The sequence below is a fragment of the Daphnia pulex genome, chromosome 8 (genome assembly GCF_021134715.1).
Source record: "Daphnia pulex isolate KAP4 chromosome 8, ASM2113471v1".
Taxonomy (NCBI): Eukaryota; Metazoa; Arthropoda; class Branchiopoda; order Diplostraca; family Daphniidae; genus Daphnia; species Daphnia pulex.
In genome coordinates this window covers 8,601,985-8,672,487 of record NC_060024.1, presented here as the reverse complement: position 1 = coordinate 8,672,487, position 70,503 = coordinate 8,601,985, and the positions used below count along the sequence as shown (strand labels likewise).

The window sequence follows — 70,503 nt, the reverse complement described above, 5'->3', positions numbered from 1 at the left end:
AACTTACTAATGGTGGCACGAATTGCCTCTTAACTTCATTGAACATGAATTGAGTCTCGGTAGGTTAATTATTATACTATACTATTGTATTGTATTACATTATACCGTTTTTGTTTAGCTCATGGAACTCCCATTGATTGGGCTTATTTTTGCCGTGAAGTAGCGGAGGATATAGTAATTAACAATTCAGAGAAAATTGGAGGAGTTGGTGTAGTAGTAGAAATTGATGAATCTAAATTTGGAAAAAGTATAGTGTTATTTATATGTTGTTGTCATTTGTTTGATATAATTACATACATCTTTATATAGGGAAATATAATCGTGGAAAAAGAGTTGATGGTGTTTGGGTTTTTGGTGGAGTGGAAAGAGGAACAGGAAGGTGTTTTCTAGTGGTTGTTCAAAATCGCACTGCAACCACTTTGCTAGCTGTCATTAAAGAGTGGATTAAGCCTGGAACCACCATAATTTCTGACTGTTGGAAGTCATATGACAACATCCAGTAATTTCTATTTATTTTATAATCGATTTTAATCATAATTAAAATTACATTGCTATACTATATACTATATTACTTACTAGGGATCATAATGATTACAAACACCTTACAGTAAATCACAGCGTTAATTTTAAGGATCCGATTACTGGTGCGCATACGAATCAAAGAGAAGGTATTATCCTTATTAATTTCTTAGTATCAAATAAATTAAGCAATTTTCTATTAGGACTATGGAATTTAGCAAAGAAAAATTTGCCAGAAACTAATCGAAACAAAAACATGTTTGCTGGTTATTTGGCCTCATTCATGTTGCACAGTAAGTGGAAAAAAGAGGATGGATATTCCATGTTTATGAATTACGCAGCACTGTGTTGACTTTTTATATTTTTAACTGTTATTTCACTTCATTGACTTGTTAAACTAAATATTTTAATTTTATATTTTTAATTGTTATTTACTGCCAGTCTCATATATATAGTCATCATTTCTTTTTATTTACGAAATTTGCCAAGGTTTTAAAGTTTGTGTGTGTTTGTGTTTCTCAGGTTCAAATTAGTGAATCATGCAACATCTAAAAAAATTTTGTAGCAGATGAAGGCTCATTGTCATTTCATCAGTTCGATTTTTGACCGAGATAGTGTAGCAACTCACACAAGTAAAATATGACTTAATTTTCAAAGAATTAACGTCTAAGTAGTGCATCACGGATTATTTGTTTAAAAGAAAATAAGTCAGTGCTCACTGCAGAAAATTGGATAATCTTTATATGCCAGTAAGAATTTTATAATCTGTTATCTGTAGTTCAGTTGCTTTGTTGATTGATCCAGAGCTAAGTAAGATATTCATGGGTTTAAATTTAGTAAAGTAATGTGTATTTGAGCAGATTTTGTATTAATTATACTGTAATTACACTTTGTATTGCGGTTATATATTATTGCGGTTATATATTTTATGGTATTTTTGCTTTACTTTATTATACTTTACCCGCCCAAAACCCCTATATTTCCTCGCTACGCTCGGGCTCATTCCCGTTAGGTTACTTAACTATATTTCATTAAGTAAAGTAAAAAGTGAATTGTTAAAATAGACTTTTACCTAATTTTCAAATTTTTCTGCGCGTTTGCGCTTATTAGAAAATAAACCAAACAAATGTATGACCAAGTTGTTCATAGCATCGCATAAGTAATCCAATCGCCTATAATACTGCAAAAAGTTATAGTTTTATGTCTTATGGTTGTGCCATTTTTTTTATGGAGTTACAGCACAACGCAGATTACTTTTAGACGTATACAAAATGAAGCTTTATACGTTAGCGTTACTTGGTAATATGGGCTTCCCTCCCATTTTTGGAGTACCTGCTGTATTCGAAACGTAAGTAGACAAAAAGTTCTCCACACACAGTGAACTCAAAATCGATTCTGAAAAATTTATTTTTGTTATTCTTTTTATTTTCAACAATAAAGCTATTTTTCTGGGATCCATGTGGTTATTTGACGCTTTCTAACTTGTGAAAACATTAATTTAAACTAACATTTATATTGTTTTTTGTAAATTTGGATGTAAGAATATAAAACTAAAAGATCCCATTTTGCGATTTTAAAAAATCTACAAAGCCGTTTGTAGATTAATATAATTTCTTTGTATCGATATAGAACGGAGTCCTTTATCGATAATTTTCTCATAAAGTTGTTGTGTTTGTGGTTGTTAAAGGGATTAGATCTAGAAAAGTAGGATTTTAAGATTATTGTAAAATATGGTATTTAGTCATAATAGTGATTTGCGTATTCAAACAAAATATTTTTCGAAACATTGGCAATTAAAGAAATGGTATGAAAGTACACAAACAAGTTATCACTTTCTTGATTTGATTTTCATCTTCGAGGCGACTTTCGAGCTTTGGAAAGTTGCAAGGGTTCCGCAGAGATAAAATTATTGTTACTTCTCGACTGTGGGTTGACGGTACTTTGCTGCAACGTTTGTTGACGGCGAGTGTGATTTTTTAACGACCTTTTTATTTAGTCGACTAGTCACACGTTCTGGCGGACCAATAGAAAAAGCCGATAAATCGGGCACACGGCATCATAGGCAATCATCATCTGTATCAAGAAAATTTTCCAACAATTGTCCCACCAACCCACACTACAGTGCGTAGGTATATATTTATACCTACTATTTTTTTTAATTATTTGTAAATATTTCTTATCAAAAGGCATTGTAAACCTGCAATTTTTTATGCATGGATGCAAAGTTAACCGAATAATAAGATTTTTTTCCCTTGTAGTATTTTGAAGAAATATTTTTGCTTAAGTCAAGAAATAGATCGATAGTGCAGAATAAACTTTATCAAAAAACATTTTGAAAAAATTTACGACAAAACTAATGACGTTCAACTCGCGTGTCAAGCATATTAGTCATGAGGAAATGAGCACTATTTGAACATGTTTTGTACTAAGTTTGTTCTTGGGAAATTTTAGCCAGTTGCTGCCAAACACCTGCCTGGATTCTACTGCAAATGGAGCAATTGTTAGAAACATTTGCGATGATTATTTCCGCTTAAAATATTTCTATGGACAAAAAACGAATCCAACGATAGGGTAGAACGGACCCATGTTGAACAGGGTTGCAGGGTGGATAAAAATATTAAAAATCAATCTAAAAATCTATATTTTTACTACAACATTTTCTTAGATGTGAAGCTACTTCGCACAAAGTTTCATTGATTTTGGACCAAAACATCCAAAGTCATTGCAGTTAAAAAAAGCTACAATAATTTTCAAATTTTTCTGCGCGTTCACGCTTATTAGAAGAAAACTAAACAAATGTATGACCAAGTTGTTCATAGCATCGCATAAGTAATCCAATCGCCTATAATACTGCAAAAAGTTATAGTTTTATGTCTTATGGTTGAGCCGCAATATTGACTTTAACGGAGGTTAGTGGTTGGAGACCACTTTGTACAACAACTGGGGGTCATATTGTACTGGTAAAGGGTATCAGTAAATGTTTGTCGATCTTTGTCTTGGACAAGCTCCACCCCTGTGGTATACAAAGCCTATCTTAAATTTAAATTTCTTTCCCTATAAGAAAATTTCCATTTTTCTACTGATATTTTCAAACTTTCTACATTACATTACCATGTACTGTACCTACCGGAAAAGTTGGTACACTGTACCAACCTTAGCCGCTTTTACATGTCGTCTTATTGCGCTAAGTGCCTCCAGTTTATATTTTTCAATTAGCAACCTAGTTGCAATAATCTTAAAATTTTTTGAGTAGAGGTTGGAAACAAAACTGGGGATGAATGAAAAAAAGAACATGAAATAATGCGCAAACCCTTTATTAACTTTTCCGTACCCCCTGGAATTGGAATCAACCTTCCCAACTTTATCGCCAGAAAGTTGGGCTGATGGCCGCATATTCCTTATGGCGCTTCCCAAAAAGAGCCCTGTTTGGAAAAAAATTATAAAAAAATTGCCAGTTAGACTTGCGACCTTCTAATTTTTAAGAAAAGACGAAGGAATAGTTTTCTACATTTTAGGTACTACGATTTGTTATTTTTTAATTTTATAAAGATTTGAAAAGAAAAAAAAAGACAGAGCCGTGTAAATTTTCCCTATGAACAAGTAGTTAGTTATTGTTACCACCACCAGAGAGACTGGTCATTCAGGGGAAATTTATTCTCCTACATAATTTTAGTCTTTTTACATCTTTAAACATTAAAAAAATCGTAATACTAAGGGATGAAATATTAGCTGAGAAGAAACGAGAAGAGAAAAAACAAAAATAATAATAAAGACGATAAAGCTTTTGTAATTCAATTTATTTATAGTTGGAAAGTTCATAACAAAACAAGATTTCTTCGGTAATGTCCATCGGGAATTTTTTTTAACGTTAAAGAGACAGAAAATCAAGATTAAATAGTAGAAAGTAAATAGTATACATACTATTATGTTTGGAAAATTATGTTTCCCTTTATTCTCTTAAATGATTTGATTCTTATTACTAATTGACTAATAATCTGTCAATATTATGAGTGGTGGCGCCACCCCACGTCGCACTTCATGTTTAGATTAAGTGAAAGTAACACTTATTACTACAGTAACAATACAATTATATCATGCGTTCACATGTTGCATTACATGAGTCTTGGCTAATAGATAGCAAGCTGCCATGATACCAATTTTTTCCCTTCCAATAATATAACAAAGATGGTCTAATGGTCATCAACCCCGGCAGCCATTCGCATGGTTCGGGGTTGGAATCTCGATCAAGTCGGAGAGGAAAACTAAGCTTGTAATTTTTGAAAAATTCCTCTTAATAAGCTTTCGGAGGTAAATGGAAGTGGAAGATCGGTGGTAACTCTTCACGACCGCAAGAAGATCTTGATGACCGAGGAGAGGACAGAGGAAGAAGAGAGAGATGACCCAGAGCTTCAAAATGGATATAATCTAACATTTTTAAAATGTTCCTCAACTTCTTGGTTGATGACTAACTGTTAAAAAAGGAGGCATAGAAATTTTACTTGGACAACCAAATTTATTAAAATCAAGATAAAAAAAGTAAACAAAAAGAGGTAATAATAAAACAAAAAGGGTTTAAAAAATAACAGTGGGAAAATACAAAGTAAAAAGAAGAATAAAGACGAAATCGAAATCAAACATAAAAACCAAATCAAATAATTAATACTCTCCATTCCCATAGCAGAAAACTTGTCTTGCTTGGGAAGATCCGAACTTTTTTTTTCTTTTTGTTTACACTGCTGAGCATGCACTGACAGTTGGAAGGTTACGCAAAAAAAGCGAATTCACTAACTAGGATTCGGCAACCAGCTAGATAACAAATACTCAAATTAAATTTCTAAAACGGTAATGAAAACCCCGTTACGCAATGTATCAAATTTTGACAGAATTATGTACAAAATTTGGTGAAGATTGGTCATTTAGGGAAGAAACGTATAAAGGATTACAAAATGGACATTAAACCCTCTGAATTTCACTACTAGCTACTACTACCCTACCCCTATACCCCACACCCTATATTGTGTGGGGTAAGGACCTTCGTATATAAATATACCTCAGGGATTAATTTTATTACCTAAATAGAGCTACGAAGCTAATTTTTCTAAGATCTTTCATGTCTTAATAGGTCAATTATATACAAAAATTAAGCCGTTGAAAAAAATTATCCTCTGTAGATTGAAATGTTTATTTTTTCAAAATAAGCAAGGATGAAATCATGAATTGAGAAAAGTTGCTTGAAGGGCCCTTTTTTAACCAGCCTAAAAGTATCTATTTAAAAGATCAAAAGAATCAAAACTTCATCATGTCTGAAAAGAAGTTGTGATGTGAGAGCGAGCGGAAGTTCTCAATATTTCTATCTGTCGCTCTGTTGCAAATATGAGCTGGCGCCGAACCTTTTCCCCCGTTCCAATTTTTATGTCCGCATGAAAGAAGTCCTTCAAAATTGTAGTAAAAAAAACAAGTGGGATAGTTGCAAAAATACAAGTTTCGTATTTTAAGAATTCATAACCTCATGAATAAGTGTTGGACATCGGAGAAAAGATTGGTTGGATTTGGTGGGCGAGGCGATTGTCGTACCCGATTCATTGACCGAACAATAAAATTTGGATCTGGATGAAGTACGTCCGTACCGTTCTTATCTAATTGGTCGATTAAAATTGGTTCCAAAATCTTCAGTGCTTAATCATAAATGATTCCTTGCGCCTTTTGTTTAGCTTCCGCTGTGATGGAAGCCTTGACCTCGATGTATTTTCTCACACCTCAAACATGACTGACCAATGGTGTGAAAGTGTTACCTTTCTGGGCAACCATTCCTTTGCACGGGATCCGTATTCGACAGCGCCAAATTACGGTTTCATTTTTTCACAGATTTTTTTGGTATATGAATACCCAAGCCCATCGACTAACGAGGGTTTAGGTCTACCCCTAAAATAAGAACGATTAACGATTTTTATGAAGTCACTTGAAAACTTGCTTAACGAAATTACTTTGTTGATCCTTTTGGAATTATGTTCCAGTCGGGACAAGTTTTTGGCGTTGCAGTGGATGGATGAGGCAGAATCAAGGAAGGTGCTATCACTGGAACTGGGACTAAGAAGGCACTTGTTTCATTCATTTGTTGAACAGGTGTTTACTTTCAGTGACATAGGCTTAGACCGGAGCAATCATAATATTGAGAACAGTTGGTCCGCCAATAAAAAAAGGCTTAATTGTGTTATACTTGTAATGACTTGAGACAGAAGGGGGGGGGGCTTGTGTGAGACTTGTGTATTAAGCACGGGTTGCACCGGCTTGTTACTAACTCGTTGGGTGTGTCCAGACTGATCTTCTTGAGATCACACTAGGGGAGAACTTGGGGCCATCCCGGAGGGGGGGGGGGGGGGGAGGGAATGTGGCAGGCCATCTGACGGAGAGGGAATATAACATGCCCTTTTTCCCTTCTTTTTTTTTTTGGGGGGGGGGGGGGTTGCATACAATAAAAGTTAAAACTGGAATACGGGGCGTAATATCATTTACACTTTTTCACACGTAAACTTGATCATATATTGAATCGGGTGCTGTGGGGGTTTCTTCATCGGGGTTTTCTCGAGTTTGTTTTCTTTGTTACGTTTGTTACGGGGTTGATATCGTTGGCGTCAATCCGTTTTGCGGCAGGACCGCTTGGGTTGCTGGCGGGTGGCCTGTGTGTTCTTGGGTCGTCTTTGGCGGATCCGACGGTCTGGTGGTTGTTAGGCCAATTCATCAGCTGGTGCTTGTGCTGGTGGTTCTGAAGGAGTCGGTGTGACATTTTGATTTTGAATTGGTGCGTCCTGTTGGCCTCGCGCTGCTTCTGCGCATGTCGTCGTTGGTCCGGGTGTTCCGGGCATTACGGGGACTCGGCAAAGGAGGTGGCGGCGGTTCCGACGGAATTCTTTTCCGTTTTCGGTACGAACCAAGTAGTCCCTTTTTGGTCCGACTTTGATTACCTTGCCCAGAATGCCCCATCGGGAAGTGTCTGGGTTTTGGATGAGGACGTGATAGTCGACTTTAAGGGCTGCGAGAGTGTTGGCAGTGGCGTCATGGAAGTCTCTGCTTTTCTCCCGGCTGGCAGTCATACGGTGTTCCAGCTCCTCTGGCTCTCTTTACCATTCGTTAATGAAGGAGCGGTGGTGCGACGGAAGACCGTCGCGAATCGGTCGGTTGAATACGCTTTCGGCTGGTGGTGGTCCACCGCCGCAGCGGGGGGCGTTCCGAAACAGCATCAGGGCTTGGGCCAGCTTGTCTGGATCTACTCTGCCATCGGTTTTGGGAGCCACAGACGAGTTTCTTGATCTATTTTATTTCTGCTTCTGCTCGGCCGTTGGATTTTGGGTAGTAGGGTGACGACGAGTGCCAGGAGACGTTGAATTTGGCGAGGAAATCCTGGAAAAAGGCTGCTTTAAATGGCTGATTGTCGGACCAGAATCCTTCTGGCGCTTCCATGGTTTCAAATAGCGGCCGGCAGCTGTTGACTAGGCGGTTGGCTGTCGTGTTCTTGTCCTCGTACAGCGTCACGTCTGGCAATCCAGAAAAATTGGTCGACGATCACAAGGAAATATCGGCCGCCATCTTCTCCAATATCGGCATTGATAAATTGGAAGGGCCTTGTTGCTGGTTCGTGTGGGCGGAACGGCTCTGCTGGTGGTGATGGCAGGTGGCTGGCGCAGCTATCGCAACTCTTGGCGGCGTTCGAGATTTCGACGTCCATATTGGGCCAGTAGACTGAAAGTCGAGTGCGCTGGCGCATTTTGGATACGCTTTGGTGCATCCCACCTAGTGTCTTCAATATATCCGGGACTTTGGCTCGTGGGATGACGACTCTTGCGCCACATACAATCATGTCGTCTTTGTCGTCGATTGTTAGGCTCTCTCGCTTGTTCCAGAAGGGACGGAGATTAACGGCCAAGTTGGTTTTTTCGTTTGGGAATCCATTCATGATAACTTCGCGTAGGTTTTGATGGTCCCGGTCTATTGCTGCTGCTGCTTTGATGCCCTCCAGGGTCATGTCCGTCGTTCCCTCTTTCGATCCGCTCCATTCGGCGATCATGTTGACGACTGCTGTACGGGCCGTGTAGGATGTTGGTCCTTCTCCCAACAGATCGGCTTCCGTTGGTTGGTCGACTGGTGAACGAGATAGAGCGTCGGCTTCAACATTCTCTTTACCCGGTTCCCAAAGGGCGTTGAAAGAGAATCGAGACATCTGCAGTCATAGGCGGAGGAGGCGTTGGTTATCTAGTTGATCCAGTGTGTAGTCATTGAGGATTGGGATTAATGGCCGGTGGTCCAGTACGACTTCAAATGATGGGAGGCATTCGAGAAAACTCTTGTATTTTTTCATGGTCCAAGCCACTGCGAGGCATTCTAGCTCGATCATTGCATATCGGGATTCGGCCGGGACGATGAGACGTGACCCAGCTTGGACCATCTTCCAATCTCCGTTTTTTTGTTGTTGTTTGAGGATAAATCCGAGACCACGTAGGCGGGAGGCATCGGTGTGGACTTTTTGTCCTGTGTGTTGGTCTCACTCGTGACGGCGGCGTGTTTGTGTGTGACTGGGCGTGAGTGTTGCCACCCTCTGCGTGAGCAGTGGAGAGCGAACACGTGTCGTTGTCTGAGTGGTGTCACCCTCTGCGTGAGCAGTGGTGGCGCTAAACACACTCGTGGTGGCGGCGTGTTTAGAGGGTTACCGGCGTGTGCACTGTGTCCGCCGTTGTCGGTGGCTGCTGGTGCTCTCTAAGTAGTGTGTGGGGTTCTCCACTACTAGGGAGCGGGTTGTGGGGAGGCCAGGGGCGGTAGCTGGTTGTGTCAGGCCGGTTGCCTCTTTGGTTGAATGGGAAACATAAAACTAATACTGACACCGGCAAAACTACATAAGCCGCCATGAAAAAACTGTTACTTGTTTACGCCCAATTTTTTTTTCATAATTTCAGCGAACTGGCAACTTCAGACGTTTGCTAACTCTATAAAGGCTTGTTTTTATGAGTTCTATCAACTGATAGAAAAATTTTAGCTTTGATTCTGGTGTTTGTCCATTGGCCGTCTATTTGTTGTACTAAAATGAACTTAAACAAACTTGACGTATGTTTGCATCTAATGGACGTCCAAACTACGTCCGTCTGTTTATCGTCCACTGTGGTCATCTAATGGACGTAATTTGTAGCCAGGAAAATTAGATCCAGTTTATGTTAAAATATTACTTCTATAAGACAGTTAAATTCATACAAAGTAGAAAATATCACAATATCGAAGAAAGACGTGAAAAGTACGTAGTATCGTCGTATTTTTTCGACGAAAGATAGACACGACGAAGAATGGATAAACATACGTCGAATAGACGGATATTAGACCAGCCGTGCTAGCATGTCAGTTAGACATTCAAAATGATATCGAATATTAGACATCATTTTGACACGTACTTCGTGAATCTCAAATAAATGTAATAATAAAGGATGTCAATTTCACGTTGTTTGGACGTGCGGAGTGTGATATCAATTTATTGACATAAAACCTCACATCATTAGGATATCAGAAATGTTATATCTCATAATGCAATATCAAAAATATTTCAAATACGTATCATATATAAGATGTCTAAAAAATCATGTCAATTTTATGTCGAAAGCATGACATGGATGTCAAAATGACATAAGAATATCAAATTGACATAAAAATGATATCAAATGCTACCTGGGGAGACATCATTTGAAATATTATATTTTTATTTTATTACCCAGTAAATAATTAAATCCATTTAAAAACGAAGAAATTCAAAGAAAAAGAAGGATAAGTTAATCAAATGTGTATCAAATTGTTATATTGTTGTTAGTAATTAAATGTGTATCCAATTATTATATTTTTGTTAGTTATGTTTTATATCCGAATATCCCACCATTTAAAAAAACCTTCCCTGCCAAGAAATGTATTTCTTACTGATAACCGCTCTAGTTCCATTTTAGTGAATTCATTTAACGAAAGAAAGCTAAATCTGTTATTGTAGTTGGCTCCTTCGAAGTTTTTGTGGGTTCTGCTGTGGTTGTCTTGGACCATTTCTAGTTGAGATAGGTTAAGCTATTGGGATTGTAGACACTTCAGTAGTTGTTTCCTCAAAAGTGTTGAGGTGGGTTCTGTTGTTATGGTTGTTGTGGTTTCAGCAGTAGTTGATGCTGGGTCTGCAGTAGTTGTGGTTATCTCTGCAGTAGTGGTTGGTTCAACAGTTGTAGTAGTAGGTTCAGCTGTTGTGGTAGTGGGTCCTTCAGAAGTTTTCTTGGTGGAAGTCGTTTCAGCTGTTGTGGTTGTGGGCTCTGCAGTAGTCGTTTCCTCAACAGTTGTCGAGGTTGGTCCAGCTGTTGTGGTTGTAAAATCAGCAGTTGTTGTCGTGTGCTCTTTTGTGCTCAAAGTGGGTTCCATTGTTGTGGTTGTGGCCTCAGTAGTCGTTGTAATAGATTCATCTGTGGTGGTAGTAGGCTCAACCGTGCTTGTTGTGGTTTCAGCAGTAGTTGTAGTTGGCTCAGCAGAAGTTGTCGTTGACTCTGCAGTAGTAGTTGTCTCAACAACTGTTGTCGTGGGTTCAGAAGTGGTAGTAGTTGATTCAGCTGTTGTAGTTGTTGACTCAGTTACAGTCGTTGTCTGTTCAGTGGTTGTTGTAGTGGGCTCTTCTTTAGTTGTAGTGGGCTCAGCTGTTGTAGTTGTTGGCTCAGCAGAAGTTGTCGTTGGCTCCGCAGTAGTAGTTGTTTCAACAGTTGTTGTAGTGGGCTCAGCTGTTGTGGTCGTTGGCTCAGCAGAAGTTGTCGTTGGCTCCGCAGTAGTAGTTGTTGCAACTGTTGTTGTAGTGGGCTCAGCTGTTGTGGTTGTTGGCTGTTCAGCAGTTGTTGTCGTGGGCTCTTCTGTAGTTGAAGTTGGCTCAGCAGAAGTTGTCGTTTGCTCTGCAGAAGTGGTTGTATAAACAGCTGTTGTCGTGGGTTCAGCCGTGGTAGTTGTTGGTTCAGCTGTTGTAGTTGTTGACTCAGTAACAGTCGTTGTCTGTTCAGTGGTTGTTGTAGTGGTCTCAGCTGTTGTAGTTGTTGACTCAGCTGTTGTGGATGTTGGCTTTTCAGTATTTGTGGTCGTGGGCTCTTCTGTAGTTGAAGTGGGCGCAGCTGTTGTGGTCGTGGGCTCAGCAGAAGTTGTCGTTGGCTCTGCAGTAGTAGTTGTTTCAACAGCTGTTGTAGTGGGCTCAGCTCTTGTGGTTGTTGGCTGTTCAGAAGTTGTTGTCGTGGGCTCTTCTGTTGTTGAAGTTGGCTCAGCAGAAGTTGTCGTTTGCTCTGCAGTAGTGGTTGTCTCAACAGCTGTTGTCGTTGGTTCAGCCGTTGTAGTTGTTGGATCAGCTCTTGTAGTTGTTGACTCAGTAACAGTCGTTGTCTGTTCAGTGGTTGTTGTAATGGGCTCAGCTGTTGTTGTTGTTGAATCAGCTGTTGTGGATGTTGGCTTTTCAGTATTTGTGGTCGTGGGCTCAGCTGTTGTGGTTGTTGGCTGTTCAGTAGTTGTTGTCGTGGGCTCTTCTGTTGTTGAAGTTGGCTCAGCGGAAGTTGTCGTTTGCTCTGCAGTAGTGGTTGTCTCAACAGCTGTTGTCGTTGGTTCAGCCGTTGTAGTTTTTGGTTCAGCTGTTGTAGTTGTTGACTCAGTAACAGTCGTTGTCTGTTCAGTGGTTGTTGTAGTGGGCTCAGCTGTTGTAGTTGTTGAATCAGCTGTTGTGGATGTTGGCTTTTCAGTAGTTGTGATCATGGGCTCTTCTGTAGTTGTAGTGGGCTCAGCTGTTGTGGTCGTTGGCTCCGCAGTAGTAGTTTCAACAGCTGTTGTAGTGGGCTCAGCTCTTGTGGTTGTTGGCTGTTCAGTAGTTGTTGTCGTGGGCTCTTCTGTTGTTGATGTTGGCTCAGCAGAAGTTGTTGTTTGCTCTGCAGTAGCGGTTGTCTCAAAAGCTGTTGTCGTTGGTTCAGCCGTTGTAGTTGTTGGTTCAGCTGTTTTAGTTTTTGACTCAGTAACAGTCGTTGTCTGTTCAGTGGTTGTTGTAGTGGGCTCAGCTGTTGTAGTTGTTGAATCAGCTGTTGTGGATGTTGGCTTTTCAGTAGTTGTGGTCGTGGGCTCTTCTGTAGTTGTAGAGGGCTCAGCTGTTGTGGTCGTTGACTCTGCAGTAGTAGTTTCAACAGCTGTTGTAGTGGGCTCAGCTCTTGTGGTTGTTGGCTGTTCAGTAGTTGTTGTCGTGGGCTCTTCTGTTGTTGAAGTTGGCTCAGCAGAAGTTGTCGTTTGCTCTGCAGTAGTGGTTGTCTCAACAGCTGTTGTCGTTGGTTCAGCCGTTGTAGTTGTTGGATCAGCTCTTGTAGTTGTTGACTCAGTAACAGTCGTTGTCTGTTCAGTGGTTGTTGTAATGGGCTCAGCTGTTGTTGTTGTTGAATCAGCTGTTGTGGATGTTGGCTTTTCAGTATTTGTGGTCGTGGGCTCAGCTGTTGTGGTTGTTGGCTGTTCAGTAGTTGTTGTCGTGGGCTCTTCTGTTGTTGAAGTTGGCTCAGCGGAAGTTGTCGTTTGCTCTGCAGTAGTGGTTGTCTCAACAGCTGTTGTCGTTGTTTCAGCCGTTGTAGTTGATGGTTCAGCTGTTGTAGTTGTTGACTCAGTAACAGTCGTTGTCTGTTCAGTGGTTGTTGTAGTGGGCTCAGCTGTTGTAGTTGTTGAATCAGCTGTTGTGGATGTTGGCTTTTCAGTAGTTGTGATCATGGGCTCTTCTGTAGTTGTAGTGGGCTCAGCTGTTGTGGTCGTTGGCTCCGCAGTAGTAGTTTCAACAGCTGTTGTAGTGGGCTCAGCTCTTGTGGTTGTTGGCTGTTCAGTAGTTGTTGTCGTGGGCTCTTCTGTTGTTGATGTTGGCTCAGCAGAAGTTGTTGTTTGCTCTGCAGTAGCGGTTGTCTCAAAAGCTGTTGTCGTTGGTTCAGCCGTTGTAGTTGTTGGTTCAGCTGTTTTAGTTTTTGACTCAGTAACAGTCGTTGTCTGTTCAGTGGTTGTTGTAGTGGGCTCAGCTGTTGTAGTTGTTGAATCAGCTGTTGTGGATGTTGGCTTTTCAGTAGTTGTGGTCGTGGGCTCTTCTGTAGTTGTAGAGGGCTCAGCTGTTGTGGTCGTTGACTCTGCAGTAGTAGTTTCAACAGCTGTTGTAGTGGGCTCAGCTCTTGTGGTTGTTGGCTGTTCAGTAGTTGTTGTCGTGGGCTCTTCTGTTGTTGAAGTTGGCTCAGCAGAAGTTGTCGTTTGCTCTGCAGTAGTGGTTGTCTCAACAGCTGTTGTCGTTGGTTCAGCCGTTGTAGTTGTTGGATCAGCTCTTGTAGTTGTTGACTCAGTAACAGTCGTTGTCTGTTCAGTGGTTGTTGTAATGGGCTCAGCTGTTGTTGTTGTTGAATCAGCTGTTGTGGATGTTGGCTTTTCAGTATTTGTGGTCGTGGGCTCAGCTGTTGTGGTTGTTGGCTGTTCAGTAGTTGTTGTCGTGGGCTCTTCTGTTGTTGAAGTTGGCTCAGCGGAAGTTGTCGTTTGCTCTGCAGTAGTGGTTGTCTCAACAGCTGTTGTCGTTGTTTCAGCCGTTGTAGTTGATGGTTCAGCTGTTGTAGTTGTTGACTCAGTAACAGTCGTTGTCTGTTCAGTGGTTGTTGTAGTGGGCTCAGCTGTTGTAGTTGTTGAATCAGCTGTTGTGGATGTTGGCTTTTCAGTAGTTGTGATCATGGGCTCTTCTGTAGTTGTAGTGGGCTCAGCTGTTGTGGTCGTTGGCTCCGCAGTAGTAGTTTCAACAGCTGTTGTAGTGGGCTCAGCTCTTGTGGTTGTTGGCTGTTCAGTAGTTGTTGTCGTGGGCTCTTCTGTTGTTGATGTTGGCTCAGCAGAAGTTGTTGTTTGCTCTGCAGTAGTGGTTGTCTCAAAAGCTGTTGTCGTTGGTTCAGCCGTTGTAGTTGTTGGTTCAGCTGTTTTAGTTTTTGACTCAGTAACAGTCGTTGTCTGTTCAGTGGTTGTTGTAGTGGGCTCAGCTGTTGTAGTTGTTGAATCAGCTGTTGTGGATGTTGGCTTTTCAGTAGTTGTGGTCGTGGGCTCTTCTGTAGTTGTAGAGGGCTCAGCTGTTGTGGTCGTTGACTCTGCAGTAGTAGTTTCAACAGCTGTTGTAGTGGGCTCAGCTCTTGTGGTTGTTGGCTGTTCAGTAGTTGTTGTCGTGGGCTCTTCTGTTGTTGAAGTTGGCTCAGCAGAAGTTGTCGTTTGCTCTGCAGTAGTGGTTGTCTCAACAGCTGTTGTCGTGGGTTCAGCCGTTGTAGTTGTTGGTTCACCTGTTGTAGTTGTTGACTCAGTAACAGTCGTCGTCTGTTCAGTGGTTGTTGTAGTGGGCTCAGCTGGTGTGGTTGCTGCCCGTACAGTAGTTGTTGTCGTGGGCTCTTCTGTAGTTGAAGTTGGCTCAGCAGAAGTTGTCGTTTCCTCTGCAGTAGTGGTTTTCTCAACAGCTGTTGTCGTGGGTTCAGCCGTAGTAGTTGTTGGTTCAGCTGTTGTAGTTGTTGACTCAGAAACAGTCGTTGTCTGTTCAGTGGTTGTTGTAGTGGGCTCAGCTGTTGTAGTTGTTGACTCAGCTGTTGTGGATGTTGCCTTTTGAGTAGTTGTAGTCGTGGGCTCAGCTGTTGTGGTCGTTGGCTCAGCAGAAGTTGTCGTTGGCTCTGCAGTACTAGTTGTTTCAACAGCTGTTGCAGTGGGCTCAGCTGTTGTGGTTGTTGGCTGTTCAGTAGTTGTTGTCGTGGGCTCTTCTGTTGTTGAAGTTGGCTCAGCAGAAGTTGTCGTTTGCTCTGCAGTAGTGGTTGTCTCAACAGCTGTTGTCGTTGATTCAGCCGTTGTAGTTGTTGGTTCAGCTGTTGTAGTTGTTGACTCAGAAATAGTCGTTGTCTGTTCAGTGGTTGTTGTAGTGGGCTCAGCTGGTGTGGTTGTTGCCTGTACAGTACTTGTTGTCGTGGGCTCTTCTGTTGTTGAAGTTGGCTCAGCAGAAGTTGTCATTTGCTCTGCAGTAGTGGTTGTCTCAACAGCTGTTGTCGTTGGTTCAGCCGTTGTAGTTGTTGGTTCAGCTGTTGTAGTTTTTGACTCAGTAACAGTCGTTGTCTGTTCAGTGGTTGTTGTAGTTGGCTCAGCTGTTGTAGTTGTTGAATCAGCTGTTGTGGATGTTGGCTTTTCAGTATTTGTGGTCGTGGGCTCTTCTGTAGTTGTAGTGGGCTCAGCTGTTGTGGTCGTTGGATCAGCAGAAGTTGTCTTTGGCTCTGCAGTAGTAGTTGTTTCAACAGCTGTTATAGTGGGCTCAGCCGTTGTGGTTGTTGGCTGTTCAGTAGTTGTTGTCGTGGGCTCTTCTGTTGTTGAAGTTGGCTCAGCAGAAGTTGTCGTTTGCTCTGCAGTAGTGGTTGTCTCAACAGCTGTTGTCGTGGGTTCAGCCGTGGTAGTTGTTGGTTCAGCTGTTGTAGTTGTTGAATCAGTAACAGTCGTTGTCTGTTCAGTGGTTGTTGTAGTGGGCTCAGCTGTTGTAGTTGTTGACTCGGCTGTTGTGGATGTTGGCTTTTCAGTAGTTGTGGTCGTGAGCTCTTCTGTAGTTGTAGTGGGCTCAGCTGTTGTGATCGTTGGCTCTGCAGTAGTAGTTTCAACAGCTGTTGTAGTGGGCTCAGCTCTTGTGGTTGTTGGCTGTTCAGTAGTTGTTTTCGTGGGCTCTTCTGTTGTTGAAGTTGGCTCAGTGGAAGTATTCGTTTTCTCTGCAGTAGTGGTTGTCTCAACAGCTCTTGTCGTTGGTTCAGCCGTTGTAGTTGTTGGTTCAGCTGTTGTAGTTGTTGACTCAGTAACATTCGTTGTCTGTTCAGTGGTTGTTGTAGTGGGCTCAGCTGTTGTAGTTGTTGAATCAGCTGTTGTGGATGTTGGCTTTTCAGTAGTTGTGGTCGTGGGCTCTTCTGTAGTTGTAGTGGGCTCAGCTGTTGTGGTCGTTGGCTCTGCAGTAGTAGTTTCAACAGCTGTTGTAGTGGGCTCAGCTGTTGTGGTTGTTGGCTGTTCAGTAGTTGTTGTCGTGGGCTCTTCTGTTGTTGAAGTTGGCTCAGCGGAAGTTGTCGTTTGCTCTGCAGTAGTGGTTGTCTCAACAGCTGTTGTCGTTGGTTCAGCCGTTGTAGTTGTTGGTTCAGCTGTTGTAGTAGTTGACTCAGTAACAGTCGTTGTCTGTTCAGTGGTTGTTGTAGTGGACGCAGCTGTTGTGGTTGTTGGCTGTTCAGTAGTTGTTGTCGTGGGCTCTTGTGTTGTTGAAGTTGGCTCAGCAGAAGTTGTCGTTTGCTCTGCAGTAGTGGTTGTCTCAACAGCTGTTGTCGTTGGTTCAACCGTTGTAGTTGTTGGTTCAGCTGTTGTAGTAGTTGACTCAGTAACAGTCGTTTTCTGTTCAGTGGTTGTTGTAGTGGGCTCAGCTGTTGTAGTTGTTGAATCAGCTGTTGTGGATGTTGGCTTTTCAGTAGTTGTGGTCGTTGGCTCTTCTGTAGTTGTAGTGGGCTCAGCTGTTGTGGTTGTTGGCTCTGCAGTAGTAGTTTCAACAGCTGTTGTAGTGGGCTCAGCTGTTGTGGTTGTTGGCTGTTCAGTAGTTGTTGTCGTGGGCTCTTCTGTTGTTGAAGTTGGCTCAGCAGAAGTTGTCGTTTGCTCTGCAGTAGTGGTTGTCTCAACAGCTGTTGTCGTGGGTTCAGCCGTGGTAGTTGTTGGTTCAGCTGTTGTAGTTGTTGAATCAGTAACAGTCGTTGTCTGTTCAGTGGTTGTTGTAGTGGGCTCAGCTGTTGTAGTTGTTGAATCAGCTGTTGTGGATGTTGGCTTTTCAGTAGTTGTGGTCGTTGGCTCTTCTGTAGTTGTAGTGGGCTCAGCTGTTGTGGTCGTTGGCTCTGCAGTAGTAGTTTCAACAGCTGTTGTAGTGGGCTCAGCTGTTGTGGTTGTTGGCTGTTCAGTAGTTGTTGTCGTGGGCTCTTCTGTTGTTGAAGTTGGCGCAGCAGAAGTTGTCGTTTGCTCTGCAGTAGTGGTTGTCTCAAGAGCTGTTGTCGTGGGTTCAGCCGTTGTAGTTGTTGGTTCAGCTGTCGTAGTTGTTGAATCAGTAACAGTCGTTGTCTGTTCAGTGGTTGTTGTAGTGGGCTCAGCTAGTGTGGTTGTTGCCTGTACAGTAGTTGTTGTCGTGGGCTCTTCTGTAGTTGTAGTGGGCTCAGCTGTTGTGGTCGTTGGCTCTGCAGTAGTAGTTTCAACAGCTGTTGTAGTGGGCTCAGCTCTTGTGGTTGTTGGCTGTTCAGTAGTTGTTGTCGTGGGCTCTTCTGTTGTTGAAGTTGGCTCAGTGGAAGTATTCGTTTTCTCTGCAGTAGTGGTTGTCTCAATAGCTCTTGTCGTTTGTTCAGCCGTTGTAGTTGTTGGTTCAGCTGTTGTAGTTGTTGACTCAGTAACAGTCGTTGTCTGTTCAGTGGTTGTTGTAGTGGGCTCAGCTGTTGTAGTTGTTGAATCAGCTGTTGTGGATGTTGGCTTTTCAGTAGTTGTGGTCGTGGGCTCTTCTGTAGTTGTAGTGGGCTCAGCTGTTGTGGTCGTTGGCTCTGCAGTAGTAGTTTCAAAAGCTGTTGTAGTGGGCTCAGCTGTTGTGGTTGTTGGCTGTTCAGTAGTTGTTGTCGTGGGCTCTTCTGTTGTTGAAGTTGGCTCAGCGGAAGTTGTCGTTTGCTCTGCAGTAGTGGTTGTCTCAACAGCTGTTGTCGTTGGTTCAGCCGTTGTAGTTGTTGGTTCAGCTGTTGTAGTAGTTGACTCAGTAACAGTCGTTGTCTGTTCAGTGGTTGTTGTAGTGGGCTCAGCTGTTGTAGTTGTTGAATCAGCTGTTGTGGATGTTGGCTTTTCAGTAGTTGTGGTCGTTGGCTCTTCTGTAGTTGTAGTGGGCTCAGCTGTTGTGGTCGTTGGCTCTGCAGTAGTAGTTTCAACAGCTGTTGTAGTGGGCTCAGCTGTTGTGGTTGTTGGCTGTTCAGTAGTTGTTGTCGTGGGCTCTTCTGTTGTTGAAGTTGGCGCAGCAGAAGTTGTCGTTTGCTCTGCAGTAGTGGTTGTCTCAAGAGCTGTTGTCGTGGGTTCAGCCGTTGTAGTTGTTGGTTCAGCTGTCGTAGTTGTTGAATCAGTAACAGTCGTTGTCTGTTCAGTGGTTGTTGTAGTGGGCTCAGCTAGTGTGGTTGTTGCCTGTACAGTAGTTGTTGTCGTGGGCTCTTCTGTAGTTGAAGTTGGCTCAGCAGAAGTTGTCGTTTCCTCTGCAGTAGTGGTTGTCTCAACAGCTGTTGTCGTGGGTTCAGCCGTGGTAGTTGTTGGTTCAGCTGTTGCAGTTGTTAACTCAGTAACAGTCGTTGTCTGTTCAGTGGTTGTTGTAGTGGGCTCAGCTGTTGTAGTTGTTGACTCAGCTGTTGTGGATGTTGCCTTTTGAGTAGTTGTAGTCGTGGGCTCAGCTGTTGTGGTCGTTGGCTCAGCAGAAGTTGTCGTTGGCTCTGCAGTACTAGTTGTTTCAACAGCTGTTGCAGTGGGCTCAGCTGTTGTGGTTGTTGGCTGTTCAGTAATTGTGGTCGTCGGCTCTTCTGTAGTTGAAGTTGGCTCAGCAGAAGTTGTCGTTTCCTCTGCAGTAGTGGTTGTCTCAACAGCTGTTGTAGTGGGCTCAGCTGTTGTGGATGTTGGCTTTTCAGTAGTTGTGGTCGTGGGCTCTTCTGTAGTTGTAGTGGGCTCAGCTGTTGTGGTCGTTGGCTCTGCAGTAGTAGTTTCAACAGCTGTTGTAGTGGGCTCAGCTGTTGTGGTTGTTGGCTGTTCAGTAGTTGTTGTCGTGGGCTCTTCTGTTGTTGAAGTTGGCTCAGCGGAAGTTGTCGTTTGCTCTGCAGTAGTGGTTGTCTCAACAGCTGTTGTCGTTGGTTCAGCCGTTGTAGTTGTTGGTTCAGCTGTTGTAGTTGTTGACTCAGTAACAGTCGTTGTCTGTTCAGTGGTTGTTGTAGTGGACGCAGCTGTTGTGGTTGTTGGCTGTTCAGTAGTTGTTGTCGTGGGCTCTTCTGTTGTTGAAGTTGGCTCAGCAGAAGTTGTCGTTTGCTCTGCAGTAGTGGTTGTCTCAACAGCTGTTGTCGTTGGTTCAGCCGTTGTAGTTGTTGGTTCAGGTGTTGTAGTAGTTGACTCAGTAACAGTCGTTGTCTGTTCAGTGGTTGTTGTAGTGGGCTCAGCTGTTGTAGTTGTTGAATCAGCTGTTGTGGATGTTGGCTGTTCAGTAGTTGTGGTCGTTGGCTCTTCTGTAGTTGTAGTGGGCTCAGCTGTTGTGGTCGTTGGCTCTGCAGTAGTAGTTTCAACAGCTGTTGTAGTGGGCTCAGCTGTTGTGGTTGTTGGCTGTTCAGTAGTTGTTGTCGTGGGCTCTTCTGTTGTTGAAGTTGGCGCAGCAGAAGTTGTCGTTTGCTCTGCAGTAGTGGTTGTCTCAACAGCTGTTGTCGTGGGTTCAGCCGTGGTAGTTGTTGGTTCAGCTGTTGTAGTTGTTGACTCAGTAACAGTCGTTTTCTGTTCAGTGGTTGTTGTAGTGGGCTCAGCTGTTGTAGTTGTTGACTCAGCTGTTGTGGATGTTGGTTTTTCAGTAGTTGTGGTCGTGGGCTCTTCTGTAGTTGTAGTGGGCTCAGCTGTTGTGGTCGTTGGCTCTGCAGTAGTAGTTTCAACAGCTGTTGTAGTGGGCTCAGCTGTTGTGGTTGTTGGCTGTTCAGTAGTTGTTGTCGTGGGCTCTTCTGTTGTTGAAGTTGGCTCAGCAGAAGTTGTCGTTTGTTCTGCAGTAGTGGTTGTCTCAACAGCTGTTGTCGTTGGTTCAGCCGTTGTAGTTGTTGGTTCAGCTGTTGTAGTTGTTGACTCAATAACAGTCGTTGTCTGTTCAGTGGTTGTTGTAGTGGGCTCAGCTGGTGTGGTTTTTGCCTGTACAGTAGTTGTGGTCGTGGGCTCTTCTGTAGTTGTAGTGGGCTCAGCTGTTGTGGTCGTTGGCTCTGCAGTAGTAGTTTCAACAGCTGTTGTAGTGGGCTCAGCTGTTGTGGTTGTTGGCTGTTCAGTAGTTGTTGTCGTGGGCTCTTCTGTTGTTGAAGTTGGCTCAGCAGAAGTTGTCGTTTGCTCTGCAGTAGTGGTTGTCTCAACAGCTGTTGTCGTTGGTTCAGCCGTTGTAGTTGTTGGTTCAGCTGTTGTAGTTGTTGACTCAATAACAGTCGTTGTCTGTTCAGTGGTTGTTGTAGTGGGCTCAGCTGGTGTGGTTTTTGCCTGTACAGTAGTTGTGGTCGTCGGCTCTTCTGTAGTTGAAGTTGGCTCAGCAGAAGTTGTCGTTTCCTCTGCAGTAGTGGTTGTCTCAACAGCTGTTGTAGTGGGCTCAGCTGTTGTGGTTGTTGGCTGTTCAGTAGTTGTTGTCGTGGGCTCTTCCGTAGTTGAAGTTGGCTCAGCAGAAGTAGTCGTTTTCTCTGCAGTAGTGGTTGTCTCAACAGCTGTTGTCGTGGGTTTAGCCGTGGTAGTTGTTGGTTCAGCTGCTGTTGTTCTTGACTCTGTAACAGTCGTTGTCTGTTCAGTGGTTGTTGTAGTGAGCTCTTCCGTAGTTGTAGTGGGCTTAGCTGTTGTGGATGTTGGCTGTTCAGTAGTTGTTGTCGTTGGTTCTTCCGTAGTTGTAGTGGGCTTAGTTGTTGTGGATGTTGGCTTTTCAGTAGTTGTAGTGGGTTCAACTGTAGTGGTTATTGGCTTAGCTGCTGGGGATGTTGGCTGTTCAGTAGTTGTAGTGGTCTCTGCTGTAGTGGTGGCTGGCTTAGCTGTTGTGGATGTTTGCTGTTCAGCAGTTGTTGTCTTTGGTTCTTCCGTAGTTTTAGTGGGCTTAGGTGTTGTGGATGTTGGCTGTTCAGTAGTGGTAGTGGTCTCAGCTGTAGTGGTTGTTGGCTTAGTTGTTATTGATGTTTGCTGTTCAGTAGTTGTTGTCGTCAATTGTTCCGTAGTTGTAGTGGGCTTAGCTGTTGTGGATGTTGGCTGTTCAGTAGTTGTTGTGGGCTTAGCTGTAGTGGTTGTTGGCTTAGCTGTTGTTGATGTTGGCTGTTCAGTAGTTGTTGTCGTCGGTTTTTCCGTAGTTATAGTGGACTTAACTGTTGTGGATGTTAGCTGTTCAGTAGTGGTAGTGGTCTCAGCTGTAGTGGTGGTTGGCTTAGCTGTTGTGGATGTTGGCTTTTCATTAGTTGTTGTCGTCGGATCCTCCCTAGTTGTTGTAGGCTTAGCTGTTGTGGATGTTGGCTGTTCAGTAGTTGTGGTTGGTGGTTTGGTTGTTTTTGGTTTAGTTGTAGTCGTTGAAGTCTTTGTTGTTGTCGTCAATTTAGTTGTGGTTGATGGTTTGGTTGTTTTTGGTTTAGTTGTAGTCGTTGAAGGCTTTGTGGTTGACGTCAATGTATTTGTGGTTGATTGTTTGGTTGTTTTTGGTTTAGTTGTAGTTGTTGAAGGCTTTGTGGTTGTCGTATCTTTAGTTGTGGTTGATGGTTTGGTTGTTTTTGGTTTAGTTGTAGTTGTTGAAGTCTTTGTTGTTGAAGTCTTTGTTGGTGTCGTCAATTTAGTTGTGGTTGATGGTTTGGTTGTTTTTGGTTTAGTTGTAGTCGTTGAAGGCTTCGTGGTTGACGTCAATTTATTTGTGGTTGATGGCTTGGTTGTTTTTGGTTTAGTTGTAGTTGTTGAAGGCTTTGTGGGTGTCGTAAATTTAGTTGTGGTTAATGGTTTGGTTGTCTTTGGTTTAGTTGTAGTTGTTGAAGGCTTTGTTGTTGTCGTTAATTTACTTGTGGTTGATTGCTTGGTTGTTTTTGGTTTAGTTGTAGTTGTTAAAGGCTTTGAGGTTGTCGTTAATTTAGTTGTGGTCCTTGTTTTCGTTGATGATGTAGGTTTAGATGTAGTTGGTGGTTTGGTTGATTTTGGTCTAGTAGTGGTTGTCGGCTTTATTGTTGTAGTTAATTTACTTGTGGCCGACGGTTTGGTTGATGACGTAGATTTAGTTGTAGTTGTTAAAGGCTTCGTAGTTGGTGTTAATTTAGTTGTGGTTTCTGGTTTGGTTGAAGTTGGTTTTGTTGTAGTTGTTGTAGGCTTTGTGGTTGTCAATTTAATTGCTGTGGTCGACGGTTTTGTCGTAGACTTTGATTTAGTTGTAGCTGTCGTTTTCGTTAATTTGGTTGTGGTGGAAGCTTTTGTTGACGTTGTTGGTTTAGTTGTAGTTGTTAAAGGCTTTTTGGTTGTCGTTAATTTTGTTGTGATTGGTTTGGTTGTGAACGTTGATCTCACTGCTGTTGTGGATTTGGCTGTTGTAGTTACTTTTGTTGACAAAGGCTTCAATGTTGTGGCTAATTTAGTTGTTGGTTTTGCTTTTGTTGTGGACTTGGATGTTGTTGTCGCCAATGATTTAGTGGTTGTTGTTTTTGCTGTTGTGGCAGCTAGCTTAATAGTACTAGACGTAATAATTGTCGATTTTGCGTTTGTAGTTTTTGAAGTAGTTTTTCTGTTTGTTGTTGTTAATTTTCCTGTTGTTGTAAATTGTTTTTGTGTTGAGGCCTCTATTTTTGGTTTTGTTGTTGTTTTTGAAGTTTTTGGTGTTGTTATGGATAACTTCGGCTTAGTAGTTGTTTTTGAAGTGGTTTTCATTGTCGTTGATGGTTTCTTAGTTGTTGTTTTAACAGTATTTTTATTATCTATAGCTTTTTTTGTTGTCGTGGTTACTGGCTTCACTGTCATCTGTCGGGTATCGGGTACCACCATATAATTACTGACGTTTGATGTTTTATCGAGTTCTTTTGTCAGCTTATCTTTCATAAAATCTAGTCGGTCGATTGGATTTGCCAAGACGACTGAAATGATTGCAAATGCCAACTACAAAAATAAATTTAATTCTATATTAATTTTATCATTGTAAAAGACGTCATCATTCATAATGTATATGTAAATTCTTTAAGGGTCCATCACTTGTAAACTAATTTAAACACTAGTCATCATTTTTCAAACAAAAATTACAAAATTCAAGTTCTATCCGATGCTGCACATAATAGTCTTATTTGCATCAATAAGGGATATGGTGGAAATCAAACAAATTCGACTCACATCATTCTTTCACGCTGATTCTCACAGTAGCTATTATTATTTTACTTTTCAAATAATAATTTCCCCACGTCATCTCTCTTCAAGGTTGAGATAAGCCCCTCCCAAATAAAAACAGATTCCCGCCATGTTTGGTGGGCGGTCCTTTAAACATGATCAATTTGCAGACGACCATCATCTAAATGACACTTTTCGTGCTGCCTACAACCCACTTATTCAGGTCTAAAAGCGACAAAAAAGGGTGATTTGGATGAAGGACGTCTGAAAATTGAGGAGTGGATATGGGGTGGCGAAAAAGGGAGAAGAAGTCGCTTCTTCTTTGTTCGACGTGACTTAATTCGACGAGATCTTTTTTGGGGGGGAGGGGGATTAAAACAGCAAAATTTGAGGGGTTGAGCAACCTGTGGGATGAATATATTGGCGGAAAGTATACCGGCGTGACCCTTTTTTCTTCATAAAAAATCCTTAAGAAAATTAGAAAGAAAAAAAGACCGAATGAGCACGCCGATATGCTGTCCAGCAATATGCAGTACCCACCAGCCAATTGAAAACACCTCCCTCGTTTGGCTTGTATTCTTATGGCGCTTTGTGTCTCATGCCAACTGCAATCATTTTTGAACGGCTAGAGTTAGAATTTTTTCTTTTTTCTCGAGGAGGAGGAAAGAAGATCTAAAAATCATGCACACTTGACATTTTCGTAGAGCTTACCCCCACGTCTCAATGAAAACCAGCTTTTTCTAAAATCGAGAAAAAAAATTTTGAAAATAGCTAGAAAGATTGTTTTGTTCCAAAAGATGCGAAAGAAAACTCTTTAAGGGAAAGGGTCCTTCTTGCGTTTATGGTCTGTTGGGGTGGCTTCCCTCATAACGTCAGCCTACACCAGCGAGAAGGGGTCGGGCGCATGGTGTCGGTGGTGCATGTAACACCCTAAAGGCAAAGAGGGGAAAATTTTTTTATCGACAGCGCTAGGTGGCTTATAGGATGAAGGCTGGCATGGCAAAAAAAGAAGAAATTTTCAGGATTTTTTCCAAAATTTTAATTGTTCATATCTCGGCTTCTATGCCGAGTTTTGAAAAAATATGAAATGGTCTGAAGAGGTGGGTATGCCATCATTTAAAACAATTAGATTATTTTTAGTTGTAGCAGTTTTCTCGTCAACTGCTACACAAAAACCGAAACAAGTCAAAATTTTGGCTACCCTCTGCAGTTTTTTTACATCTCCCAAACTACAATAGCTAAGCGATTGCGGTTTTCACAAATCGACTAAGCGAAAAATTTCGCATTGAACCCGTCTATTTGTTAATTTTTATTACCCCAAGCGATAATTTCCACAAAATAAAAAAAAAATAAAAAAAAAACGGGCTGTTTCAGTGGCGGATGGCGTTTTTAAACTGAGAAAGATTTCTGATAGAGAATGAAAATTGCAACTTCTTTGGATGTAGATGACAAAATAATCTCTCATCAAGATAGACCAATTTTCTTGTCCCAAATGACATTTTACTAAAATATGATTTACGTCTAACTATCAAACTTTTAACAAGCGATCCACGAATCAAGTAGACCAAAATCCCGGATCGGCTTTCCTGATCTAAATCCGGAAAAGGCATTAAAAATCATCGGCCAATAAGAAATCTGGGTTCACTATATATGAAGGCCTGTATAAATGCAATGGGTCTAATGTGAAGGCCGATATATAAGACCTTCTGCTGGCTTCCGCCAGGAGCGCAGCGGACCGTACGAAAAAATGGCTGCAAGCCAGGGAGGGAAACCAGCTAAATAATCCTTTCACTAAATTGGTAATATCTCAACCAATAAAATCCGGAAAGGAAATTCCTTTTGGATTTTGGTGGTTGAGATTGCAATAAACCTTTTCAAAAAATTAGTTTTTTCCCTAGCTCCCCCACTTTTTCGAAAATGGATGTCAAAGCCCCCCCCACTTTCTGACAAAATTCAAAAAAACCAAACTTTAGAGCTAAATAACTCCTAAACGGGGGGGAAAATCGTCATTCTGCAAACGCAGGTAAATCCGGCGTGCGAAGACGAACATGGCTATATTTTTTTTAGATTTTTAATGCCTTTTCCGGATTTAGATCAGGAAAGCCGCTCCGGGATTTTGGTCTACTTGATTCGTGGATCGCTTGTTAAAAAATAAATGTTTGTGGGAATAATTTGTGCGAATGAATGGCCTGAGTTTTGGTATGAGCAATTTTTTCACTCGTCACACTTGGGCACAACGGCACATTAATTGGGATAACTAGCTATATATTATATTTATCTCAAGAAATAACAACGGGATTTCGTGAAACATCATGCTACAGTTAATTTATCACTTCTGTAGAAAAATGAAATTTTTCAAACTATTCTTTCTATTTTCCCCGGCCTTGTTCAACTAGGAGCAGTGTTCAAGATGGGTCCGGTTTCACCCCACCAATCAGCCACTTGGCTTCTTTATACTGTCTTTTCTGAAAAGTGGATTTTAAGCCATAAAAAATAGACATTTTGCATGCATGATAACTTCTATGCAACTTTTTTTAATCGACTTATTTTTCTCGTTAAAAAATACAAAAGACTAATATACAAGTCCTAATTCACATTACGGTATAAAGGCTAATTAAGTAGGGAAAATAACTTTTACATACCAGATAATTCATATTTAATTCTGAATTTCTTGTAGAGGCTATATTATTTACTCTTTAACTGAGAAAGCACAACATGTAATAATTTTTATCCAGATAGATAACGGCTCTTATATATATTTTCTGGGGTTACAACGCAATGCAGACTACCTTTAAACGTAAACAGAAGGAGCTTCACAGGTTTTCAGTAATTGGTATTATGTACCCTCCCACTTTTGGAGTACCTGCCGCATTGAAAAAGTAAGTAGATAAAAAGTAGTTCAACAAAACTGGTGTGAAAGCCCATGTTGCTACTAAAAAATTGATTATTACATTCTGCTGTCGATGTCCAACAAAAAATATGAATTTGATTAAATAAATATCACATTTTTTGTTTGAAGGCCTATATTTTAGGCCTTCTTTAATTTTAGAGTAGCCTGAACCGTTTACCAGTAGAAGACGGGTAAAGTTTTCAAAAATTTGTGGGAGGAGCCTATTTTGAGGGGTAAGTGAGGACACTGAGAGTTGGAAGTTTGCTTTATAAGCCTTAAAATTTTTAAAAATTTTTCAAAAAAATTTAAATCGTGTTCCCCTACATCGATTCTATATGTCTGTAAAAAAGATTAATGAATTATCGTGTAAACTGAGATTTGCATTTTATGAAAAAATAGCTTAGCTCCGTCCTCAAATCTCCCTGCCAATCTCAACTGCAATTTAGTGTACCAAATTCCCCAAAACATCTCTATTTTTAAAATGTCTATATTTACTAAAATAATGGGTCTAAAATTCACATTTTTTTGTAAACGATAAAGAAATGAACAAAGTTTCTATCCATGTAAATATAGTATTAATTTTTTTGTATTTTTCCCGTTAAACCTTTTTTGGCGGTGAAAAATTTGACAAGCGAAAAGCAGTTTTTTTATTTTGTCAATAACTCCAACATTTATTGACAAAAACACACCAAACTTCAACCCCAATTAGATAACACGTTTTTACATGTTACACTAAAAAAATGTTTAATTAATTAATATTTTTTATTTGTCCCCTCACTTCCCTCTTGACCCGGTGTCCCGGCATACTCAAGTCTCTCCTACTGGGTAAGTTGGCACTTCTCGATTTACGACATGTAAACAACGAGTAGCATTCCTTAAAAATCTACCAGTTTTTTTAAGTTGAAATTCCGCATCGTTTAAAAAAAAATTTGAAATCGTCCAAACGGTTTAGTAATGAGAACAATAAGAATTTTTACGCTCCAAAAACGTATGACGTTGTCTGCTCTATTTTTTTCTAATATAGACTTAGATTTATATTTTAAAATTTAATAAAAATATGATAAAGAAAGGATATTCATTTCTCTTTTATGGGCAATTTTGTTAATTGTAATATTTGCATTAGTCATGTTTACCATAAGATTAGCATTGGCCATTATACTCATACACAGACTTGATTTTTTTGCGATTTTTCCAAAAACCCGTTTCCCATAAGCTTCTTTCAGCAGTGTGGAAAGTTTAAGTAGTTACGGTACGTAAATATTTATTTTGAAAAGACGTTATAGACATTTGTATAATTTTTTGTCTGTGGATGGAAGTAAATGATTAAATTCTGTTTTGAGAAATATTCATCGAAGAAATAAAAAAAAGTCTAGTTTAGACTTTCACTCTAAAAAAGTTGGAGCGAACTAGGGACGCTAGATTCGCGTGTCAAGCATATTATTCATGGGTTTATACGCACAGTTTGGACATGTTTTTTTACTAAGGTTGCGCTGTAAATTTATCCCCATTGCTGCAGAACGCCTGCCTGGGGAATGGTTAGCTTACCATACTGCTATAGTTCAATTCTACTGCAAAAGACCCATTTTTTAGAAACACTTGTGCCGATTATTTCCGCTACACATATTCCTATACACACACAACCGAAAACAACGACGTTGAAGTTTCCTAAACAGCACGATGAAAATATTTCTAACTGTTCTACGAAAGTAAATTGTACATGTTTATCAGAATATTATTATCCGTAAAGAAAAATAAGATTGTGTAACACTTCAGCAATTTATTTTATTAATTACAGATCTACCTACCTAAAGTTTGGGAACGCACGAGAAAACCTTATGGAAAAAGGCTTTTTTCTCGGCGTTCCCAAATATACAGTTTTCTTCGGAAAGCGACGATTTGTTTTTCAATGTACGTAAACATTAGGGGTAGGATTGAGCTGCAGAACACCTGCCTGGGGAATGGTTAGCTTACCATACTTGCTATAGTTCAATTCTACTGCAAAAGACCCATTTTTTAGAAACACTTGTGCCGATTATTTCCACTACACATATTCCTATACACACAACCGAAAACAACGACATTGAAGTGCCCTAAACAGCACGATGAAAATATTTCTAACTGTTCTACGAAAGTAAATTGTACATGTTTATCAGAATATTATTATCCGTAAAGAAAAATAAGATTGTGTAACACTTCAGCAATTTATTTTATTAATTACAGGCCTACCTACCTAAAGTTTGGGAACGCACGAGAAAACCTTATGGAACAAGGCTTTTTTCTCGGCGTTCGCAAATATACAGTTCTCTTCGGAAAGCGACGATTTTTTTTCCAATGGACGTAACAATTAGGGGTAGGATTGAGCTGCAGAACACCTGCCTGGGGAATGGTTAGCTTACCATACTTGCTATAGTTCAATTTTACTGCAAAAGACCCATTTTTTAGAAACACTTGTGCCGATTATTTCCGCTACACATATTCCTATACACACACAACCGAAAAAAACGACATTGAAGTTTCCTAAACAGCACGATGAAAATATTTCTAACTGTTCTACGAAAGTAAATTGTACATGTTTATCAGAATATTATTATCCGTAAAGAAAAATTAAATTGTGTAACACTTCAGCAATTTATTTTATTAATTACAGATCTACCTACCTAAAGTTTGGGAACGCACGAGAAAACCTTATGGAACAAGGCTTTTTTCTCGGCGTTCCCAAATATACAGTTTTCTTCGGAAAACGACGATTTTTTTTTCAATGGACGTAACAATTAGGGGTACGATTGAGCTGATTTTTTTATATTTTTCAAAATCTCTAGTTTAGCTAAGAAACGGAAGGACTAGATTACCAGACAAAAATAAATTTAATAGTTAAATTCAATAAAGGCACAATATTTTAGAAGGATGGCTTTTTACATTATTTTACATTATCTTTTAAATTACATTATATTGATGACTCTGGTCCCAAAAAATAAAAATAAACTTGATTTCAACTAACTACTTAAAAAACTAGATTATACGTTAGGTTTACGTGTCAAGCATTTTAATCATGGAGTAATACGCACTATTGGGCTTGAAAATTAACCCAATATGCTGAAGAACACCTGCCTGGGGAATGGTATAGCTTAGCATACTTGCTGCAGTTCAGTTCAATTCTACTGCACTTGTTAGAAACATTTGAGCCCATTATTTCAGCTACACATTTGCATGCACACATGTGACTATGCATACACAACCAAAAACAACGACACTGAAGTTTCAAAAACGATGACAATTCTTCAAACTTTTCTACGAAAGTAATTATTCATCAGAATATAATTATAAAAAAAAATACATCTGTGGTCAGTCCACCTGAAACCAACAAATCACAGTGACGATTATGCCACGATGTTTGTTTCTTTACGTTTTTTTATAAACATTTTTAGAATTAAACCTCCCGTTCACTAGATACAGGCTTCTAAACTTTTAGCGTTAAATTTTGTATAATTTAATAATCATTGTTGATACAGGTATTTCTGCTATACTTTAATTTTTTTTTAACAATTAGTATAACAACTAAGTCAATGATAAGTTTAATTTACACGCAGAGGTTTTGGGGTTGGGGTGCTGTTTTAGACAGCAAGCAGGCATGATAAAGACGAGATGTAAAGGGGTCGGGTAGTGCAGAGGAGAATTTTCTTTGGTTGCTGCTCCAAAACATTTTAAAATAAATAGATAATGAATAAACACAATTTACGTGAAAGTGGCAATACTTTAGAAATCTAGAGGAAATTAACCTTTCTAAAAAAAACCTTTTCCCTTTTTGTCGTGGGAAGTACCAAAAAATGGTTCAGTCACCCAACATAGTTTTTGCACAATGCCTATTAACGACATGAGTGAACGACGATTATGCAGCTACCTGGTCGGTTTTCAATATTATATATTATATATTCTATTTCAATATTAAAATAATAAAGGGCTCGCGATGGCTAAAAAAATTAAAATTTTTGCAGTGTCACACATGACCCTACGGGGGGAGGGCTTCCGTTAATCCGGGCTTCCCACTAATTTACACGTAGGGGTTTGGGGGTTTGGGTGCTGTTTTAGACAGCAAGCAGGCATGATTAATACGAGATGTCAAGGGGTCGGGCAGTGCAGAGGAGAATTTTTTTTTGGTTGCTGCCCCAAAACATTTCAAAATAAATAGATAATGAATAAACACAATTTACGTGAAAGTGGCAATACTTTAAAAGTCTAGAGGAAATTAACCTTTGTAAAAAAAAACCTTTTTCTTTTTTTGTCGTGGGAAGTTCCAAAAAATGGTTCAGTACCCAACATAGTTTTTGCACAATGTCTATTAACGACATCAGTGAACGACGATTATGCAGCTAGCGACTTAGCGAAAGATTTTTCACCAAAACCATCTATTTTTTAGTTTTCAGAACCCCCAGCGACGATTTCCGCGAAATCAAAAACACCCAAAACGGTCTCTTTGTGTGTTAAAACGCTTGTTAAAACTTAAAATTCGTTACAGAGTAAACCGTTTCTTCTAAAATTACAAAAAAATTATCATTTCTTCGTCAACTTTAAATACAATCATATAGAGTAATTTCAAAGCCATTTACTTTTAGCCATTTAGTTATCGGTCTCAACGTTAAAGAATGAAAGTAGGGGAGACTGGAGTAAAACGGGGCGGTTTTCGTTTGCCCCCTATATCTCCCCAACTAATCATTTAATTTCTTTAAAAAATTTTTTATGTATTCCCTATTGTAATGTACCCCCCATATTTTTTTTATAATTTTATAATAAACCATTTCCCCATAAAAGACCTTTAAAGTTTACTCAGATTTATGGGAGGAGCCTATTTTTTGGGGTAAGTGAGGACATTGGGGTGGGTGGTAAGGGACGTCCTCCGTTTTCGCCTTAAAATTCATTAATAAAATTTAAAAAAATTTAAAAAGTGTTCCACTGCAAGACTCTTTGAGTTTATAAATGTTTCAATTTGATTATTTTGTTAATAAACCTTTTTTCTTATATAACAAAATTCCTTATGGAGCAGTAGGATATCCTGCGTTGCCAGGTCAGGAAATCAAGCCTCTTTAAAATGCTGTACGCTGATTGGCCCGTAACTGTCCCATTTTAGGCAAAAACAGCTGTCCCGATTTCCCGATTATTACTCTTTTTTTTAAAGTTCATACTCTCTAAATGAATTGATCTAAAATTCTAATTTTTGTTTTAAACGATCAAGAAATGAATCAGCTTCATTTCCATATTAAATTTACATGCCATTAGCGTTTATTTCTTTCTATAAACATAAAATGGCGGAGACAACAATTTCTAAAAAAAAACCGTTTTTTTTAGTTTTGTCAATAACTCATGCAGTTATGGACAAAAATCAACCAAATTTCATGCCAAAGTAGATTATACAGATTTACATAACATACTAAAAAATTTTAAAGTTTTATTAACATTTACTATTTTTCCCCCCACTGTCCCTTTTGACCCGGTGTCCCGTTTTACTCCAGTCTCCCCTATAGATACAGATCTGTATTTCATGGTTAAAGGCTTCCATTAGCTTGTGTCGTCGTCTTGATTGCCTGACGACAAATCCTGCCACCTAGTGGGTGTGTGACAACACTATGTGTCACTCGCCATCCATTTGAAATTTACAACAAATTGATAGGTTTGGGCACTATTATCTTACTACTTAATCTTTACAGGTTTGATTTGCTGTCTTAATTGTTTTCCACTTAAAATGTTTCAAACTAATTAAATTTAAGCAGGCTAATTTTAAAAAATATATATTTGGTCCCCGCAACAGTTTGCATCGTAAAATGTAGGTACAATTGCTTAGCTTTCTTGTTTGTAGGGGGCGGAATTGCGTTTGAAGAAGGCATGTCCTAAGCGACCTATCAAGACGGCGTCGCTACCGAGAGAATCTTCCGCTATATGAGACGGATAACCATAGTTAATGGCCCTGACAATTTGCCTGCTCAATAAAATTTCAAGTATGGCTTTACCCAGCACCTTGCTATTTTCAGGCGCTATTTTTTTATGTGTTTAAAAAAGCTATGCTGGCAATCTGGCATCTACATAAGGAAGAACATAACTCGACCCCATCGACTTGATGGCATCGAGTTCATAGAACGGCATTTCTCTCTTGGCTTAGATGGGCTTTTTACATAAGCTTCTCTCGCGAGTTTCCAAATTTCTGGTTGGTAATGTATACCTTTCCTCGCCTTTCCTATATGCAATGCCAAACGGCAAACGTTATATCGCTTCAATGGCGGTTAAATCGAAACTGGTACAACACTTGCATTTGCGAACAGTCGATTGCACGATACTTGTAGTTATTTGTTTCGTAATTGTAGAGTACAGAATTTTCGTCTCGGATTCAAGTGCCATCATGTAATTACTATATTTTAACGCAAACCAAAAATATTAATTTGCTATAGTAGAAGTAGAACACAATGATGCAATGAGTCGGCTCAATATTATATTGCGAGCGCACTTATTAATGACAAGTGCGCGCTTACTGGTGGTGCCACAGCCACATAATGTACTAAATACTATCAGGACTGTAAATGACCTATAGAATAATTGGAAACAAGAAACAAAAAAAAACAGTTAAGAAAAAAAAATGTATATATTACTTCGTATTGCTTGGACATCTGGTCTCTTGTTAGTTGGATGAGTCACCTAGAAATTGGAACTTCTATAGCCTTCTATGTAGTCGGAACTCGAAATGGATACCTAATCCGACTGATCCCACCACACCATCAGCAGAAAAAGCTGGAGATTCTTCTTGTTTTGGGGTGTTTTTGTGGGCGCACGAATTGCTCCCTTATTAGTCGCGATCCCTGCTCACGGATTATTCATCCGCTCGTAATTAAAAAAGCATCGTCATAATCTATGCAGCTTTCCTTTCACGTCCCCCCTCATCAGCTGGCAGAGTAATCGTTAGCCGATCGACGTCGTGCGGATACGGAACCGAGGCGGAAGGCGGCCTATATAGACCTGAATATATATATAGGGCTGTTGTTTGCCAAGCTGTTGACGAGCGCTCTGAAATCCGATCAGTCCACCAGCAAGCCGCGCCTGCCGCCCAACCCCTCCGAATGAATATATACAAACACATCAATAGAAAACCCCCCTGTGTGTGCCCTAAAACTCTGAGCATCACAAAGTCTCTTTAATGGATTGTTAGACGAGTTAAAAAAGAGAGCGAACAATCAAATGTGCATAAGCTTTTTGTTCCTCTCTTTTACATTCTTACATAATAACAAATTTACACGTTTAAAAGCAGGCTCCAACCCTCCCATATCAAGGGCTCTATATTTAGACGTATAATATTGACCAAATCTTTATTGCCGATGGAATACAGTATATATTACAATCTACATACAATCCTTGATTTTTCAATCTACCATGCCCTGATAGAAAAAGAATTTTCTTTGCGTTTATTTAACGATGAAATAATAAATATGTTGCGTTCTTCATAACGGTACTTCAATAGATTCACGCATCCACCGACCTAGTAAACTATAGTGTCGAAAAACTTCCGTCAAAACTCTTAGCGACACTCAATATTAATTATACATGGCGTCTCTAGCAACACGGAAAGAGCGGAGGTGTGTGGTGTGTTATTCGATCTTAATACTTGCCATGCATGACGCCGGTGACCCTTTTTTTCTACCCCTCTTCAGGCATAGCTGTCAATCATTCAACCCTCGGATAGACCCACAGCAACGCGACATATATCAACCACGACAACGAGAGATTGGAGGAGCAAACAACAAGTTACTCCACGTGACATCCACCGTCGGAATCGATTCCGATCGCCCCCAGTAATTGAATCAAAGTTAACCGCCATGGATTGCGGTTTATATAGGAAATAAAAAAGGGGAAATATATATAAATAGGGAGCGGGATATTAGAAACGAATAAGCAGATGCGACAGCCAGACTCTTGTTCTCTCAGTTGCGGGGCTATCTGCCAAACGACTTTAAGCCGATCGGCAGCTATTAATCACGTCAACTTTGACCCGACCGCAGCAAGATAGATCCCGGACGACTATCAATCCGCTCAAGAAGAAGCCTCTGTATAGGCTACTACATACTATACATGTCTGGTGCTGTTGCTGGCCCGCTTCGTCGTGTAGCATACTGAACCACAATATTTTAGATGCGCCAGAATTTCGCTCCGGCTTCTTCTTCTTCTGTGTGTACAAACAGAAAGCGGACAGGGAAGAAGTTCTCGGTAGAGCTGGTACATTGACTCAAAGTCTCAAAACTACAAGGCTATATACTATACTATACACGGCACTCCATATACATATATATAGAATACGACGGCTGCTATATATATACATAATCTACTTTGTGTGATTAAACTCTGTAATAGTTCGAATTGGAAAATGGCTCAGCTCCTCTTGCTCCCTTGCCATCCAATTATCAGATCTCCTTCTCTTCAAAAACTCTCTCCTTGGTTTATTACAAACACGATGACGTGTGCTGCTGGTGAGCGGTGAATGGGGTGGCTTATACAACCAGTGGTGGGGGTGGGAGGGGGTCGGCGGTTTGAAACATTTATTTATGTCCGCGGTTACTAATGAGGCCTATGATGTCAAAACGAGACGATAAAAGTCACTCATTCCCGTCGTCGTTGACGTATATCCAAGTTCTATATACACATGTCAATGGACGCATTTATAAGAGCGCTGCCATGACTGATTTTGCGTGGGTCCAAGAAACCAGTCGACGGGAAAAAATGGACGAGATAAGGACGAGCTGACGAGCAGCACGGGTGTCCATAGATAATTAGTCTTTTTTTTTTTCCCCCTTCTTGTCCTTATTCCTTTTTACTTCCCCCCCGAGACGCGCCAAACGTTTTTTTTTTTTGTATGTCTATAATATATCTAGCGATGAATCCATCAATCCATGAGCCGTTAGATCCTTTTTTTCTCTCTCTCTCTCTCTCTCTGCTTCCCCACACCGAAATGTGATTAAAGCGCTAACCGCGGGAAAATGCGGCGGAAACACCATTAACACCAAGTTGTAAATCGCATGTCCAATCGGTTGTAGCCCGCTCGAATGTTACACTACTGCGGCATATATCGTTAGATAGCGTCAATTCATTAGCACCGGGAGCTGCTGGTTAAGACATAACTCTTTTCGTTTATTGAATATCAATCAAATCCCCAACGATAAAAAGCCTCGAGTTATTAGTTGTTGATCATGAAATCACAAATATCTCGGGTGTAATAATATCAGCCGCCGGAATATAACTATTTGCCTGGTGTTTTCACGTCCGAGTTTCCACAAACGACCACGTAGCAGCACACGTACACGACCGCAGTCGTCACAATCCGACGGATAACGACCGACCAAAATAAATGGCAATCGACACAGCGAGCGCCGGCCGGCCGCCGTCGGTTGTCTCAGCTGGTGGCCAAGTCACTAGCAGCTAGACGCAGAGGATTGGCCGCCAACATCTGTGTCCATACTATCCAGTATAGACTCTCTCACCCCCTGCCGCATGTACAGAAACTGGCGGCTACACTGGAATTCATCAAGCGTCGTTCCTCACGCGCACATGCACACTCGAGCGCTCCGCTCTCGACAGCCAACACATAGCACATGCACACACACACACACACAGGGAGCAATTAGATATCCTTTTTTTCTAATATATTGTCGTCGGTGCTGTGCTGACTGTATAAAAAGCCCCGTGCTATACAGGCGCGGCTATGTAGGCAATAGGCAGCACACCCTCAACCGCTTCCCACATCTATAGTTTTGTTCGGCCAGCAGCCCCGCGCATTTACTGTGGGTCGGCTGGTGGCTCTCCCCATCACACAGGACCAATAGGTTTCATTCGTCTTGTCGGCCTTAATGTTAATCTACAGTCGCGGCGGTATATATGGATGCTCAGTCATCCGAACGCGCTGCTGGCACACTCTCCTTTCGGATTTCCCGGATTTTCTTCTCTCGGCAGCACACAACACGGCAAAGTCCCGATTCTGCGATGCCCCGATGCTCATTCTCTCCTTCTTTACCGGCCCTGCTTATTTTTTTATTTTTTGTATTTTTTGTGTGTGTGTCAGATAAACGAGTCGGTCTGCAACAGCCCAACCACCACAACCACGACAAACAAACAGATGCCTCAGCTGTGACCATACCATACTTGGTATATAGTCAGGGGCGGCGTCCGCGCCTGCTGTTTCTTAGTTGCCCACATTCGCCCTATATAACCTTTCTCTCTGTTTTCCTTTTTTTCCTTCATTTTTCCTTTTTTCGCTTTATATTATACTAGATCATTCTCTTTCCTTTCCTTTTTTTTTCTCCCTCCTTTTTTTTTCTTTTTGCGGTTGTGTTTAGAAACAGAGTTCCCCCGACGCAACGCCAGTCGACTCTACAATGAAGCGGAATGGATGGCGTCGAGTCTCTTTTCTCCTGCGCTCTATTGTGTGGCCATCCAGCAGCAGGAGAGGAGAGAATGGCCTATCCTTTCCTCTATTCCGCCCTCCTGTACACACAGCGCGCACACAGTTGACTAGCGACGTAACAGTCCGGTTATATTAGATTGGCGCCCAAAGAATATCTTATACATATTCCATTAGCCGATTGGCTGGCGCGCTCTCGTCGTCTTCTCTCGATTGATTAGCAAACGGCCAGATAACACAAGGTTATATATATAGATGTACTTTATACAGTATATAGATTGGTATAGACATCCTCTGTTGCTTCGTTCCTTCTTTCATCAAGTATAACCTATAGGGCAGCAGCAGTGCAGCCAGCAACGTCCTCCTCATCTCTCTCACTTTCTCATGCTTGATGGCGCTCCCTCTTATTTCTCTTTCTATTCGGCTCTTCTGATCTCGCACCCCCGCAAAACACTCTTTTTTTCTTTCTTTCATTTTTCTGCTGGGCCTGTATTATATGTAGCGCTCCTCCTCACGAGCGGGTATAGCAACAGCGGCAACCGCGTCGGCTCTCAAGTCGAGAGTCAACACGATAAGTAGTCTATACCAGCAGCACGTGGGTAATATAAAATGAGATCTGCCTATGATGTCGTCGTCGTCGCTCAGAAAGAAATCCTCCGCTAAATTTGCGGATTACAAAATCAAGATTAATGTTTTTGAGAGAACAATATAAAAGAGAAGAAGAAAGTGAAATCAAAAGAGTCTTTATAATGCCCACTTATCCGACCCGGATTTCCAACTCCGTATGTATACATACATGTGACAAAGACACCAGCTCAAATCCTATACAGTGTGCATTCTATAGGAGCATTAACTGCTGCGTTGTCTGTGTGTGTATAGACATACCTTTGATGGCGAAAAGTGAAAAGGGCAGGATGAACACGAGGGACGATTTTGATATCGAGTGTATTTGTTTTTTTCGAGTTGTCAAGACTCTCGTTCGTCTTCTCCTCTTGTTTCCATCTCGGCCAAGAGCAAGAGCAGTATTATTATATATATATATATATTTATAGCATACATAGGTACAGCGGTGGGATCTTTTTCTTTTTCCATACAATTTGGGTTTGCTATAAAAGACGCCATAAGGACTTGTACAATATAAGAGAGAGAGAGCATACGATGCGGTCTAATGGATTGAAGTCTCCCATCTCGACTGAATAGCAACTAAAGAAAGGAAGCAAGGAAAGAAGGAAAAAAAAGAATCAAGGAAAAAGAGAAAGAAAAGGGAGGAATTTGTCGAATTTGTCTTCTTCTCTTTTTTCTTCCATCTATACAGCAGCAAGTAATATATATATTGTACTTAAAGAGTTTTGCGTCTTTTTTTTTCTTCCTTTTGTTCAGCCCCCTCCTCCCCCCTTTCCCCTTCAAGCAGTGTGTGTGTGTGTGTCGGCAAGGAGCGGCGACAGGAGCGCTCCCGACCCGTGCGGCTATTGTTTGTCCGTTCTGCCAGTCACTGAGTAAAAGCAATCAACTGATGAAAGATGGCCGTTTTCGGTGACGTTATTATATCGATGATCCAGCCGGGGCCCAACCTTTTAGGCGGCATGCTTACTATATATATACTCCTTGTAGGGTAGTTCCCACTACATATAGCTATCCCTCTGTCCCACCAATCTGCTGCTGCTATACCACCGAACAGCCATCAGCAACACACAACCACCAACACAAACAGATGATATAAAGAGATTTTTTTGATATATTACAAGAATAACAAGGGACGAGGAGAACAAGTCTACACAACACAAAGAGAAAGAGAGAGAAAGAGAGAAGCGACGATGATTTTATAACTGTACATGAGGATCAAATCGCACGCGCCAATTCAATGTCTAATAAGTACAGACTGAATAATATACTTTTGTCTGTACACGGGACTATTAGCGATTGGCATCATTCTCTCTCAAAACATGCCCAGATGTGTTGAGTTTTTTTTCCCCAAACTGGCACGAACAAGATAAACCGACGAGTGGCAATGGAAGGGTAAATTAAAAAAAGGGCGCCGTATTTAAAGTAGTCAAATAAAAATTTTCGACGTCATCGAAATGTTGTCGCTTCGCGGTCCCACTAAAATCGAAATGGTTTGGTTGATGCTGATGTGTGTGGTGATCGAGCAAAAGTGCTACGCACAATCTCGAATAATAAAGTATGAAGAGAAGCAACTCTTCTTTCTTGTCCTCCGGAGAGAATCAAAGAAATGGAGAGAGAAAAGAGAGAGAGAAGGAGAAGTGATTTATGAATGTACAAGTACAGCACCAGCTGAACACAGCCAAACCGGGGGAAAAAACAAACGCGGCTAACATTACGGCAAATAAAATGCACGGCGTTTCTCCGGGTTGTTTCTCCCTAATACTGTCCAAATTTGACGACGATGGCTGCGCGCATAATTAATAATATATCGATACCTTCTTTGATTGCGCTGATATAATAAACTCGGTGACCCCCAACTCATTGATGGCACTACTGTACGCCAGTTGTCGGTTGCTTCATGTTGCATGGTCCGATATAACGCTGTCACTGTTCATGTGTGGCCGGATCTGGTGGCGGGAAAAGGCTCGACACAATCAAAAGAGGAGAGGAGTGATGAATCAGTTGTCTTGGCGGATGATGATGACATATCGTACAAATAGCGTTATATATAGCTATAGAGTGCGAGTAACGGTAACAGATTTTCGGGGGTTTTGTTATGACAACACCAGGGCGATGACGGTGGCCGTCATCATGACAACGGCTGCTGCGCTCACGGCGGATTGACGGCCGACGGCCAACCTGGTGGACGAGGCTGCAGAGGAAGAGTGACCTCCCGAGCGCGGTCGCAATGTGGCCTTCATCATTTCGTGACCGTGTCGGTTGTGGTTGTTACTGGATGCCGATCCGGCCGGAAGGAATTCGGCGTCGCCGATCGGCTGCGTCGGCAGATCGCCGACGCTGTCGGGACGATCTTGAGGCCGGCCCGTGGTGGTCAAAACTCGATCCCGCTGCAGGACGTGAGTCCACGCCGTCGTGCCGATGATCAGCGGGTAGATGTCGTTCTCGCCCATCATAAAAATCGGCGGCGGAGTCGTCGTCGTCGTCGTAATCAGCGGCTTCAAATCTAAATTTTAATAAATAAATCAATTCAGCCAAAATTGTTAATATTCCGTCGATGATATCATACCGTGCAGTTTGATGGTTCCCTCGGCTTCTCCGAGCTCGTTTCTACAACGACACTCGTATTTGCCAACATCCGTTTTGCGGAAGTGTCCAATAGTGAGGATCATGCGGACTCGATAGGACGATTCGACCTTCTCCTCGTAACTCAGTCGACTGCTATTGGCTATCATTTTGTCTGTTTTGAGAAAAGACAAAAGAAAAATCATTCGAGTTGCAGGATGATAATCAAGTCGGGGCAGCAAATATGGTCCAATATGGAAAAAAAAGAAAAGTGTTTCCTTTTGTCGATCCAATTTGAAACAAAGCGAGAAGGTTACGGGTCACTTGAGCAGGGCGCTGAAAGAAATCAAAGCATTGGAGGGGGGAATTGCTTCAGAGAAATGAAGGCGAAAAGACGAGAATGAGGAATGCAGATTGAGTGAGTGCAAAAGAAATGAGGCTGCTGCCGGGCTATTTACCATCTTTGTACCAGACGTTGATCGATTTTGGAGAGGATTCGACGATACACCCCAGAGTCACGTTGTTCCCCAAAGGCACGCCCACAATTTGATTGTCCACCGTTACTGTCGGAGCGACTAGAAAGAAGAAAAGAAAAAAAAAAGGTAATCACATCAAATCAATATAATCTCTTCTTCGCCGTCGTCGCCGTCGTCGTCGTCGTTGGTCGCGTAGACTTTTTCCTTCTTTTCTGGTGGCGGTGGCGCCCGCTAGTTTCCTTCACGCTTCCCTCCACGACGCATCGACAGGGGAGCGCGCGGGAGGCTTGGCGATTGAAAATGGGTGGGCTGGGGGGATAGAGGGAGAAAGAGGGAGGGAGCAACGAACCGCACAGAGAGCTATACAACATTGAAAGAGGCCGAAGACGAAGACAAAATAAAATAAAAAAGGGCCAAAATCATTCCGCCCTCTTCGTTGACTACCTATAGAAAATATCGATCATCCAATCCACAACCAAACCAAACTCCCCCCATCCCGCCTTTCTCCACCCGATCAAATGCGGGTGGTTTGGTTATGGGAATGTGGCGAGACAGGAGCCCTGAAAATCTCACTAAACACATCCCAGATAAACAACGAAAAACGATGGAAATAAATAAATCAGATATGAACGAATAATGAACTCACACAAAACGGTGACTGCGACCCGCTTGCTGACGGACGGCGGGACGCCGTTGGAGGCGATGCAGTAGTAGACGCCCATATGGCGTTTGGAGACTTGGTTGATCCGCAATGTTTCGCCGTCGACGCTGTAGACAGACGGGCCTCCGTGACTTTTATTCCGAAAGGACCCTCCAGTCCCTGCACATACACCATTTTCCATCGACAAAAGAGACAGCCTAGTATTATGCAATATGCAGACGCACATGTGGAAATTCTCAGCGTCTACATTGAACGTCCTTATATACTGCACGAATTCATATTTCCATTTGATCCCACCCCGCGGTGCATATAATGAATAATAGTCACACAAATCTATCCGCTCATTTCTGTGTACATATACGTCTACTGAATACTGACCTTTATGTTCGTCTCGACTGGTCAGGTGCAGATCGTGACCGTCTTCCCGTTTCCAGGTGATCCGAGGCGCGGGATTCCCCCTGGCCTCGCATGTCAACTTGAGCGCTTCGTTCTCCCGAACTCGCAATTCGCCCGGCGTCCGCTCGTCGATAATGTCCGGCGGTTCTGTCACGTCAAGGTAAGTCACCTGAAATCAGAATTGCAGATTTACCGTTTGCGTTATTGATGTACGTAAGCTCGACAGATGGAAGCCACAAATACTTTGGTCAAAAACGGATCCAGTAACTTTAAAAATTCGATGACGACAATTTGAATTTCATCGTATAGCATTGCAAAATCACGAGAAATGAAACGAATAAATAACGAGGCATCATTGTATAGCTTAAATTAGGTTTTACCTGACTCTTCATGGGGTCGGTGTCTTCCGGGCGTCATTTGCAAGTTAGCGCGTGATTAGCGAGGGAGAGAATAAGGTCGTTATATGATGAATAAATAAATATGTACATTTTCATGGGCAACAAGGGCGCAATAAAAAGGGGAAGTGTACAGGGTCTTAAAAGAATGGAAATGACGGAAAGGAAATTAATAAAAAGGACTCACAAAATAGGCTTGCTTGCCGAGATGAGGAGGGAGGGTGTGCTGTAAAAACGGACTTACTTATTTGGGCCATGTAGAACCCGGCGTCTTCCTTGCGGACGTTCTTGATGATCAATTTCCACTGACTGGAGCCGATGTGCTCGACCGAAACGCGCGGATTGTGCGTCACTACAATCAAGTGGATGGCTTGGATGGCTTTGGTGTCGGCTTTCACCCAACCGACCTATTATCGTCCGTTCACAGACCAACAATACCCCGGGCCGCCGCAAACACCCACACAGACGCCAACCAGAAAACACGGCAAACAAACAAACAAATAAAAAAACAAAAAAAAAAGGAAAATCGTATTAGACAAAGGGCGAGGGCAACTCCTTTTACCGCGTCTTATTGCACACAAAATGTTCAGTCTTCCATAGAGTACGCACGATTAACGCAGTCTAAAAATCCAATCATTCGTTATGAACAAACGCGGACTGTTTGTTACACCTACACTGATTGGATTTGAAAGAGAGCAGAGAAAAACGAAAGACTTTGACTGAGAGAAGAAGAAGAAGGGAAAAAATAGGAAGCAATCAAATCAATGGCTAATATGTGAATGACCGGAAACGGACAGCGACAACACGGTCGAGGAGGTCAGATCAAAGGGCTCTGTCGCAAACAGTTACACACCCGCAAAGACGAATATGGGCGCCCTTCTCAAATCCCCAGTGAACTTTTTCAACAAACAAAAAAGGGGAAAAAAAAAGGAAAAAAAAGGAAGAAGCACTTTACCGCAATGGTTTTTGACCGCAAGTCGATTTTTTACGGTAAACACTATTGCGATCCAATAACCGGCGCTCAGCACAATCCATTACGGTTGGCTCCATCTTATATGTATTATATATACTGTACTGACTGTATATACACACTAGTTGGATAAGGTTGCCGTATATTTTATATATCCGCGATGGACCTACTCGTCCATCTATAATCTATAGAGACCTCGTATATGTGTGCCGGCAGTGTATAATATAAGAAAAAAAAAGAGCTCAAAGGATTTCTTTTATTCTCAAATTCTTTTTACCTTGTGTCCACCAAGATTGGTAACGCTGCAACTCAGTACCGCATCCCGGCCAGTGGCAACTGTCACGTTGGTCATGCTGTCAGTGAATTCGGGTTCGAAGCCCCAACTGGTGCCATCTGAATGAACACGACCCGCTACAAAAAAAAAAGATAAAAATAAAATTACATAACAAAATAGAGAGAGAGAAAGGTTGAAGTTTAAAAATGCTGAAAAAATTCAAACAAAATTCGCGCGGAAGTCTTTAAATAAATCTTTTAAATTGTCGCCGTTGCTGGGAAATTTCCCGGAGCATTAAAAAGTCTTCAGTGCTAGAGTCTCTGCCACCTTCAGTGGCGCGTGAACGCCGGCTAAAGTTGAGCCCGTCCCAATTAAAATCGGCCATGCTGCCGATTCCTCAATGTGGGACGACAAAGCAGAGAGCAGTGAGAGAGAGAGACTGAGAAAAGGCGATAAACTCACCAGCAATCAAAGGAGCGGTAGCAGTGAAGCAGAAAGTGCCGATCCAGATCCAAGTGATGCTGGAAGCCAACAGCTGGGCCATGATTTCCGACGAGCGGTCGATCTTGTCGTCACTCCTTTTCGTCTGCTTTTTCGCACCACCAAAGAGATGAGTGAGTTGTGTGTCTTGGCTGTCTGAAAGACTCTTTTCACACGTCGGCGCCAAAGAGAATAAGCGACAGCTAATGGCGAAATCTCTCAAGTCGTGTAAGCTCTGAACGCCTCAACGATTGCAACTCTTCCGGCTGCTTACAAGTGTGAAACGGCAACGAAAAACGAAAAGATAATTAATTATAACACAATAAGAGTATACACTTAAGAATTAAGATAGTTTGAAAAACGCTAGTTTCAAATTTCCTCTCCCAATTAGCGACGGCGCGTCCAATTATTATCAAAATGAAATCTAGTTTTTCGTGTTAGGCTACTCCTCTTTATTTTTTTTATTTTTTTTTTTTTTGGCTTTTTCTGTATTTTTCACTTCCGGTTCCGGAAGGAGAAAGTTGCGCCCGAGATAAAGGTCAGCCGCCCATTCCTTTCAACTTCGGTCGACACAGATTTCTTGTTACACGTTAAATATAGAAATCCAAGAAAGGCCGTGTGTTACAATCAGTTCATGTCGTTCACGTATTGGTTATTCATACAGTGGATATTATATTGTTCGGATAGTTCTAATATTCGCCTTTCTGTCTCATCCCGAATAATGTAGACGACGGCCGCGCGCTTCAAACGAAATTACACTGCCATAAAGACTTCTTGCAACCGTCTCCCGCCACAGCTTTCCCGCGCACGCCATAATATGTTGTCAATATCAGTCAAGCGGTCGTAATGAAAGACAAGAAATCGATCCGCTCTCCTTTTGTCTTCATACATACCCCCAAGTCGTCCTCGTTGGATGTATGTATTCTATATAACGATCCGCTGCGATTAACCGCCTCTCTTCCTGAAACACCGCGCCGTTTTCCCTTACATTTACGGGCCCATCTAAAATACTATGTATTTACTATACTTTGGTATATAAGGTGCTGGGCTCGGCTGGGCTGAGCGCACGGAGCATTATACCCCGATAAATGGCCGCTATACACATAAAGGAAGTATTAACAGACGAAGCTAAGATAGACGTCTATGAGATCTTTAGAATATCACCCAGAGTGGTTATAAGCTCTTATTACAGTTATTAACGATCCTGGGACCAGCATAGGGCCATCTCGTGATGCTGTCAGATCGGACGAGGCAGCAACAAGAACGTGAATGCGCATTATGCATGAGGCTGATGTTGCGCTCGCTTCCACTTTCAAGTCTGCACCACTATAGCTCCCTCGTCGGAGAGTGATGAAAAACCGGCGTCATTTAACACCCGAGATGGGGATGGAAAACAAAGAAAACCAAACAAACGGCATCTCATCATCATTTGTCTTTTCTTTTCGTCCTTATATGTCTGGCGAGGGCGATCCGCATATCCGCCAAACGACGCATCTGGGTGATCTGGCGCCTATAATGTATAACGTGAAATTACGGCAGTTTTCTAAAAAAAAAACATACGGTTCACCAAAATTTTACAAGCAGGCGGATGAAAAAAGGCTTTGAAATAGTCCGGCGAACAATAAAAAAAATGAAAAAAGAAAAGATGAAAGATGAGGATTTCTCAAGTCAGAAAAGACAAAAGGGAACGAGCATTATATCAATCCCAAGTGCATCTTGACCGGGGCCATATAGATGAGGAGCCAATGAGAGAGGCGGGAAAGAACCCGAAATGATTCAATACTCCCTTTCAGCTTTTGTGACTCTTAAAATGAAAGCCAACGAGCACAAAAAAAAAGGACTTGCCCCCCTTCGCCAAAAAGTTAATAGGGCGACTAGAAAAGTCTGAAGGTATGCTGCTGCATAAGATTATGGTTCAGGATTGCTGGGAGGATCGCTATAAGTCCTACACCCGCAGCTCGTCTGTGTCGCATGGTACACAGTCACGATTAATGCCGCCAAGATATGGTTTGCCGACCATCGGTGGTAATCAGCGGAGACGGTCGCCCAACATCAGAGAGTGTGGAGAGCATAGAGCGCACAGTTGAGACATGCAGCGATGAAGGATCACAAGAAAGCGGCAGTCGACAGCAACTCTACCCGTCTCTATATAGAACTAAGCTTTCAACAGTTAAGGACAATATTCGATCAGCCGGGTAAATTGATTTGGTCTGTCAAAGTGAACAATCCTTTTCCCGCTTCCGGACGCAAAAAAAAAAAGAGAGAGCCAAAAAAATAAAAGGAAAAAAGAGTTGTCTGAGTAAGATGGTTCATCCCCGTCACCTCTTCTCCTTTTCCCTCTTTTCTTTTCCTACAGGCTACACTTTCAGTTTTAACTCGGCAAGCTCAATGCCTGGAAGGAGCCGGAGCGCGTCACAAGTGGCTCGGGTTCTCATCGCTAGGCCACTTTCGATCGACACGTTACTAGACTTTCTTAGAGTTTCTTCTCTTTTCTATATCTTTGGGCTGTTCTCAGTCTCTTATTCTCCTCTTCTTTTTTTTTTCCCCGGCGAAAAACTCGCGGACGAGTTCCAAGTTCCAAGTTCCGTGACGCGCAACTTTCCTTATATGCACACTCAGTCGTCAAAGGGTCCTCTTATTCTGAGCCATAGAATCTTTTCTCTCCCCCTTTCTTTTCTATTTTTCTTTTCTTTTTTCTCCAGCGTTTATAAACGCCCCACCAGCTTGTCTCTCCTCCTTCTTCAGACGCAAACACACAAGAGCCCCCAACCCTCCTTTTCTTTCGCTATGATTCTGTGTAATATCGCCGCGCCCGTCTTGATCGGGAATGCGAACAGTTGTTGGTCTTTTATTTTTTCACTTCCCTTTTACCGAGAAATTTCTATTTCGGTTCCGATTTAAAAAACAAAATATAACCAGTTGAGAACTACAAAAAAAAAAGTTTGGGCCTTCATTTCTTTTGTTTTCCACGAACGAATCTAATTGGTTAAAAGCGACATGCTTTTCGCCGAAAGCACAGCACAGTTGAACCTGAACTATTTAAGCGGTATAGATGTTTTACCTTTGGAAGAAAAAAAGTGAAAAAGTGACTCGCAAGTGAAAGGTCGAGTGATACCAATGACATTTGGTCTGATGGTCAACAATCAGCTCCCAATCAATGTTCAATACCGCCGTATTGCAAAGTCTATCGATTATATAAGCCTTAGAACTGATTTTTTTTAAAGAAGAAATCAATTTCGTTGTTGATTTTTATTTTTTGCATCCCATTGTTGTGGTTGTATGTTGTAAAGAAAACAAATTCGGCAACACTTCCCCCCTCGACGTTGAAGTAAGCGGTAAAAGCGATGGCAAGTGGAAGGTTTTTTTTTTCTCTTTCGCTTCTTGTTTTGTTGTTGCTGACGTTCTCTCTCAGCTTTACGGTCCTCTAGTTCCCTTTGTGCTAACAGTCTCTCCCCCAGGACGGCTCTGGGATAAGTGAACAGACTAACAGTATTTGCATTCATCTCAACAGGGACAGAGGAAAAAGAGGGTCGCGGAACGAATATTCAATTTTTCCAGTTAAAAAGAATAAAACAAACTCGTCAATTATTTATAAGATGAGGGGAACATAATAATGCAACCTGTTGCGAGCACACACGCGAATAAGACGCGCACACACACACAGCGGCGACGAAAAGTAGATAGGCAATAACGCTCTGAATTCAAAGACGCTCAGCTTCTGGCGCGTGCTGCTTGCTACCGTTGATGTATGTATGTGTGGGCTTGTGTTATCTTTCCATCGGGGATTCCATCTATAATCCAGTTAGCTAATGGAGTAGATAGAGCGGGTGGTGGGGGTGGTGGGGGGAAGAAGACGGGTTTTGCGAAGAGCGGGAACGCAGTTGTTTTCTTATTGGAACTATCTGAAGGCAAATCCACACGCTTTTTTATATGAGGCATAAAAGCGTCGGGCCTTAAAAAGGGAAATGATGATGCCAGTGGTACTTCCATAACCACCAACCCAAACAAGAGACAAATAAAACCAACATTAGAAAAGCCGTCGCCCAAGGTGTTGGCACAGATGATGAGCGACGAGCGCAGCGGCGTGCCGCGACGTACTTTGAATAACAAATCAATTGGCTTAAACAGTTTCGTGGTAATAACCAGAGGAAAGAGGGGTTGGGCGAGCGTCGAGATAAGAGAATCTACCAACATAAGATTTTCTTTTTAAAAATTCCTTTGGCTTATTTGTCAAATTGGGGGGAAAAAAATACAATTCCCAAGAATGAAGGGAAACGAATAACTAGTCGAAAACGGAGGTGAACATACTACTCAAACGGTAAAAGGGAAATGTTCAATTGTTCGTCGTCAAGAGTGGGCGAAGCCAACTCGGATGGGACAAACACCAAGGCAGAGAGAGAACAGTTGTCTAATTGAAGTCCGTAAACCGACACGCGGAGGTTTTTGCTGTCGCTGATGCGTCGACAGACTTGGGAAAAGCAGCAAAGCAAGAGACGAGCAATGTCGAATAATGTCACAAACTCATACTCCGGAATTCCACGAACGCAGCCAACCCTTTCATCTCTTATCTTATCATTTCGGCCACCTCGTATTTCATTAGACACGATTGATCGAGTGCAACTCGCATAACTACTCATTAAGCGAAGCACTTACGCAGCGACAAGATCTCTTACAGTCTAATAGGCAGCAGCACGCGCTAAAAAGGTCTTATGTCCACGTTTTGTAACGTAGCACTTGAAATAGAATTTTTTTTTTTACGTCCGCACTTTTTTTGAATGACGCGATAAATCTGGCGCCGTGAAAGCTATCACTTACCTGGTCGAATTAGTGACTGCGAGCGTAACTGGTTGCTAAAGGTGGCAATGCCGGCACTCGATTCTTTTCATGTTTGGCAGGCGGAATATTGAACGTTTGATCGGGGCTTCCTTGTCTCATAATAGATGAGAAGCGACTGACTTGAAACGGGTCAGATGCGCTACGTATCTTCACATGGGTTTACCGATGGGGAAAAGCCCCAGCAGCGCGCGCATATTGCAACATCAACTTGGATTGTCCAGGGACAAACCGGAAGGCGGCAGTGGGAGAATGTAGAGGAGAGGGGGGAGGGGGGAAGGGCATTCGACATACCCCCCGTCGAATCTAAGGCGGACTGTATTATGCTATACGAATAAGAAAAGTAGATATCCCAGTGCATAATTACGTGGACATCGATATAAATCCACACCGCTGGATCCCAACGCCTTCTCCCCGTTTCCTCGTCCGTCTCACTGACCCAGTGCATAAAACTTTGGAGAACCAACGCATCACGTCATCGCCATGTCTTCCTGTCATTCACAATCAGAGGAATTGATCATCTGATCAATAATGAAACCAACAACCATGTATATATCTTAGACGTATTGAAAAAGTCATCGTGACCTGTTCGATGCAGCTGCAGGTTGCAATCCATTGAGTTCCGTATCCGGCAAACTTGTGAATATACGTCGTTTTCTATATACCTAGTAATTCGCGAAGCTTTTGATTCGGTAGAGTTAGGCGGAAGCAACTCGGAGCGAGCAGCAACGCCAAATAAAAAGAAGAATAAAGAAAGCATTCAAACAAGAAAATCTAAATCAAAAATAAAAGCAAACCTGAAACAACGGAGGGTGGCTGATGATGTTGACCAATCTTATCGACGCTATAGGAACGTGGAAAATGGAGGGGAGCTGGCCGTTCAGCGATTCCTGGCACGTCACTGCTTTATGGCAACCAGAAAGCATATGCTCCAGCTCCCGATGCGTCTGCACGCTCCTACCATACCGGGTCCCAATCTGTGGTGGTTGGAGGCGAACGATCAGTTTTGCAGAGCCCTCACTCGTCTCAGGCTTTAAAGAAAGAGAAAGAAAGAAAGTCGGCAACAAATCATGATGGAATCGACTGTTTTGCAAGCAAACGGCTGGGGGATTTCGACAGAGTTGTTGCACACCGAAAACCATAAGGCGATGGGACGGTGCTGCAACTGCAGTCGTATTTCGACAATGCACCCTAACCCGTTTCTTTATCGCTTGCACAAGTTGTATAGGCCTGCTTTAGTACACGAAGTGTTTGGTATAATATATAGGCCTACGTATATAGATGTGGAATCAGAAACCAGGACTTGCCAGCTGTTTAGAAAACGTCTGTTATGTATTTCGTTCTAGCTTGCTTTTCTTCTACTTTGTCTATTCAAAGGAGTTTGGTCATAAAACATTTTGATCCTACGGTTTCAGCATCAAGTCTAAAACCACCAACACGGCCACACCACTAGTAAATTAGGTGAAATATAAGGATGAATATTTTTATTCTTTATCTTTTACATAATGGTCAATCCGACTGTTACACAGGCTCTTACCGCATTCCCAAAAAGTCTAAACCAATTAATGAATGTCAAATACTGGTCAAATGTTATTACAATTTTATGCTCGTTCTCGCTTTAAAAAGTAGACCTATTTCAATAAATCTTTATCTGATTATTTAGTTCCCCCATTGGGATTGTCAATAAATTTTCCTTCATTTCCATTCCAACTAAGTCCGCACACCATTAAACCCTTCTTTGGTTGCGAGGCATCAGAGCGTTGGGCTATACTAGTGTTGTAGCATGTACTCGACTGAAAATCTTTTTTCTTCCTTTTCTACATTTCTCGTTGTTTTGATTTTTGCCTTTTTTGGCTTCTGTTTTCTTTTTGATTCATCTTCATTGTTATGCGCCGCTTGTCGATCGTCAAATGGCGCCTCGTTTAGGTTCGAGTCGAGGCGCCCCCTCTCTCCCTCCCCTTCCCGCTACAATCTTCCTACCCCCAATTGTGGTTAGGAGGGAAGCCAATTCGAAAGCAGTCGACGACTAGCGTTCCCTTTTCCTTTTCCCCTTGATTTCATTGGATCGGCAATTGTTCTCTCGACTCGACACACAAAAAGAGAAAGAAGATCCACGCCAGTGTACCGGACTAATCCGATCTTACGATAACTTTGAATTTTTCCCGCTTCATGGTGCAGGATTGGGACAGCTTTTTCCTTTTCTTGTCACTTGTCGAAATATTGACGGTGAGCCTAGGGCCTAAGGCCTAAGGCTATTGCAATGCGGTTATTCGTTTTTACCCGCAAAGGAAATTTCAGACAGCCTGTCTGGTTTCATTCATGATTTTTTTTGGGGGGGGGGGAAGGCATGACCGGTGGCTAAATGAGCCTATTACTCCTTTTTCCTTCTTCCCACCTTTCGCTTTGTTCTTAGCCCCCAAAATTAGGACCAAAAGTGAAACATAGTTTCCCGCAATGTGGGTAGGTGGCTTTCAAAATAAAATCGGTGTTCGGATTTTTTTGGACCATACTGTACGCTGATTGGTCCGTAACTGTCCCAAATTAGTCAAAAACAGCTGTCCCGATTTCCCGGTTTAGACACTTCTTTTAAAAAGTTAATACTGTCTAAAGTAATTGATCTAAAATTATAATTTTTGTTCCTAACGATCAAGAAATGATTTATCTTCATTTCCATATTAAATTTACATGCCATTAGCGTTTATTTGGTTCTATAAATATAAAATGGCGGAGACAAAAATAACTACAAAAAACCGTTTTTTTAGTTTTGTCCATAACTCATACAGTTATTGACAAAACTCAACCAAATTTCATGCCAAAGTAGAATATACGTATTGAAATAACATACTAAAATTTTTCTTAATTTTATTAATATCTACTATTTTCCCCCCTACTGTCCCTTTTGACCCGGTGTCCCGGTATACTCCAGTCTCCCCTACTTATTTATTGGCGATATCTTTTGCACAAAGAACACTGGCGCCCCTCAACGGGCTGGTGTCTTTAGGGACACCCCGCCATGACAATGAAGGGGTCTGTGCATTTGATAGGGAGAATACGAAAATCTTTCACAACTTACAGTACCTACCCAAAGTTTGGGAACACGCGAGAGAACCTTATGGAAAAAGGCGTTTTTCTCGGCGTTCCCAAAAATCCAATTTTCGTCGGAACGCGACGAATTTTTTTACTGTAGCCATAGTGTGTAGAAATTCAATATGCTGATTTTTTCAGATTTTTGCAATCAACGGAAGGGTAACTTTTAAATCGAGCCCTAAGTTTGGGAACGCTTCGTAGAGCTATATGCAAAATTAGGATACTTTAAGGGGTGATAACTACAGAACGGGTAGAGCTAGGAAGACGCGGAAAACTCTGAAATGAAGAGGTTCACTAGCTGAACAACATTCTTCATTTTCAGAATTTTTGCGTCATATATAATGTAGTCATTTTTAAATTGAAAATATAATTTATTTTTTTGTCCATGTTTGTCCCTTTGTTCCCCATTCCCAACCCACGCGCCCTTTTCTCTGTTAAACAGAGAAAACGCGCGCTTATGAGGGGGCGACAATCCGGCGTGGGTGGGAATATATATAAAAGTATTGTAGTATAGTCAAATAAGCCATTTGACCCCAAACAAATTACGTTATTTCGTTCGTGAGCACTGTTTATATCATTACAATATAGTTCTGTTCAAAATCCCTGTGAAAAATATCGTGTAGGTATGTTTAAAAAGTGATTTGAATTTTGTTTGTTTTTTTAACCCGTGTAAACACTTTTTCTGGTGGAAATTAAAGATTAAAAAAAAAAATGTGAAATTGTAGTGAATCTTTCATTCTCTGATTGTACCAATTTTGGTGCAATTATGAATACATTTGTGCAAAAAAAATCAAACGTAAAACCCATTTTTTTCCGCGCGAAAAAGTGTTTCCGTTTTTAACACAGCCGCTTATGGCAAAAATGTTTTTTGTAAACAGTATTTTCATGATATCTTAGCACATAAAAATCCCCCCCCCTTGGGTTCATTCGATAGCTAAATAATCATTCTATCACAATCATTCGTATTTTTCCAAAGGGGACATTCGTTTAGAAGTTATATCTGATATTCTCAGAATATCGGTTATTCTAGGCCCCAATTTTGCATATTTTTATAAGTGTTTTGCATTAGTGAGTAACACACTCGCTTGGAGTGCAGCCCCTTCTAGCGGGTAGCGGCTGTACTAATCGCCACCAAGCGGGTGTGTTACCCATCCTATTCCTATCAACACGGATTGCCACATTTATTGTCAGCTACCTGCGTTAGCAAGGTACCCGAAGGGAACTTTTTCGTTTTTTGTTTAGTTTTTATTTTAGGGATGTTTAAAAAAATGATGTTTTTTTGTTGTAGTTTACAGTGAAAGTCAGCTTCTGATTAAAATGAAGAAAGTCAGTAAGTAATGGGGATAGGTTTATCTTGTTTATTGAATTAAGACGATTGTTCTATATTCTTTTTGAAGATTGATTTCTTGTTTTCAAATTTCTTTTTAGTGAATTGGGAAAATCAATCTTTAGGATCCATGTTATTGTGAGTCATAAAAACACGCAATGTTATTGACACGTAAACTGTAAGTTGTATGTAGTCTAGTTAGATTCAATGGGATATATCTATACATGTGAAAACTTATAATTTACCGGTAACACCATGATGTAGTTTTCTTTTAACTTCGTTGGTTTTCCCCTGTCGTTCAAAGGGTAAACTTGGATCGTAATCAATGGAATTCGTTGACACATCACATTCTGACGGTAGTCTATATAATAAAATGTCGTTGAAAAAAAAAAACTCAAATACGCTCAAATACTGAGTTTTAGTTCGAAGTCATACCTAGTTGGAATAATTTTTGAGTGAATTGTTGATTGTGTTTCACGACCATACGTTCGAAGTTGAAGTGGTTCGAGTAAACCTGTGACAGAAGAAATATTATTAACACAGACACCACACATTGTAGATAATCTAAATTCATTTAATAAGATATATCTATAAGTGAAAACATTATGTAATTTACCGGTAACGGTAAAAGTTAACGGATTGTGTTAAAGAACGGTGAATAACTAAATAAAATGAATGAAAGGTAAGGAATGGTGTTAAGAGTTGAGAAGAGGAAGAAAAGTTAAGGTCCTAGTACAAAGTAATACCTAATTGGAATAAATTGTGGGTGACTTGTTGATTGTGTCTTTCGACTATACGTGCGAAGTTCAACCGGTTCCAGCAGTAAGCCTGTGGCAGGGGAAATATTATGGATACATACACAAAAGTTGTAGGTAGTCTAATAAGATTTAATAGTATATATCTCGTACTGATAACCTTTTGTTATTTACCATTAACACTGTGATTTTTTTTCTTTTCTTTCTTTAGAGAAGTGAATTAATTGGCGAATTGCATTCTGTCATCTGTGGGTAATCTATTAATGAAATGTGGTTAAAAAATGTGGCTATAAATAAAACACTGCTGTGATTAATGAGTTTAAGTGGAAAGTGATACCTAATTGGAATAACTTTTGGATGGATGATTGGAATTTTTCGACCATACGTGCGAATTTGCAATGATTTCAGTAATCCTATAACAGGAACAAAGAATAAGGTAAAATATATGAAATCTCCAGGCAATGTCAGATAACTTAATTCAATAAATCTGTGACAGGAAAAGGGAGTAAAGTAAATATATGAAATTTGTAGGCAATATTGGTAATCCATACTGGGAAAATTTATCGAGAAATAAAGAGACATAATAACATAATACCATCATCTAATAGGTTCCCTCATTGTATCTGTAGAGGTTCCCTTCCTTCCTAAATAAATAAACAAAAAGATTCTTTACTATTAATGCAAATATTAGGTAACTGATTACATTACACTTCTGTAGGGAAAGAGAATAAGTAATAAAAAAATATGAAATCTGAAGGCAATATTAGTAATTCTTAATGGGGCAATTTATCGAGTAATAAAGAGACATATACAATACCATCATCTATGATAGGTTCCCTTGTTGTATCTTTATAGGTTTCCTTCCTCCCTAAATATAAAAAAAAGATTCTTTACTATTGATGCATTAGAAGTTCAACATGTTGAAGAATAAGGTAATACAAATAAAATCAACAAATCAATTCTGTGAAGTATTCTAAGACAATTTCTCGAGGAATGAAATTTGTTTGTATGTAGTATAATTATTGAGAAGTTTTTCTGTTGGCTGTTAGACTTAGACATACTGTGTACAATAAAATAATCCACTTTTTTATTTAAAACAAAATATAAATACTTGACTTATTTGACACCATTTAGACCATTTAGACCATGGCGCATGGGCTAAACTGCTAACAGTCGCTTCAAAATGGAAGTCGATTATCACTAGCAAATACACAGCACACAGTGATTCTATTCAAACTATCATTCCAAAATCGAAGTGAACTTTTTTGCATTTATACACGCATCCTTCAACATAAAAAGAATTTTTGTATTTGTCTTGATTGATTGGCTTGATTAGCCACCTAGTGTGAAAACTTCATTAGCTTTAGCCACCTAGTGTGAAAACAATCGCTAAAGCCATCTAGTGTGACAAAAATACTAACAAAAAACTAAAGCCATCTAGTATCAAAATCGCCAACTAAACCAGCCGCAGTGGATAGAAACCCTTAGGGGAACACGGATTGCTAAAACCATTCCACACATTTGATAATTGAAGATATTTAATGGAAATTGAAAACTTAGAAAATGTATTGCTGCAATAACCTTTCGTGTTGTAAATTTACGCTTTATGAGTTAACAAAATAAATCTTCGTTAAAACAAAAAAGAAAAAGAAAACAAAAATTTAATGCTTCTTTTTGGATGTCCCCTGTGTTTTGCGATACTTATTGTTTCTAGTCATACGAGTTGCTGCATCTAAAGTAAATAGATATTATGGAATGAATAAAAATTATAAATTGAAAACAAATCTTTTTCCCTTACGATTGGAAACAGCAGTAAGAAATCGATCGACGTTCGGTACTTCAGAGTTCGGTAACTGTTTTGACAATTGATAATCACGATTTTTTTTCTAGCAATTGTTGTCCGGTAAAGATGGTAAAGTTCTGCGGAACACCAAAACAATTTTCTTCGCTATTTCCAGAAACTTCGATTCCACAACTCATGAAAATGACAGACGATGGAATTCCTGCTTTCTAAGTTTCTTCAAGTTTGCAACCTAATTTTTAAAAACATTTATAAAATACTAACTAATAAAAATAACAATAACTTAAAATAAAATACGTAATTGGCAATTTTTCCATTATAATCGCCGGGACAGTTCATCATGTAACCGACTTTCCAATTTGCAGCGAAATGATAAACAAACAGTGGAGAAACGTAAGCCAATTGAAGATGTAAATAATCTTCACCGGGAGCTGCGCGATCGTGATTCACTTGAGTATCATCAGTGCTGAGAATTGAACCGCGAGCAGCAGATTCTTGGATTATATGAATTTAATTTACAAGTCCAGTTTGTTCTCGAAGAAAAGCTTTAATTTTCCTGAAAATAATAATAATAATTATTATTGATTGTACAACATGAAATGCAAACAAAAAATTACGGAGCATTGTTGACTACAGTTTCTTGTGAAAAAAGAGGCAGGAATTGCTGTTCCAGACGACGATCTCGTTGTGAGAAGCCTTTCTATTTGAATCTTCTTCAATCATTTTCGGTAGGTATTTAGTGCCCAATGATATCCAATTATTTGCATAGGTTTTGTAATTACTGCATGGATATCAAAGTTTTTTTTCTGCATTATTAAGAGAATCACAGAATCACAAGCATCTTTGACACTGTGGTCCAGTAGCGACTGGTAACGGAGAATTATTTCTTAACTCCATCGATTGCAAGCTATGCATCATTCCGTGTAACGGAGACATAGCCAGCGAACTTCATCACAGAAACTCTTTAGCGATTTACTTGGTGTCCCTGTTAGTAGCGTTGAATTTTAACTTTTCAGTTGTTCAGTAAGTAGCGAGTAAATAGATGCCCATAAATCGCTGCATGTTGAATACTTGTTGTTGTACCCTTTCACACCATGGGAGGCTAAATTTCCATACACGCCGCAGCAGGAACAACCATTGGCATTTTTTTCTCTCACTTCTTCCTTTAAGACATCTTCTAAGTGTAGTCCTCGCTTTCCTAGGAATTAAAAAACAATTAAAGAAATAGGCAAAACAATTTGAAAGTACTTCTTACCGCAATAATGCCTTGCAGCTTCAGATGATGAATTTTCTCGCACAATTTTTAAGAATCTTCATCATCAGGTTCTTCATTTTTGGATTCCGATTTGGCTTTTTCTTTTTTGTTGTTTAAAATTGCATATGCATTCGGTCTTGTTATGTCTTTTTTTATTACGGCATTTTTGCATAAATTCATGATTTTTTCAGAAGAATTGGAAAAAAACTGATGAACAAGCACTAAGTGGCTGAGATAGAGGGGAAGCTTTTTTGGGCTGGACTGATCGAGCATCCAGTAGTTGTCCTTGTCCTGGTCTTTTTTGTATTGTGGCACCTTGACGAAGTACTTGTGTTTATATAAACTTCTGTGGAGGCCATTCTTCCATCGTTCCTTGCCGTCCCGGTAGTGCGGAAAGTTCTTCATAACGAACTCGTAGATACCGTTGGTGGACACGCGCTTTTCGGCGCTGCTCTGGATGGCCATCATGATCAGGGCGTTATAGGAGAACGTAGGCTTTTCATTCTTCTTCGACTTTTCGTCGCCATCTTTCTTTCTGCTTGACCTCTTGCTGATGGACGTTTTAGTCCCTTCCGAACACTCTTCGTCGCCCGCTTCTCCTTTGACGCCCTTGTGGCTCTTGCCGGACGGCTTGTCTGCTTCATTGCCGCCGCTCAGGTTGACCGTGCTGGACGATCCGGAGGAGCAGTTGAGATCCTAGAGGCTAGCCTCTTCTTCGCTCTCGTCGGAGCGCAGGGAACTGACGCTGTAGACGTCGTCCACTTCGCTGTTGTCACTGTTCACGTTCTTCTTCATGGCCGTCGAGGGGGTGGACAATTCCGGCCGGTGCTCTATTGCACGATGCATCCAAATAAAAAGAGAGAGTAGTATAGAACTAGTGTAGTTAGTATAGGACTAGTGCTGGGCCGTACGTGACGATTGTCCCCGTGACACTCGTTACCATTTTATTTGCACATAAAGAAAAATAGACGAATATAAACGAAAGATAATAATAAAGAGATGACTACATGAGGAAAGAGGAGGAGGGAAAAGCCATAACCGATAAAATGATTCCATATCAACAAAACAAAATGTAAATTACTTACTAGGTTGAAGACAAGCTTGCAGAACAGACTCTTCAATCTGCTTAAGTCTGGCAACTGAAACTGCACGGGGTGAAATCAATTGTAAGGCAGGCTGCAACACCTAATGGCCTTGGAATGAGCACGAGTAAATTTAAAATTTGCCTGCAAAGTCAAAAAGGCAAAGAATAAATTAATTTCAAACTCTCAAATCAACAAAATGTAAATTACTTACTAGGTTGAAGACACTGAAATGCAATGGAAATTGGAATGAAGCACAGGCTAGCTACAGCAAGCACGACTGGACGGTGGGAAACCGCAAGGGCAACGGAGGCCGCCAATCAAGCGACGCGTATGAATGAATGAAGTAGTTTTAATTGATAATGCAATGTGACATGGGTATAAATCATGGGTGTGTGGAAACTATTTCCGCGTGTTTTTGCAAGAAATATCTTAAATATTTAATCGAAATATATTCTTTCGCGTAAGGAGATGGGAGATATGGGGGAAAACCAGAACTGTTCAATATGGGTCCGGTCTCCCTTACTCCTGTTAGCGGGTAGAGGGCGTTTGGAATTGGGTCTGGCCGGGGGGGGGGGGGGGGCATCAGAGTGCAGAGGCTACACCTTGTTATAGGGTACTGAAAATGTAGGCCGTAGTCAGGGAGTCGAGAGGGAGGATGAGGAAGACGACAGTGAGAATAATGGAGACTAGAGGGAGAATAGGGAAGAGAGAGGTAGAATGGGGGAAAAGGACCGAGGCTAGAGGGAGAACAGGCTGAATGAATATAAATCGGACCAAGTAACACACAATGAGGGTTAGTAGGGTGGGGAAAACAAAAATGGATGCCCAGGTAGCATTGGATGTCATTGGGATGTCTATTTGATATTCCCATGTCATTTTGATGTTCCTGTCAATTAGTTGACATGAATTTGACATGAATTTGTTATAAATTATTTGACATCCCATGTATGATACGAAATGGATATGTATGTGACATTACATTTGTTAATGAAAAATTCTAATCTATTTTCTGATATTTTTTAATGTATTATTTACTGTACAAAAATTGACATCAATTTTTGTATATGCAAATCACGTGAATTTGACATTCAGTAATTTTACGTAAATTAAAAACATGCGAAAATAATGTGTAAAATTTGACATCATATTTAAAATATCATAACGACATGTTATTGATGTAACGTTTTCCGATACAATTTTTTGAAATAAAAAATTGACATGAAATTGATATATTAATATTGACATCATATTTCAAATAAGAAAATGACTTGCTATTGACATTCTTTTTTAAATATCATTTTTCGAATAAAAAATGGACACGTACTTTAAGTGTAAAATTCGATATCATTTTTAAAATATCATAACGACATGTTATTGATGTAACTTTTCCGATACAAATTCTTGGAATGCAAAATTGACATGAAATTGATATATTAATATTGACATCATATTTCAAATAAGAAAATGACTTGCTATTGACATTCTTTTTTAAATATCATTTTTCGAATAAAAAATGGACACGTACTTTAAGTGTAAAATTCAATATCATTTTTAAAATATCATAACGACATGTTATTGATGTAACGTTTTCCGATACAAATTCTTGAAATGCAAAATTGACATGAAATTGATATATTAATATTGACATCATATTCCAAATACTTGCTATTGACATGCTTTTCGTTATATCATTTTTCGAATAAAAAATGGACACGTAATTTACAAATTTATGTTCACATCGTTTTTCTTTTACAATTTATGCTATGAAACGGACATTTAAATGATGTACTATTTTCTATATAATACATTTTCAAATAGAAAATGGACATCTTAATAAATAAATTAATGCTGTTTAACATCCTTTTTGAAATATGAAACGCACACATTAATCTTCCACTGCTTTTACCAATAACATATATTTTTTTAACTGCCCAAATAAAATTGAAAGGATAGATCACATGAAACTGACGTGCAGTGAACCAAAATTGTGTATTAATCAAAAGTATTTGCAAACTACTTGTCAAGTAGATCAATTTTCATTTATACATATCACATTTTCCAACTTGAAATATTTTCAAGCATGCATCCCTTTCCTTTTATTAAAATTATATCGATTTCTGAAAACGTAAGTATTCTATCGTATAATATTAAGTTTAAGTACTAGTTTTTTCGACCAACACGCCCGCTACCCTCTAACTCTTATTTTCTATACTAACAAAGACTATAAAACTTTCTAAGTCCTTACGTACAGGTTCAAATGTAATTCATAAATATATAACATTTAAATAAGTCAATTGGTCAAGTGGTTAGCGAGCTGAGCTCGGAAGTCAAAGGTTGAAGGTTCTATACAGGCCCATGTCGTATCTTTTATTAGTCTTCTATACAACCCCGAACGTTTCGTATTGCGATACGATACAAATTTTTCGGGTTTGGGAACCCCAGATCTGGTTTAGCGAGAATTTAGGGCGTTTATAGTTGTTAAGTTTTTTAACAGTGATATCTAATTCATGCATTTTTATTGATATCAATGTCATGCGGTTTAATTGACATCCATTTAAGGCAGTGTTTTGTATATCTTTGTTATAAACATAATTAGACGTGGTTTCAATGTCATACGGAGAAAAAATATTCAAACGTCATTTTCATGTGACAAAATTGATGTTATTTTTTCATGTCCAAACGAACTTCGTTGGCGCGACAACATTGATATCCAAACGATATTACTCTTTTCATTCTTTTTTTGTCTAAAAGTTGATGTCAAAAGTATTTCAACAGCACATCAAAACGACATGAAAATTGTTACCTGGGTGTGTGCTGTACATGATAATAAAATACGTAAATTACACGAGAACATTCCAAACTGGCGATTGGCATAAACACTCCAATGACGTCACGACTTATTCATAATTCACATTCAATGAACGAACTGGAAAAACCGAAATCCTTAGTAGAAGTTAAAGAAACGCTGAAATAATAAATACAAATATCTTGTTAATTAGCTTATTTCACTGAGATTCATAAATAGAACTGGAATCAACGTAAAAAATCGACTTTATCATATTTTCTAAAACGAATTAATGATTTTTCAATGAAAATACTGAGATTGACATAGAAGTTATTGTCCTTCGTTCGAACAGAGGCGAGAACCGGGTCAGCCACATCATATTCAAGAAATTCCTCCATTACGGCAAAGGAAATGCGGTCGGAGGGTGCTGATACGGCTGGCCACCAGTGAACTCTGGTGGCTTGGGCTTAGGAAGGTATGAACGATTGATGCGGAAGGCCCAGGGCATCGGATTGCGGGGACTCAGTAGCAGAAACTACACCTTGTGTAAGGCAACTGACAATGGAAGCCGTCGTCAGGGAGTCGAGAGGAAGAATAAGGAAGACGAGAGGAAGAATAAGGGAGACGAGAGGAGTAATGGGAGAAAGAGAGGGAGAATGGGGGGAAAGAACTGAGAAGAATATTGTTGAGCCCATATTTGGTGAGCTCTTCAAAAGCCTAGCTACGTTTCTGTTGAGTTAGGTGGTCCAGTGTCCGAGGTAGAGAGAGTGGGAGATAGACCCCCCCCCCCCCCCAGGTTTACATTTTGAGCAAATTCATCTGCTTTTGGCATGGCAAAGATCAAATTAAATGTGTAACATACTTAAATATTATTTAATTGAGAAATTGTCAATCATTTAGTTCTAGCCTCTGGTGATTTTATGCCAGAAGCACACACATTGACTCACTAAGATGCTGGAAAAACCTTCGAATTCAAATTAGTAAGTAATAAAAAATTTACTGTAAAAACCATGGACAATGGACCATGAACATGCAGTGTGACAAAATGTGAATAAAAATTGCAATCGTCGTTTGAAAAATCATTTCATTTCATAGTAAAACAATACACTACATTTCAAGACACTAATTAATGTTTTAAAATCCCAAATATTTCATTGGTTTTCGAGTAAAAAAAAGCGCGCTGGTCAGTCAAAATTGACTCAAGGAATAGCAAATAGCTTGTGTTTAAAAAGAATTAAAAATCGTCTGAATCATTTGTGTCTTCGGAAGAATCCGATGGAGTATCTGGAGCAACTGTCGTACTGACAGGTGCTTGGGTGGGATTATTAGGATTTGCATTCGGGTTCGCAGGATCGATCACGGGGTAACCGGGTGGTAAGCCCGATAGTGGTGGTAAGGACGAAGGAGATTGACTTTGATAGGAAGGTAAAGTGTAACCAGGAGCGTAGGATGGTAAAGTATATCCAGGAGCGTAGCTAGGAGCGTAGATAGGAGCGTAGCTGGGGGCGTAGCTGGGGGAGTAAGAGGGGTAAGAAGAATAGGCAGGATACGAAGGCCATGAAGGGGAATAGGAAGGCATTGACGCGTAAGAACTGGAAGTAAAGGGGTAAAAGGGAGAACAGTTTGGCTTGTTTTGGCACGGATTCGGATAAAACGGCATAGTTTTTGGTGGACTGCACGGTGGTTGACTGCACAGCGGCGGAGGAATTTGAAATGGAATCTGTGGAGAATCCAAAGAAATCAGAATGGATACAAGAATAAATTGATAATGAATTACCAAGGGTGGTTGAATAGGCGGTTGTCCACATGGGCTACGTGTTGAACCGCATTCGCTTCCGCCCGGCTCTCCCTTAGCACCCATTTCACCAGGTAAGCCATTCAAACCCGGAAGACCTTTTGATCAGAACCGTTGCAATTAATTTATTTTGTTAAACAAGTATCACGTTTCTTCGTTTATACCTTGTGGTCCTGGAGGTCCTTCTGGACCAGGCGGTCCTACGAATAAAAAAATTATTCACAATAAATAAAGTTAAATTGAAGCTTATAACTTACCCGAAGGACCTGGTGGTCCTGGCGGTCCAGGAGGTGCAGTCTTACAAGGAGAAGTCTGTTATCAGCAATAAATGAAACATTTAATAACATAACAATTTAAAAGAAAATTTAACATTTGGTTCATACGTCTCTATCCTGTTCTAGAACTCCACCAGAACAATCACTTTCGTAATTATTTCTCTCTGGAGCAGCCATGAAATCTAAATGAATTAATGACACATTTAAAACAACTAAATAGTTTAAAAAATGAGTATTCAATGACATTGTTACCTTCGCATTGGCGATTAACGTCCATCAGACGCATTCTCATCAAGCGTATGACATTCTTTTGGCGCATCAATTCCGCTTGGATGGCGGACAAACGACGGAGAACTAAACCGGAACCGTACCCGCCAACGGCTGGTTCATCAGCGTAAGGGCAGGGCTGTGATTGGGCCGCTCCGCAACCCTCCAAACGATCTTCCAAAAAGGAAATGCGCTGAGAAATCTTCTGCGGAATGGGCATTTTTTCGTAACAGTCATCGGGGATCTCTTCCGGCATGACAAACTGGTCTTCCAAGCTGCGGAGTTTCGATCTGTACTTGTCCGATACTTGCTCTTTCTTCCAGTCAAAGAGATTGTCTTGACTGGCTCGTTTCGCGAGATGCTCCATGAAGAGCAGAGTTTGGGCATTCTGTCTGAACCAGCTCATATCTTTGTTGAGGTAGCTGTTGGGGCACTGGCTGGTGTCGCCAATTTCACCCGATTCATCGCTGATCAGCTCGGCATTGACCTGAATGAGAAAAATGAGAAAAACGATCAATCCGACCTTTCGAGTGGTGAGAGGACGGTCCATCTTTGGTTGAGATCAAGACTGAGCTTCCGTCGTGCACCAAGACATCCAGAGAACTGGCCGCGTGAAATCTTCGCTACCTCTGTGACTTGATCTTCTCCCCTTTTTGTATCCGAAGCCCCGGTCGCTTTTCTTCCTTTCCGGCCATCTGCATTAAATAAACAATCAACAGTATGTGGGGGGTGAGTGCGCGGGTGAGTATACCTCCCCGTCTGTGTAAACTCTGAAAATATCTTCAAATGCGTTTCCTTGAAGGTCTAGGGCACATAAATATTTATATTTAGCAGTACAGAACTAGACATTTCTTTGTTAGGGAAGTTGTTTTCCGGTACTACATTTTGTTGAAACGAAATTCTGGATCTTTTTACGGGGTTGAAAACGAACAAATTTAAAACTCTAGCTCAGGTCTGTCATGTCGCAACACGCTCCCTTCTCCCGTGTGTTATGTACAAAGTCCAGCCCTTCCGCAGCTTTTAAATATTTACACAATAATATTTAAGGTTGAAATTCCTAGTGCTTTCCACCCGATAAACTTCAACGTGTGTTTATCCAGGCAACACGTACATTATACACTTTGCTAGGGGAATAATGTAGTGAGTAGTAACAGAATAAAAGGCTAGGCGTTTACTTCGATTGAAATGCGGGTAAAGAGGAATGGAGTTAAATCTTCTGTTCGGTAAAAATAGAAGAAGTAAAAGTTTAATGAAAAATAAAAACATTGAAGAAATAAGTAGATGCTACTGAACTAATTTGAAATGGGAAATTGAAAGAAATGTTGTCCGTCAGTGGAAGGAACGTAAGACACACCTGCTACGACGATGATTTTATCGCCGACTATCGGAATTCCACTGAATCTAGGTAAAGTAAAATATCCTTACAGCATCCATACTTGGATAATGTTTCGATGATGCAATGGATGGGCTCTTTACAACACGTTGTCGACGTCGTCTACTTTCCATCCCGTTTCGTGGCCGACCCATTTCCATCCGATAACCAAGCAAATAGATCTTGGTATACTATTTCTTTTGTGTCGTGCATTTATATACCTTTCTTAGATGACATTGAAAAATTGATCTTAGTTATCAAAGGCTTATGGATTCCGAAAATATGATGCTGAGTTCCCTCTAGCAACGATTTACTAGTTTTTAATGCAATGATAACGATTTCCATCTCAAGTTCTTCAACAGTATTATAATTAAAATACATGCATCCTAATCGGCTTAGAAAAGTGATTACTTTCTTGCTGTGTTATTATAGACTTGGCGGGGCTTTGGCTAGTTGAATATGTTCATTGGGCACAACTTCCTCACTTCTAACGACAAACATCGTTTCTTCAGATAAGGTCTGTGCTCCTCGTGATTTTGTGTGTGATGTGTACTTGTAAAGTACCCTTCATAAAAATTCAAAATTGTTGAATATGATGAAAATTGAAATTATTGTGAAATGAAATATGAAACTCAATAAGACCGAATATGAAATTATCCAAGTGATATGCGATGAATTTACAAAATACTACGTGATAGGTCAATATGACAAAAATATGTAATTGAAATTTTAAGTAGGATTGAACCTAGTTTACCAGAATAGAAACCATTTGCCACATCAAGCTAAATAAATCGATCAATATTGCATTTTTAATTTTGAAAATAACTGAACGTATTTTTTTTCTTCTGAAAATTTTCTTCCATCGTTTAGCATTTAAAAAAATGAATTGAATTAATTCACGATGGTCGCAATGTTTTTTCGCTAATTCATCAACATATGCTATTGCGGTAACGCCAACTTGAGTATATTCCCACATATGATTATCATTACCAGTATGAAGCTTCATTTGTGGTCGTAATGATGCCAGAATAACGTTCGTTTATCTTACAAGTAGAACTAACACGTTACATTTCTTAGGTTTATTGCCATAAAAAGTGTTTTGTAGCAACGCTTAATTTTTTTGTTAATTGTATTTTTTAAATATTATTTTGCAATAAATGCAAAACAACTATATTTGCATAACTTTCTGTAAAAATCTAATCACCTTTTCCTGGAAGTTTTCAATAGAAGTAGAACTAGCACTACAAGTATGCGGAAAAGAGTACCCAATGTCGTTCCCAGTGTCCACTATATAAACGAATGTGAACTCAATCCAAAGTTGTGGATAAAACCACACAAAATTGAAGAATGAAGATAAAAAAAGATAAAAAGGCAGGCCAGGGAATTTACATAAATATTTGACTAAACCAACGCTATGAGTAGCCATTGTTAACAAAGCTTAACATGTGTTAACAGTATTTTCGGCTCAAGATACAGAAATCAAGTGGGAGACACAATATGGCTTCGAGATCCTTGGTTTAAGCCTTCTAGCGTTCGACATGCAAGTGATAAACAATAAATGCCCCACAATGACAACTGCAGGTCGAGAATGGAAACAAGAAGGGAATTATAATTGTGGAAGACTGGAAGACAAAAAGAAGACGCAAAGATCAATCTGCACACTTAACCGTTTAGTATTGCAGTACAATACACAGTTACAGATACTAGCAATTTAAAAACTTCCGGGAATTACAAAATATTTTTAGTGGGTTAATCGTATCATAAATTATTCTGAGGTTGCGATGTCTATAATCATAGAAATGATCATGTTATTCAGCTTCTTCACGACTGATTACTTGCAGCACAACACGGACAAGTTGATAACAATAAAGTGCTGCTTTTCTTGTCACAACTTAAAGCCATCAGACGGTACCTTCAAGTTCTGAGATCAGTTTCAAGTAACGACAAAGCATTCCAAGGGATTGTGAAAAACTTAGTTGAAGACACACAAAAAACTCAAATACGACCCAAGCTACCTCTGCGTAATGGCTGACATTTGGAATAATTACTATTAAACTAACAAGAAAAAGAATGTTCGCGATGGACAGCGATTTTATTTCCCATTGGTTCTGTCGGACATGAGCTTAATGGAACCAACCGCTGCCTACAATTTCATCTCCGCCCTATCGAAGCTACCCCATCAGTCCAGAATGAAGTTGTACAACTTACAATAAACGCAGCGAAACTTGTGGTTGGCAATAAATTGGCGCTAACATTGAATCAATGTTTCAACCTTCTCCAAATTAGGAAATTGACATCAGACTTAAAAGTCGTCTCAGTAGGCCTAGTGGCTGTTTATTTAACATATGAAGCTTAGAATATAATCCGGACAAAGGTGCATAAAGCTTTGACGACTGGCCAGAAAACTACAAGTCTGTATGGGCATTATCGAATTGTCTTATGGTGAAATTTAGGTCTCCATCATTAACAAAATATGGATTTGTTTCTTTGGTTACAAAATCATATTGGTACCATTGTTAAGATGGGTGTTGTGGTAAACTCCATCCACACCATCCACACTCCCAATTTTAGTATTACTCCCTTTCTTATTTTTTTTATATTTATTTATTCTCTATTTACTTTACAGAAGTGGATTGCAATACTAATCAGGCATTTCGCCTGACAATATCAAGTTAAAGAAGATAATGCAGAGAATGAGACGTGCTGCAACCACGGCAACCAGCGAGTGGTAGAAGCGAGAAGTCTTTTGAACCTTTCAGCAATGCTGTTGATACACTACTGAGACTAACTTTCACTAGACGGAGAAGAGAAGTGAAACCGGTTGTCTGGAAAGCTTCATCAAGAAAATCTGCCCATTTTTGAAACATTATTTCTAAGTAAGTTACCCTATTTGGATATTCTTAATGTCTTGCTTATTTTTATTATATGTATTTATTTGTTTAGCTTTTCATGGAATATTTAGACTTAATACTGGGTGAAAAAAACTGCTGAGAATTTTAGGGACAAGTGGAACAGTTCTGCAAAACACATTATCGAGGCTGCCAGGAGCCCACAACAAAACGTGCTTTGCAACTTCTCAATTCTAAGAAATTTAGAGGAACGAAAGAAGATTCAGGTAAAAAAAAAATCTTCATTCAAATTAATAATAAATTGCAATTCACTGATGTTTTCCATTTAACTTCTTTCAAAATTTGAGTCCAGAGCAATATTGCCCTTCATCATTCCCGGTGAGGGGGTGAAGGAGGGAGGGAGCGGCTCCTTCAAACTTAAATCACCTCGTCTTCGCTATAACTCTCAATTAACACGCATTGCATTATCATCAGGACTTGGTTCTTTTTTTTTTGGAAGGCGACAGCGAAATGCAACAACTTGCCGGTGAAGTGATTGAATGTGGCAGTGAACTAATAGAAAATGATACATTCCCTCGACCAGATTACCTCGAGTTACTCAAGTTAACAGTTCTTTTTATCGGGGGCATTCCCATTTAGCATAAAAAACCAGGTAGTATTAAACGAGAACAACATAATAGGATTTGTAAAATAATGAAATAATCATCATTAGGTGCGCATCATCACGCAAGATTCATGGCGTATGCAATTTATTTATTTTTTAAATCCAGCTGATGTCGGAACGTTTTGAAATGACAGTAGAAGAAACCCGCAATGTCCATACAATGGCGAATTTCATTGCACTTTTCCATACTCGTCTATTTATCCAGTCAAGACTTGCATCGATGGTTTCCGCAGTAGACCTGAGGTATCTTTAACAGATGAGTTGGTTTAAAAAAAGATGAAACAGTGGGAAGTGTTGCAATCAAATCTATTTGTAACCACTTATTGTACCTTACGGAGGAGTTAATTGTATTTATTTTTTTATGAAAGTCTTCCGAATGCATTGAGGGAAAGTATGGTCAAACAACTGCTAACTTTCAATCGTTCCAAAGATATTCCTCCCGGAAAACCGAAATTCCCATTAATTAACCCTGATGAGATTGATTACCCAAACCAACTAAATTTATTTGTTGGTGCCAAAAGTGGGCTTCTCTTTAATTCTCTCAACATTGACGGTGATATGCTTGTCTGGATGCAAGTACCAGTAGTAAATTGTGAAAAAATGAGCGTATACCACAAATTAAAGGAAATCGTGAGCGCATTCGAGGTCGTAAATGACTGCGCAGAAAGAGCGATCAAAATGATAACCGATTTCAAGGATGCTACTATTAATGTGGAGGAGCAGGAGTTTCTTTTACAGGTAGTAGAAGAATATAGAAAAAGATTTGATGTAAATAGTAAATATAGTCTAGGTAAAACAATAAAGGTTTACCTCCTGCACTGCCGTAAAATACAATCACAAATAATTATTTTCATGGCGCAAGTCTTCAATGTTATTATTTTTGCGAAATTTTATACCCCTATTCTTGATTACACGATAATCAATCACATATTAAGCGTCGGGTTGAAAATATTTGATTGAACCCGAGATTTTGCAAATAAAGGCTAATTTTTTTCTGTTTCTTTAGTTTTTTCGTCGGCGCGGGTGCTAAAAATTTATTTTTTTTTATTTTTTTCACGGAATGTATTTTTTTACCTAGGCGCAAGATATATTAAACGTCTCCCTCAAAATTAAAAAAAAAGTGTAAAATGAAACAGCCTAGAGGGAGCCATCTGTAACTTTGTTGATTCGAAGGAGTAACGTTTTTACAAACGTCTTTGTTTTAACAATTTAATGATATTCAATATACTTTTGTTAGGAATCTGCCAATCTGGATCATTGAATGTTGAATGAATGAAGTGACGCGTGGATGTCCCTTTGTTCTCTTCAAAAAAAGCTTGCAATCTCATTCTGGAGAGTAAGCCGTATCTACGTTTCGACACAACTTGTGAGGCCATCCTTTCCTTGAAGGCCACATATTATGTGTTTGATATACAGTATTTATCGAAGGTGGTAAATTCACTTCTTTTTCTGCAAGTCATTTTTCCTTGGAAAAGAAGACACCTTAACACAGAGCTGCTCTTCTTTTGTTTCGTTTTCGGCATTAGTCGTAGACAAGAAGAAAGAAACATCTAATGTAACTACAAGACGACTAGAGTATAGAATTGAAATTTATTTCTTATTGTTTTCAGTTGCAACGATCATTGCTCTAATGCATTTTTATTATGTTTGTTTTAATGTCGTTTCCATTATTGATTTTGAAAATGTCTTGTATCTTTGGAAGTTTTGAATTTCATTATTGCTTGTTTCTCGTGCTTGTTCATTTATTTTGACAATACAGAATGATAGCTGCTGTATTTATTTGCTGTTTTTCGTTTTCTAACTATACTAGCTTTGATTAGAGCTACAAATTAAGAGCATTTATAGTCGACCAAAAGGTATAGCTGGGTCTGTATTAAGGGCTTTACCTTGTATTCTTTATATTTATTTATTTTCTTTTTTTATAAATTTTTTATTGTCCGATTTTAGGGTGTCTGTCTGGCGTACCCGTCATTTGGCTTTTTAAAGTCCTGAATTCGGACCTTTTTTTAACAGTGTGAAATATCATTTTGACAAAGGTGGAAGCTATGACGACTGGCTCAAAGTACAAGTCACTGGAAAGAGAAGGTTCTTTTGCGAGAAGTTTATCTTTAATATCAGAACATTTGTGATTATAACCGGCAGCTTTTTTTTCCTCCTCCTTCTTTTGGCTTGAAATGTCGCTGAGTTCTTGGCATTTTCGGCTACCCCACTAAAGTCTTAAAACTTCCTGTAAAACACGAGCAAAGAAAAAAAAACATAAGGTAAATTATTAAATAGAGACTTTAAACCTGTCTTCAACGAAACGAATATAGGAATACGGGAAAAATCAGGTTTCGAAGAAGATACGGCCCACTTTCTCCACTGCTAGATATCTAAAGGTTTTTTTTAGAATTGTAAGCCTACATATTGAAATACATTTAAGCTCATGAATCCTGGTAGCTTTGTTTTTCAATCCAATCCCAATCCAACTCCACAAATGCAAGTCCGCCGAGGGAAACGTTGCAAGTTAAAAAAATAAGAAAGAAAACGAACAAAACAAAGAACAAGGAAAGA

General features: G+C 40.3%; 3 protein-coding genes and 2 long non-coding RNA genes across 7 annotated transcripts; 1 reads left to right on the top strand and 4 right to left on the bottom strand.

Annotated features, from left to right (window-relative positions):
- The first annotated feature begins 21 nt into the window (after positions 1–21).
- Positions 22–437, top strand: LOC124200032. Its single transcript, XR_006877133.1, has 3 exons — positions 22–59; positions 119–247; positions 310–437. It is a non-coding gene; the product is annotated as an uncharacterized LOC124200032 (long non-coding RNA).
- A 15,760-nt stretch (positions 438–16,197) lies between these two features.
- Positions 16,198–26,436, bottom strand: LOC124200616 (mucin-2-like; the record flags this gene model as incomplete). Its single annotated transcript, XM_046596885.1, has 7 exons — positions 26,292–26,436; positions 20,990–23,427; positions 20,818–20,846; positions 20,077–20,555; positions 19,537–19,986; positions 16,954–18,141; positions 16,198–16,410 (listed from the first exon to the last, which is right to left on the bottom strand). Coding segments are annotated over exons 1-7 (4,809 nt in total), but the record flags the coding sequence as incomplete, so codon positions are not given.
- A 12,243-nt stretch (positions 26,437–38,679) lies between these two features.
- LOC124200033 (lachesin-like) lies at positions 38,680–49,467 on the bottom strand. 2 transcript variants are annotated; one of them, XM_046596113.1, is made up of 11 exons: positions 49,219–49,467; positions 48,616–49,124; positions 43,783–44,069; positions 43,324–43,457; positions 42,321–42,483; positions 42,062–42,084; positions 41,664–41,850; positions 41,271–41,444; positions 40,607–40,723; positions 40,153–40,323; positions 38,680–40,089 (listed from the first exon to the last, which is right to left on the bottom strand). In XM_046596113.1, exons 3-11 carry the CDS (start codon positions 43,862–43,864, stop codon positions 39,680–39,682), a joined length of 1,461 nt encoding a protein of 486 aa, XP_046452069.1. In that variant the 5' UTR covers positions 43,865–44,069; positions 48,616–49,124; positions 49,219–49,467; the 3' UTR covers positions 38,680–39,679. The 2 variants fall into 2 exon arrangements, with proteins under 2 accessions (XP_046452069.1, XP_046452070.1); XM_046596114.1 differs by having other exon boundaries at positions 43,783–44,066.
- Positions 49,468–53,025: 3,558 nt separating this feature from the next.
- Positions 53,026–55,309, bottom strand: LOC124199469. Of its 2 annotated transcripts, none has more exons than XR_006876847.1 (9): positions 54,914–55,309; positions 54,620–54,670; positions 54,398–54,446; positions 54,140–54,215; positions 53,977–54,059; positions 53,794–53,875; positions 53,483–53,611; positions 53,293–53,408; positions 53,026–53,223 (listed from the first exon to the last, which is right to left on the bottom strand). It is a non-coding gene; the product is annotated as an uncharacterized LOC124199469 (long non-coding RNA). The 2 variants fall into 2 exon arrangements; XR_006876846.1 differs by having other exon boundaries at positions 53,033–53,223; positions 53,483–53,561; positions 54,914–55,308.
- A 6,488-nt stretch (positions 55,310–61,797) lies between these two features.
- On the bottom strand, positions 61,798–63,738 carry LOC124199759 (DNA-directed RNA polymerase II subunit RPB1-like). Its single transcript, XM_046595692.1, has 6 exons — positions 63,051–63,738; positions 62,907–62,980; positions 62,781–62,835; positions 62,688–62,723; positions 62,506–62,621; positions 61,798–62,448 (listed from the first exon to the last, which is right to left on the bottom strand). The coding sequence occupies exons 1-6, from the start codon at positions 63,613–63,615 to the stop codon at positions 61,963–61,965; spliced, it is 1,332 nt and encodes a 443-aa protein (XP_046451648.1). The 5' UTR covers positions 63,616–63,738; the 3' UTR covers positions 61,798–61,962.
- Positions 63,739–70,503: the final 6,765 nt, after the last annotated feature.

Excerpts from the sequence above, each read along its gene's own strand:
- LOC124199759 (XM_046595692.1), bottom strand. The coding sequence starts at position 63,615 with ATGGACCGTCCTCTCACCACTCGAAAGGTCGGATTGATCGTTTTTCTC. Across the intron at positions 62,724-62,780 it reads AGGACCACCAGGTCCTTCGG|GACCGCCTGGTCCAGAAGGA; the intron begins GTAAGTTATAAG and ends TTTTATTCGTAG. Across the intron at positions 62,449-62,505 it reads CGCCTATTCAACCACCCTTG|ATTCCATTTCAAATTCCTCC; the intron begins GTAATTCATTAT and ends GATTCTCCACAG.
- LOC124200033 (XM_046596113.1), bottom strand. The coding sequence starts at position 43,864 with ATGGCCCAGCTGTTGGCTTCCAGCATCACTTGGATCTGGATCGGCACT. Across the intron at positions 42,484-43,323 it reads CCAATCTTGGTGGACACAAG|GTCGGTTGGGTGAAAGCCGA; the intron begins GTAAAAAGAATT and ends GGACGATAATAG. Across the intron at positions 40,324-40,606 it reads CAACGTCTGGTACAAAGATG|ACAAAATGATAGCCAATAGC; the intron begins GTAAATAGCCCG and ends TTCTCAAAACAG.